Source organism: Impatiens glandulifera, chromosome 4 (genome assembly GCF_907164915.1).
Source record: "Impatiens glandulifera chromosome 4, dImpGla2.1, whole genome shotgun sequence".
NCBI classification, from domain to species: Eukaryota; Viridiplantae; Streptophyta; class Magnoliopsida; order Ericales; family Balsaminaceae; genus Impatiens; species Impatiens glandulifera.
This window is the reverse complement of record NC_061865.1, coordinates 53,173,962-53,246,050: the sequence shown is the minus strand read 5'-3', so window position 1 is coordinate 53,246,050 and position 72,089 is coordinate 53,173,962. Positions and strand designations below refer to the sequence as shown.

The window sequence follows — 72,089 nt, the reverse complement described above, 5'->3', positions numbered from 1 at the left end:
AAAAGAGTTAGGATATATGGTTTGTAATTTACTCAGTCGATGTTTGAAATATGCGGCAAACGTTTCTCCACTTGACTCGTTGTTATAATCTCTGCAAATAGATCGAATGCTAATTAGTAACACTCTTTAATGCTAATTAGTAACAGCAACTTTGAAACTTACATGTAAAAAGGTTCTGCTTCGGGATAATTTTTCAAAATGTAAGAATGAGCTGTCACTCGATCTATATAATCCAAGTTGTATACTTTTCCGTTGGATAGGTCTTCCAATGATGCAAATATTGAAATCCCCGAGATTTCAGGTTGTGCATTTTCTTGATCTTGTTCCTCCATATACCTGGCACATAAGCTAATACTTTCGTTAACAAGATAGCTCTCGCTTATAGAGGCTTCGGGGTGGTTATTATTCCGCAAATATCTTTTCATTGTACCCATGTAATGTTCAAAGGGATACATCCATCGATACTGAACAGGTCCTCCAAGCAAAGCCTCAAATGACAAGTGAACCGGGAGATGCATCATGATGTCGAAGATTGACGGCGGAAAAATCATTTCAAATTTGCAAAGTGTCAATGTAATATCCATGTACAATTGTTCCAGGTCCTCTTGAATCAACTCTTTGAAGCACAACAACCGAAAGAAACGAGACAAATTTACTAACGCATCATACACATACTCTGGAAGCAATCCACGAGTTGCTAAAGGAATTAGATATTCCAACAAGATGTGACAATCGTGACTCTTTAATCCCGAAAGTTTTTTCTCTTCCAAATTTACACAACCCCCGATATTTGAGCAAAACCCATCAGGCAACTTGAGATCTTTCAAGAAGTTACAAAGACGTATTTTATTTTCGGATGTCAAAGTGAAAGGCGCTTCTGGATAATGAACAACTCCTTCATCATTTATAGGATGTAACCATGATTTTATGCCTAAGAGTTCTAAGTCTTTACGAGCTTTAGGACCATCCTTAGTCTTCTCTTTCACATTCATTATTGTTCCCAACACGCTATCACAGATATTTTTCTCAATATGCATCACATCCAAATTATGTCTCAATAATAGCGATTTCCAATAAGGTAGACGGAAGAAAATGCTAAGTTTGTTCCAATTGTCTCCCCGCGTTTCATGATATATCTTGGTTCTCTTGCTCATATCCGCACTAAGAATAATGTCTTCTAGGTCTCGTGCTTGCTCATAACTTTCTTGCCCCGTTAACAATCTAGGGGGATCCCTATAATCAGTTCGACCATCAAACGACTCTTTATCCCTTCTGTATTTGTGCTTCGGTGGAAGGAAACGTCTGTGACCCAAGTAACATTGTTTGGAACCATGAACCAATCGAAGGGATACCGTGTCGTTGTTACAACAAGGACAAGCAAATTTACCTTTCGTACTCCAGCCTGATAAATTCGCGTATGCGGGAAAGTCGTTAATGGTCCACAACAACGCCTCTCGCATGTTAAAGTATTGCGAGGTGTGTGCATCAAACGTTCTCACACCTGTTTGCCACAGTTCATGCAACTCTTCGATCAATGGCTTGAGAAATATGTCAATTGCATCTCCCGGACTCTTTGGACCCGGAATTAACATAGGTAAAATGAAATTGCTAGAATCCATGCAAGTCGTGGGTGACACATTATAAGGTACTAGAATTACCGGCCAAACACTGTATGATTTTTTCCCATTTGCAAATGGTTGAAACCCATCGCTTGATAAACCAAGTCTTACGTTTCGAGATTCTGAAGCAAAATCTGTATAATTTTCATCAAACGTCTTCCAAGTTAAGGAATCAACGGGGTGTCTCAACGTATCACTGTCAACTCTTTCTTCTTTATGCCATCTCATCATTGGAGCCGTTTTTGAGGACATGTATAGTCTTTGCAGTCTTGGTATTAAAGGGAAATATCTCACCACCTTTTTTGGAATAAATTTCCCGTTTTGCTTCTCCCGAACTGTCCCACTTGTTTGGTCGACTTTCCATCTTGAAAGACCGCAAACTCTGCACGAATCTTCATTTATGTCGTCCTTCCAAAATAGCATACAGTTGTTCTTACATGCGTCTATCTTCTCATATTTAAGCCCGATATCAGTAATGAATTTTTTACTTTCGTAGTACGAGTTTGGCAATTGAGCGTCAATCGGTAATATGTAGTCTTTAAGCAGACGCAGCAACATATCGAACGAAGAATTCGTCCATTGACATACATTTTTTATGTGAAGTAGTTTCAGTAGTGCTGATGATTTCGTTATTCGAGCACCTTCATACAATGGCCGTTTGGAATCATCAAGCAATTTATAAAATTTTTGCGCATCTTCGACTGGTTCATCGTTGCTCGGGACGTCATTAACGTTGGGGAACATATCGTTTATAAATTCGTGCATATAACGTTCTTCGTTGACCTGTTCATTAACTGTATTATTCATCTCCTGTCTCGGATCGTTGAATTCCGGCACGGCATCCTCCGACTGATCATCGTCGTCATCATCATCGTAGTCATCGGCATCTTCATCGACATCTTCATTAACCACTTGAGTAGTACGTCTCTTTTCTCCATGAAAATACCAATACTCATAATGAATATTTATTCCATAAACGATGAGGTGAGTCTTCACTTCGTCTATTTCCATAAACGGCGTGTTCAAGCATTTCACGCATGGACATTTCACGGTTTGTCGGGATGTATTCCTAACAGCATACTCGAGGAATTTGTCAACACCTTCCTCGTAATCTGGATGATCTCGACGTAAGGTCATCCAGCTTTTATCGGGTACTTCCATATTTCTAATAAAATGGAAAACAACCCGCATTATTATTTACTTATATTTCACTAAATTAATTAGGCTTACATAATGCTAACATAATTTATATCTAATCTATCATTATCCAACCAATAATCAATTTCATCTAACATTATCGAAGCCCAATTCAACCTAAACAAACAATATTTCATTCATATATACATTTCAAACCTAATCTAACATTATTTCATTCATATACATTTCAACAATATCTAACATTATCCAAGCCAAATTTCACCTAAGCAAACATTAACATTTCATTCATATACATTTCAAACCAATCATCATTAATCTAACCAATTTTTTAAACTACTCTAACTTAGTCAAACACTATTTCAATCATACATAATTCAAATAATTTAATTCATACCTAAAATCCAATATAATACAAACAATGCAATTCTAGCCTAAAATCTAATATATTCATACATAAAATCCAATGTAATTCTAACAACATAAAAATCCTTAAAAACTGACCTTTTTCAGCAATTGTGGCAGCGACGGTGGAGAGGCAGCTGAAGGTGGAATAACCTCGGCGATCTTCAAGAGACGGACGGTCCTAATCAAAAATCAGACAAAATCAAACCATATTATCTAACTTAAATTTTACATAAATCCAACAAAGTTCAAACTATATATATCATATACCAAACAAAATATAATCTAACAAACCTAACCTAACAAATCAAACCAATATCAAACCTAAAATCAAACTTAATTAACAATCAAGGCAATCAATATCAAACCTAAATTCAAACTAAATTAACAATTAAACAAACCAATAGAAAACCTAAAATCCAACTAATTTAACAATCAATCAAACTAACCTAAAATCCAAAATCTAACAAATTGAACAATCTAACTCATATAACCTAAAATCTCACTAATTTAACAATTCATCAAACCAATATCAAACCTAAAATCAAACAAATTTAACAATCAAGCAAATCAATATGAAACCTAAATTCAAACTAAATTAACAATTAAACAAACCAATAGAAAACCTAAAATCCAACTAATTTAACAATCAATCAAACTAACCTAAAATCCAAAATCTAACTAATTGAACAATCTAACTCATATAACCTAAAATCTCACCAATTTAACAATTCATCAAACCAATATCAAACCTAAAATCAAACAAATTTAACAATCAAGCAAATCAATATCAAACATAAATTCAAACTAAATTAACAATTAAACAAACCAATAGAAAACCTAAAATCCAACTAATTTAACAATCAATCAAACTAACCTAAAATCCAAAATCTAACTAATTGAACAATCTAACTCATATAACCTAAAATCTCACTAATTTAACAATTCATCAAACCAATATCAAACCTAAAATCAAACAAATTTAACAATCAAGCAAATCAATATCAAACCTAAATTCAAACTAAATTAACAATTAAACAAACCAATAGAAAACCTAAAATCCAAAATCTATCTAACCTAAAATCCCAAATCAAACCTATATATCAAACTAACCTTTGCGGCTGTAGGTTGAATCGGATGGCGGCAGCAGGAGGCGGCGACTGTCTTCAATCGACGGCGGCAGTCTTCAATCACCGGCGTCGTCGATCCAAGCGTGGGCAGCGAACGACGTCGTCGATCCAAGCGGAGGCAGCGACTTGGCGGAGGAAAGGCTTCTTCAATCTGCGGCGGCGTCAATCGGAGGAGGGCAGCGCGGCGTCGTCAATTGGAGGAGGGCAGCGCAGCTTCGTCTTCGATTGATAGATGGAGGACGCGGCTAGGCAGGAGGCGGCGCGGAAGAAGATCGAATGGGAGAGAGAAATCGGGGAGAAATAAAACGGGGAAAAAGAAAGGAAAAAAAGCGGGTTATGTTTTTTTTAAAGGTCATTTCCGAGAGTTAATCATATAACTCTCGGTTTTTGACTATTAATTTCCGAGAGTTATATGATTACCTCTCGGTTTTGATCATTTGATTAATTTCCGAGAGTTAATCATATATCTCTCGGTTTTGATCAACTAAAATTCCGAGAGATATGTCTAAATCTCTCGGTTTTGAAAGGTGTACAATTTAATTTAATTAGGTAAAAACGAAAGTTAATTGTATAACTTTCGGTTTTGATGGTTATTTCCGAAAGTTATACAATTAACTTTCGGAATTACAATTTCAAAAATTGCTAAATTAATAGGTCTTTAACCTTCTAATGACTTTGAAGGTCATTCTTTTAACTTATTTGATATCTTTAAAACATTACACAATCTATATGATCAAATTTTGTACACATTCATATGATCATCAAACACAAACATACATATACACTTCTTTATATAATCAAACACAATCATAAAAATTTTAACATCAAACACAATCTTCATTTTCAAAATATAACACACACTTGATTATATTAGTTAAGAGTCTAGATTAGTAGGTTTAAAACAAAATAATTTAACAAATTAGGTAGTGGTAAAACCGAAAGTTAATAGTATAACTTTCGGTTTTTATTGGTATTTGCGAAGGTTTTGAATAAACCTCTCGGTTTTGATCAATTAAAATTCCGAGAGATATGTCTAAATCTCTCGGTTTTGAAAGGTGTACAATTTAATTTAATTAGGTAAAAACGAAAGTTAATTGTATAACTTTCGGTTTTGATGGTTATTTCCGAAAGTTATACAATTAACTTTCGGAATTACAATTTCAAAAATCGCTAAATTAATAGGTCTTTAACCTTCTAATGACTTTGAAGGTCATTGTTTTAACTTATTTGATATCCTTCAAACATTTCAAAATCTATATGATCAAAATTTGTACACATTCATATGATCATCAAACACAAACATACATATACACTTCTTTATATAATCAAACACAATCATAAAAATTTTAACATCAAACACAATCTTCATTTTCAAAATGTAACACACACTTGATTATATTAGTTAAGGGTCTAGATTAGTAGGTTTAAAACAAAATAATTTAACAAATCAGGTAGTGTTAAAACCGAAAGTTAATAGTATAACTGTCGGTTTTGATTGGTATTTGTGAAGGTTTAATAGAAAACCTTTCGGTTTTTACCCTTCCCCATACTTAGAAAAAAATCTGATTTTTTTAATGTAAGGTCAAAACCGAAGGTTTCTAATAAACCTTCGCTTTTTACCCTTCCCCATACTTAGAAAAAAATATGATTTTTTTAATGTAAGGTCAAAACCGAAGGTTTTCTAATAAACCTTCGGTTTTTACCCTTCCCCATGCTTAGAAAAAAATCTGATTTTTTTAATGTAAGGTCAAAACCGAAGGTTTTCTAATAAACCTTCGGTTTTTACCCTTCCCCATACTTAGAAAAAAACATGATTTTTTTAATGTAAGGTCAAAACCGAAGGTTTATTAGAAAACCTTCGGTTTTTACCCTTCCCCATACTTAGAAAAAAATCTGATTTTTTTAATGTAAGGTCAAAACCGAAGGTTTTCTAATAAACCTTCGGTTTTTACCCTTCCCCATACTTAGAAAAAAATCTGATTTTTTTAATGTAAGGTAAAAACCGAAGGTTTTCTAATAAACCTTCGGTTTTTACCCTTCCCCATACTTAGAAAAAAAACTGATTTTTTAATGTGGGGTCAAAACCGAAGGTTTATTTGAAAACCTTCGGTTTTTATCCTTCCCCATACTTAGAAAAAAATCTGATTTTTTTAATGTGGGGTCAAAACCGAAGGTTTATTCGAAAACCTTCGGTTTTTACCCTTCCCCATACTTAGAAAAAAATATGGTTTTTTTAAAGAGGGGTCAAAACCGAAGGTTTATTTGAAAACCTTCGGTTTTTACCTCAAGATTTTAAATAAAAATGGGTCAAAACCGAAGGTTTTCAAATAAACTTTCGGTTTTGGCGATGCGGTTTTTTTTTTAAAAAATATGAAAAGTCAACAAAACATAATTATTTAATAAAACATATTAAACCAAACCAAACAAACATAATAACAATAATTCATAAATATTAAAACATAACTGTCATAAACCCATAATAAATCCATAATAAATCTACAAATTAATTATTAGATGGGGAGGAAGGAGGGGGTGGTTGATTTAGTCGACTCCTCAACAAGACAAGTTCCTGTTCGAGATTCTCTAATCTCTGAGACATTTCAGCCCGGTCCGCTTTGATTTCACTGAGCAAACGACCTCTTTCGGCATCCCTTAGTCGGATTTGTTCCATTTCCAGCGTCATCTTTCTGACCTCTTCCTCACGTGCCGCAATTTCTGATTGTGTTATCAGATTCTGGTAACACGGATGCAGTTTCTCCGGTGTACGCCGAAGTCTCTTCCATGTCGAATCATCACCCATATCCTAAATGCATTTCAGATATATGTATATATATATATTCACCAAACAAAAAATCGTAAACTAACATAAATCTAGATCTACAATATATATATACAAACTTAAGAAAAATCTAAATCTTACAATAAACAAAACAAAAAAACCAAATCAAACAAATTACCTGAAGAGAGGAGAAGAACCCGCGGCTTGGAGGAGGCAGGCGGCGGCGGAGGCGGAAGAGAGAGAAAGGAGAGAAGCGGAATGAAAAAGAGAAGGGTTAGGGTTTGTATTTATAGAGGTTGAGGCCGAAGGTTTTATAAAACTTTCGGTTTTGATATTAGTCAAAACCGAGGGTTTATTAAATAACCTTCGGAAAAAACAATTTCAAAAATTATAATTTTTTTTTAATGAGCAAAACCGAAGGTTCTTTGTAAAACTTTCGGAATTAAAAAACCAAGGGATTTCAAAAACGAAGGTTCTTTGTAAAACTTTCGGAATTAAAAAACCAAGGGATTTCAAAACCGAAGGTTTTGACAAAAACCTTCGCAATTAACCCACATCCAACACTTAAAATTTTTTTGGGTTTTTTGGGAAGGTTAAAACCGAAAGTTCTTTGTAGAACTTTCGGTAATAATTAATAAACCCGAAGGTTTTACACCCCACTCGGAATCCATTTTTAATCTCGAAGGATTTGTTCCTCTCGGGAGTATTTAGGAGAGGTTTACAAAACCTTCGGGAAAAACCGTCGGTAAAGGTCCTTTTTTTACTAGTGAAGTGGATCAATATTAGTCTGATTATTTTGAGAATTAAAAAAAGAGTAAATAATGAATTAGATAGAAAAACAATGAATAATGTCACGTTTCTACCATTAAATCGTTTCTACTGTTAAAAAGAATTGGTGACTATTAACATTTTGCTTAGAAAATAGAGATTTTCACAAAAGTTAGAAACATTTTTTTTACATGATAAAAAACAGTATAAAGTACTAACATTAATAAATTATTGAGTTTAGTACAAAGTGAAGTGGGGTTGCCCTAGTGGAGGGTGTATGTTGAGTGCCTTATCCCATGTAATGTTTGACTATAATTGTGTATATACATCCAGTTAGATCTCTCATCTAATTAATGCATCTTAATAAAAAAAATATGGGTTCTTTATCAACTCAGTCTTTAATAGATCCACCGATTATATTTAATTTTAATAAATTAACACTACCCACTTCAATTTAAGTGGTTATTAGACTGTCCTTCATCCTAATAAGTTATTCACAATATATATATATTAAATGTATATATAGAGATTTGGCAAGGTCAGGATATTGCAGAAACTAGGTTAGTAGAAGACAAAAAAAAAACAGAGAAGTGATAATAAAAGAGAAATATATAATGTTGGTTAGTGAAGACAATCAAACAATAAGCATCTACTAATATTGCTTCACAGATTTAGAAAGATTCGTCCAATTATTGCTACACAATTACTATACGAGAAAATCGGTAAATTTATTTACTCAAAATATAAAAAAAATTCGGTTAACAAATCTCCAAATCTTCGGAAAATGGTTAATTATATCGATTTTTAATTAAATAATGGTCAAAGTAATTCTATGTTACAAAAACTTTGTTTATAGAAATACATAAAAAAAAAAAGTTAAAAAATTAAATACTAAATTATTAGTCTTAAACCTACTAAAACCTTAAAACAAATTAAAATATAAACAAAACCAAATAAATACATAATTGGAAATAATTATAATTATTTCTTTTTTTTAAATAAAGGAGAGCTAACATAACAACTCCACAGTCATGACCTCCGCTTAAATTCAAAGTGCTTCCTGATGGAATCGAACTCGTGATCTTTTCTTTTTTTAAATCAACTCTTACCACTGAGCTAACTTAAGAAATTCTAGAAGAAAATGTATATTATATTTAACTTATTCGATGACATTATACGTAAAGTTATTTGTAATATTGTTAGGTAAGAATCGAACACATCAACATATATATATTTTTTATAAATTACTCTTGTCATTTGAGCTATTGAGTTAGCTAAGTGTATTTTTTTTAAATATAAATTTGTCTATTAAGGACGATTTGATATTTGTCTATTAACTAATTTGTTTGTGATTGAATTATTGTTATTATATATAGTTGTAGTGTATTTTGCTATTTAATTTAATATGAAATTAAAACATAATAAAATAATAAATAAATAGAATCATAATATATGTTTACATCTGAAACACTAATGAAATAATGTTATCAGAATTGACATTGATTCTGTAGGCGATCCATAGTTATATATATAAAAAATCAATGGAATATTTGAAGATTAGATTAGATTAATTAAGCATAAAATATAAATTACTAATTAACAAAATTGTGTCATATATCTGAATCTGACCACCTAGAAGACCAAACCGATCATGCATTTTTAATTTGTTTTTATTAATGGGTAATATATTATTAGTAAAAGATCTCTTTTAATTATGTAAATAAACAAATCTAACGAGATTCACGGCCCCGATTTAATTAATTAATACATTATTGTTCTTTTTCACAAACATGTTTTTTTCTTTTTAATTAATGATGCTAGTCGCATCAGACAGATAAAAATAGACAAAGAATGCTTGTCCCATGTTCTAATGTAACATATATTTGAATAATATCATGCCCCAATCTTTCAAAAGTGGGATCTTGATTAATATACATTTTGTATCATGGGCCTAATAATTTAGTCAAGGAATAAAATTTTGGATTATATTTACTAATTTGAGAATGTTTTCGTTGAATTCACATTGTTATCGGATATCACTTGAGATAACGTCATAATAATGACGTTGTGAATAGACCTCATTGATCATCGTCTATAGTTGTCGAAATTAAAATTCCACGATTCTGTTCAGCCAAGATAAAAACTTGACGTTTTAGAACAACCAATTTGACTACCTCGATCGAGACCTCCTAACAAATAAACTAAACTTTGGCATATTAAATAAGGGTCAAGTTCTTATTATCCTAGTTAGGCTACTCAAAGGTAAAACATACATACAAATAAAAAAATAATATAAAAATTGGATATTTATCTAAGTCATTTTTTATTATATTTATTCACTTATTTTAAAATTATTATATGTATGATTTGCTATGCATTATTATTCCTCCTTGTCCCATCTATTCAATTATATATTAAAACAGTAAAAACAATTGGAAAAGTTGCCTTTTTAGTTCAAATTTAAATATCTTCTTGTTACAAAACATTATTATTATTATTATTATTATTATTATTAGATGTTGTCTCATATCTTCATTGGAAAGAAGAGGAGAAGAAAAAATATAAACTTTGTTTTATTTACTTTATATTAAAATAATTTATTGTTTTTAAATTGTAATATTCAAATTGTTAAAATTTTATTAATTATAAATGTAATATTATTACTAAATACTGAAATATTTTTATAATTTATTCAACAAACAATAGTTGTAAAAAAATAATAAGTAATTTTATTTGAAAAATAATATAAATCAAGCCCATAAATTGATGCACACATCATAAACTAATACATTCATTTAAACAAGTTTGATTCCGCTTATATCATCTAACTTATTCACTAAACATTCAAATATGTTTTAATCGCGACTTATTTAAACTTAAACATTCCATCAAAGTAGTTAATTTGTTTCAAAACAAAAATAAATAAATAAATTTTATATATATAAATAAAATTACTTGCTCGATTCATGGCGGGTGGGTCCTGCCCATAGTACCATAGCGGTGCTAAGAGAAATCCTTTTTATGGGGTCCAATTTTTATTATCATCACATGGTTTGATCATTTGCATCTTAGGGTTTGTTTGTTTGATATGTCATTATTTTTAGATATTTTCAAATTAAGTAATTATATCACCATGCTATTATATAACCCAATATCAAACAAGGCCTTAAATGTATTTTTACTCCGCATTGAAACAATAACCTGTCTATAAAAAAAGGAAAATTTTAAGATAAAATCATATAAATTTCATTTTTAAAGATTAAACTGTTTTCCCACCAATTATTTTTTACCATCCTAATTAATTCAAACAAGCCCCACTTTTACCCTTCTTGATTCTTCTACCCACTTCCATTTCTATTTTCTTATTTTTAATAGGGCTATTTACTTCATTATTCTTAAATAATAGTACCATAAAACTATAAATATTTAAATGATATCGGAGTATTTTAGTATTTTGTATAATTGATTAAAATATGGTAGATGAGATACTTAAATTTGTGGATAAAATATATAAAAAAATCAATATGAAACAAGCTCAAGTCTTATTTATTCAAGTATAACTTTGTAACAAATTATTACACTATTATTAAATTAAATAAGTTTAATGGTGTGTCTCTCTTTCAAATATCATCAAGTTTTAAATAAGATTCGAATCTAAATTTTAATTTTTAGATAAGATCTTGCCGTATAAACATTGCAATTCGCAATCACAATTTATTAAAATTGTATAAAATATACATAATCTGTTACAAAACAAGAATAATTTCCAATAATTTTCTTAAGCCGAATAAAACTTAATAATTTTGTTATGACCGACTTCTTCAATAGTCCCTTATCCATCTTATTCCAACAAGACAAACTCACATGGAACCGTTTCATTTTTCAAATAAATTATTATCATTATTTTTAATTAAAGAGAATTAGTACGATACTATCCACTCCTTATTCGCAATTTAATTGCGCTTTTGGGTCACCCACCGCTATGATTCCCGTTTCAACTACGCTCTCAGATGAAATAGATGTAACACTTAAATTAAACATGATCTAAGATATTATATATATAAAAAAGTGGACTATCTATTTTAGATAATTTTATTTATATAACAACTAAAACTCCATTATCCCTTGATCCATTTCCACATTTTCCAACACAAGGTCTTGTTTGTTTCTATAATATTGCATGAGAAAACAAACCCTAAAAGCATATCTATATTCTATATATACCAAAGCTTGAACAGTCCAAAGAGTGGTCAAATTATCTTTCTATCATCATGCCCACTTTACACCTCCTCCTCCTCTCCCTTCTCTGCATTATTTCTGTCAATGCGGCGGCGCCGGCGCCGGCGAGAAAGATCGGCGACGGCTACCGTCTCACCTCCATAGAAAAACTGCCAGATGGAGCCCTAATTGCTCTTCTTCAAGTCAATAACAAGACCAATATCTACGGTCCAGATATCCCCAATTTACAACTCTATGTCAAGTAAGCAAAAAAATGATAAAAAACTAATCTTTACATTCATTTTTCAAAAAACACAATTATAATCTCAACCGTTGAATACAGGTACGAAACGAACGAGAGATTAAGGGTCCACGTGACCGATGCAGATAAACCCAGATGGGAAGTTCCATACAATCTTCTTCCCCGTGAACCACCGGTGCCGTTGAAGAAAACAATCGGACGGTCGATGAAAAAAACCCAACTTTTATCACCGTCGGATGAGTACTCAAGTTCGGAGTTAATATTCAGCTACGTACCGAACCCATTTGGATTCGCTGTGAAAAGGAAATCCGACGGTCAGATTTTGTTCAATTCGAGTGCGGAGAAATCTGACCCGTATAATAATCTCGTTTTTAAAGATCAATATCTCGAGATATCTACGAGATTACCAACTGATGCTTCACTTTATGGACTTGGTGAAAATACTCAACCGAATGGTATAAAGTTGAATCCAAACGATCCCTATACACTTTACACAACGGATGTTTCTGCCATTAATTTGAACACCGACTTATATGGGTCTCATCCTGTGTATATGGATTTAAGGATGGTGGGAAATGACGCTTTTGCCCATGCTGTTTTGTTGCTAAACAGTAATGGTATGGATGTTTTCTATAGAGGGAATTCATTGACTTATAAAGTTATTGGGGGTGTTTTCGACTTTTACTTCTTTTCGGGACATACACCTTTGAATGTTGTTGATCAGTACACTTCTCTTATTGGCAGACCTGCCCCTATGCCTTATTGGTCCTTGGGTAAGTTTTTCTTTTTTTTACTGTTTTGTTTTTACCTTTACATTGACATGGTCTATAGATAATTTACAACCATTTTCAAATAATCAAACTAGGCCTGATTTAGAGAGGTACAATGGGTTTTGTAGGGGTAGTAGAAAAAAAAAAGTGTAAGAAAATGACCCACGAGACAAAGAAACAGGAGAGGGTCATTGATTAGTTGGTATTGAATTATTAAAGAAAGTTAAGGGCATGACAGATGGTTGTAGGGTCATATGATGTTCCTAATATAGATTCTTGTTTAGTTGAAGATCACTCAATTATTAAACCAAACATAATTAATAGTTACAATATTTAGATAATGCAATAAGATATTCTTAACTTAAGTTGAGATGTTTGCAATATTACAATTGTGTTGTATTGTTTTTGTTCATTAGGTTTAAAAGATTATCATCTATATCATATTTCATCGACAAAATTTTCAAAATATTGCAGGATTCCATCAATGTAGGTGGGGATACCGTAATTTATCGGTGGTGGAAGATGTGGTCGAGAGTTACAAGAAAGCGAAGATCCCACTCGACGTTATATGGAACGACGACGATCACATGGATGCCCACAAGGATTTTAGTCTCAACGAGACCGCGTATCCTCGACCAAAACTCTTGGCTTTTCTAGACAAGATTCATGCACGAGGGATGAAGTATATTGTCATAATTGATCCCGGAATTGGTGTTAACAAAAACTATGGTGTCTACCAAAGGGGTCTTGCTAACGATGTTTTCATTAAATATCAAGGAAAGCCTTTTCTAGCGCAAGTTTGGCCGGGGGCGGTTAATTTCCCTGATTTCCTCAATCCTAAGACGGTTGATTGGTGGGTAGATGAAATCAAGCGTTTTCATGAGCTTGTACCTGTGAATGGACTTTGGATTGACATGAACGAGGTTTCGAACTTTTGCGACGGTTTATGCACAATTCCAAAGGGAAGGCAATGCCCAACTGGCTACGGTCCGGGTTGGATTTGTTGTTTGGATTGCAAGAACATAACGAAAACACGATGGGATGATCCGCCTTACAAGATAAACGCTTCGGGTTCTCAAGTGTTAATTGGATACAAAACTATAGCCACGAGTGCCACACACTATAACGGGGTACTCGAATATGATGCTCATAGTATTTACGGGTTCTCGCAATCCGTTGCCACTCACAAAGGTCTTCTCGCGATCGAGGGCAAACGCCCATTTATACTATCTCGATCCACATTTGTCGGTTCGGGTCACTATGTTGCTCATTGGACGGGTGATAACAAGGGTACTTGGAAGAATCTAAAGTACTCGATTCCCACTATGCTCAACTTCGGTATTTTCGGTGTACCGATGGTGGGATCGGATATATGTGGTTTCTATCCAGCCCCGACGGAAGAGCTATGCAACCGTTGGATCGAGCTAGGTGCTTTCTATCCATTCTCGAGGGATCATGCAAACTTCTTCTCGCCAAGACAAGAGCTTTATCAATGGAAATCCGTGGCCATATCGGCTAGAAACGCATTAGGGATGAGGTACAAGCTTCTCCCATACTTGTATACTTTGACATACGAGGCTCACATCACGGGCGCGCCTATCGCCCGACCATTGTTCTTCTCGTTCCCAAACATAACCGAGGTTCACGGTCTAAGCACACAATTTCTATTGGGAAAAAGCCTCATGGTTTCCCCTGTTCTCAACAAGGCTAAAACGGTTGTCAAGGCATTGTTCCCTCCCGGGACATGGTATAGTCTATTCGACATGACGCAGGCTTTCATAACGAAAGAACCACACTACCTCACACTCGACGCGCCTCTACACGTGATCAACGTCCATCTTTATCAAAACACAATCCTCCCCATGCAGAGGGGAGGATTGATCTCGAAGGAAGCAAGAATGACACCTTTTAGCCTTGTGGTGACTTTCCCATCGGGAGCCACCTCGGGCGAGGCTAAAGGAAGCCTATATCTAGACGATGATGAACTTCCCGAGATGAAACTAGGAAATGGATACTCCACTTACATAAACTTCTACGCAGCCGCGGATAATGGGATGGTTAAGATATGGTCGGATGTTCAAGAGAGTAAATACGCGTTGGAGAAAGGGTGGATTATCGAGAAGGTGACGGTTTTGGGATTGAAGGGGATTGGAGGATCGGTTGGGATCGAGGTCGAGGTCGAGGGTGAGGAAGTTGTGGAGATGTCGGGATTGGAGTTAAGCGAGGAAGATCATATATTTCCGAGTAAACTTGAAGATGGTTCGGATAAGATGAAGAGCAAGATGGTGGAGATAAAAGGTTTGGAATTGGCATTGGGCAAGAAGTTTACAATGTCATGGAAAATGGAATGATAGGTAAAGAGAGTGATGAGTGATTAAAGATTTGCTCATCCTTCTTCAACATGCTTTTGCTTTCATTGAGGGTTTAGGAGGGTTAGGGTTTATTACATTTTGTTGTTGTTGATGCTCATGTTTCTTCCTGTTTTTCAACATTAATAAACACTTTCTTCCATTCTAGTCTTGTTACAAATGCAAATCATAGTCATGTGTGTGATAATAGAAAAGTCTTACCTTAATGAAACTTTAGGAAATGAATAACAACAAATATAACACTTTAATTAAAAAATACTTTCCGGAATAGAATACAAATTATTCAAGCCAATTTGAGCTCGACTCGATGAAATATTTATTAAACTCGATTATGTATTTATTGACTTAACTCGAACTTTAACGAATTTATAAATTTGAAATCGACTCGAAAAATTGAACTAAAATTAAATTTGGTGAAGAAATTATTTATTTTAAATTTTAGATTCTAATTTAAAATAAATAAAATCATATATTATTTATCATCCGGCTCGAAAAAAATCGACAAACCCTTAAACAAGTATTAATGAGTTCGAGCTCGACTCGAATATTAAAAAAGTTAGTTTCGAGCTCGACTCGAACTTGGTTAATGTCAAACTCAACCCCTAAGTTGGAGTTATAATAGGGATTGTGCTAATTGTTTTCAAAAAATAAATTGAAGTTTAAAATATATAATTATAAATTTAAGTGAACATTTGGAGATGAAAAAAAACACATCTTCCTAATGCCTTATGTTTTGAGTGTTTTGACAAGTAAAAGAAGAAGAGGCTGATCTCTCTTAGTTGGGCCTTGTGCCTCATAAAAGATTGGGCCTTGAATAATATTTTTTCAGCCTAAGGCCTAGTTATTTGATTTCCAAATTAAATATGATTGTTTAAAATAAAAAGGCTCAAAGGTTTATAAAGTTAGCAAAAAAAACATATTATCACGGTTATTATAACATTTCTTATCTGATAATTTTTTTTAAAAAAAAAAAAACAATCTAACAAACTCTCACTTGTGATTTAAAAATTGTTTAACAAAGTTTAGTATTTGAAAATTTTTTAAAATAAAATAAAGATAGTTTCATATTTGAATTAATATTTTGAAAATTTCAATATAAAAAATTAATGAATGATATAATAATGATTTATTTAAAAAAAAATTACATTGAACAAGCTATTCATTTGATATGACAATTAACAACCATCACTGCTCCTAGGTTGATTGTGTTGCTTAGGGCTTGATTGATGTGAAGTTATTTTATGATAATATGATTTTCTTGAAAAATAAAATGTTTGGTTTTGATTTGGGATTATTTGAATAAAATCTGAATTATAATTTCAATTTTTTGTTTGATAAAAAATTGGTTAAATTATTTAAATGTTATTTTATAAATTAAATTTAAATTTTATATAAATATATTAAAGGTAATTTAGTGTTGTACCTTCAAATTGAGTTATTTGAAAAATTAGATTTATGTGGAAAATTTTATTATTTTAGATTATTTTAAAAAATATATATATTTAAAAATTAATTTGATAAATATAAAGTAATAATATTTTAAACTTTTAATTGATGAATTTAGATAATAAAAATATATATAATCTAAATATTTTTATTATTTAAATTACTAAATATAAATAATTTAAATATATATAATCTAAAGTTGGATCTTGTTTGAGAAAGTTGTTTGTTGGGTTTATCAATTTTTTGTTTAATAATATTTATAAAAAAAATAGTTTTTTTTTTGGTTAAAATAACAAATCACCTTTTTTAAAATTTTCTCTCATTTATTTTGGGTTAATAAAGGTTAATTTTAATATTTTAATAGATAAAAAATTGATTGAATTTTAGGTAAAAAATTTAAAATAACTTAAAAATCTAAAGATGGGTTTTTTTACCTGTTATCACATAATAATTATCATTAATATTTCATATTGCATATACCTTTAAACAAATTGAGTTTATGGATTATTGTTTTGAATTTAAAATAGGAGCTAGGATTTTGATAACAATTTATGAGGAAACACTTAGAATCATTTTGTTAGTAAAGGGAATTTAGGGTTTATACAAGTTATCGATTCTTACATTATTACTTTATTAAAACTCAAAATATTTACTTTTTTTATGCAATTATAATGGGTCAAATAACATTCAAAGGATCGCTTGGAAAAATTATCTAGATACAAAGAAACTAGAACAATAAGTTTTAAAGATTTTAAATTTCATAACAAAACACCTTTTAACAAAACATCCAATACTATTTAATGATAATGATAATTTGTGAACAAAATCTCTAGAAGGACTTTTTAATGGAGAATCTATGTACGTTGCAACAAAAAAAATACTATAATTTTATTGGGAAGAGACTTACATGTTAAAAATTGCCCTTGGAAAGTGGAGAATGGCAAATCGATTAAGGTCACGTGATTACCCTTCAAAAGTTGATTTAGCCTAAAAGATCACATGTTGATGCTTCACTTCTTGTGAGTGATTTCATCAACAATAATATTCAGAACCTAAAAGAGCTATCTTGAACTTGTTTTGGGGCCACACACACTCCCATGTATGGTGTCAATTTATATCGGATTCGAGTTTGTGGGTTCGAGTTTATAGGTTAGCGAGTTTAGTGGTATTAACTTAATTTATTTAGTAATTAGGGTCAAACTCTTTAACATTAACCTAATAATGATTCGATGGACCTAATTCAATTCAAACATAACCCGATAAATTAACATAATATTTCTATTTAAGGTAAAATGACATAAACATAAAATAACCATCAAATTACATCATAAATCCATTTGAAAAAGAAAATGATCCGAGTATGAGAGGGGAAAACACAAAACCCTACCATATATATAAAATAAAAATTGTAAACATGTTTACGATCTATTTGAATAATTTCATATTGATTTGACTTTGACATATTTATTAACTAAGTTAAACAAGTCGACCTAATTTCGACCCGAACTCAAATATACATGACTTTATCTTAATTTTTTTTATTCAATTCGAGTCGTGTTTTCGCGTCAAGTCAGAAAATGCTAACATAGACGTGTCATTCTTACAATGGAGGAGAAAAACATTCTTGTTTGACACAACTTTATTCTTCTTCTTTTTCCGGGTGGATCCCAACTTTTGGAAGTTTTTCTAGAAAACTAAATATTTAAAAGGAAAGAAAATTCATAGGAAAAACTTTGCCAAAATAGAATTATGAGCACAAAGAACTTGAGAAATGACATGTTTTGGATGATCCTAATTATTATTTCTATTGTGGGGAGATTAAATCGTGTAGCATATTTGACATACCAAAAGAATAAGAGTTCTAATTAGTTTGCCTCATATCCTTTCAAACTATGTTGAACCCAATATGAGAATGACAAAAAAAAAGATAACAAAATCGAATGGTGGGTGAATAAGCTATAAAGGCAATGACAACACCTGGAATAATTTACAACTTAAATAACCAAGCCAAGCAAAGTGGAAAAATAAATGGAAGAAATTTAATTGTGATGTGACAATTAATCAATTATGAAAAGATACATTAGTTGCTTGTGTGCTAACACTATTGGGTGAGAATAATTTTAGGGCAAATCTAAAAGATTGAAGTCATCTCTCAAGTTTGTGATGTAGCTTTGGCCATTTTTGATTGGGTAATTCTTGTAGTTAACATAGAACTATAAAGTGTCATTTTTAAATTAGATTTAAATTTATTTTTTTATTAAACTTTACAATTATAAAAGTGATACATATTTGCCCTGGTAAATTAGAAAAGATTTGTTAATATTCCTTTCTTAATTGATTATAAATAAAATAATAATTTGAATTCAGCTTCAATTTTGTTATAAAAGAGTGTAATCTAGTTGAAAGTCATTGTCAAATCTAGTTGAAAGTAACTTTATCAACCCAATTAATCTACAATAACCTCAATAAAGATTTATTTTGTATTATTTTAATTTGAATAAAATATAATATGCATTCTAATAAATAAAAATTATTTAGATAATTAGGAAGATTCCAATATATTGTTACAACGTCACGTTTTCAACCAACTTGGTATTAAATTTAAAATATAAAGTGTTATTAGCTTAGTTGGTTAAAGAGTTATACTTGAATTGTTAGGTTGCGATGTTAGGTTGCGAGTTTGAAACATATTTATAGCATTTTTAATTAAATTTTTAAACGTTTTTTATTTATGGGCGGATCAACCCAGATTCCAACTCAAATATCCATTTACTCTTATATATAACCAAATTAACTATAACTTTCGACCCGACAATCCGAACACTTTCAAAATTAAACATCATTATATATATATATATATTAATTTTTGAATTTCAATTATGAAAGTTTTATCATTAAAAAAAAAGATTTAAAATTTATTATAATTAATTTCTTTTACAGAAAAAAAATATATAAAGAGGATTTTAATTAGTATTTCAGTTAATGTAATTGTTGAATGGAAAATAATCAAAATATGACATGATTTGAGTTTAGAGATTTTTTATTTATATCTTAGTTATTGGTCTCTTAGATATTAATTATTGTCATTTTTGAATTACATTAGTTATTATTTAGTTAAAATAATTAAAATCTTATTAGTTAAAAAAAATGTTAAAGTTATTTGTTGTAAATGATTTTTTTAATAATATATAATTATTTAAAAATAAGTTAATTGCTTGTGATTTAGAAGAAGAAGTGTAGTTTTGGTACTATATTAATATTTAATGATAAATATTTTTTAAATAAATATATATATTAATATTTTAATTAATAAATTAAGTTAATTAATCGATAAAAAAGTGAAATAATATTTAATTATTTTAGAACTATTTAAAAATTCTCAACTTAAATTTTACTTAAAAATATGTTTAATTATAATTTTAAAAAAGTAATTTTTTTATTGATTAAAGATCAAAATACTCTTAAATTTATCTCTCGGTAATTTATTTTAATCGATAAAAGTAATAATTAAATTAATTAATTTTTTATTAAGTTCCAAATAAAAATATTTTAAAAACCCAAAACTCAAACAAGCTCTAATAGATACTTGAAACTTAGGTTTTGGAGTGAGTGTTTTACAATTAAATATAATATATAACATTATTAGAGAGTAATTCAGTCCATTAATCTAAATAAATTATATATATTTTAATCTTCAAACTTAATTGACCTAAATTATTTAAAACTATTTTCAAATAATCCATATATATATATAAACGCGGAACGTTGTAACAATATATTGTGCACCGCACTATCTAGGCGCAAGCGGAATTATTGGGCGCACCAATAAGATGCTTACGAAATTATCAAAAAGAGTGGTGGGAGATCCAAGCAAGCGATTAACTTGAACAAAATAATAAAAAAGTTGATTGGTGGTGAGTGGTGGTTGGTCGAAGCTCTAGTAGATAGCCACTGCCTTCTCAGGGAACCGTACGTGAGACTTCCGCATCATAAGGCTCCGTCCCGAGCTTCTCTCGTCGGCCCTTGTCATTAGACCACTATCTCCTAGTTTCCAAAATAACATTTAAACTTAACTAAAAATAAATTTAAAATAAAGTGTATGTTAACAATTTGTTCTAAAATTTTATAATAATATATATATTTTTTTGTAGTAGAGGAATTTAAAATGTAAATATTATTCCAGGATATCAAACATGTCCCTAGATATTGAGCCACATTGGGAGTCGGAAAGAAGTCAAATGGGGCCACAAAGAAAAGAAAGAAGGGGCAGGCAGGCAGGATGAGTCATGAATGGGAAAGTTACAGCTGTTCGACACTTGTCCTTCCCGCCCAATTACGTGTCTCAACCAACTTCTTTCTTTTTTTCGCGGGAATTATTAATGTTATTGGCGGGAATTATAATCAGATCCTCCTCTTCCGGGTCCCACTTTCTATTTTTTCTTTCTTTTCTTAGGACCCACCACACTCCAATTTCTTTCTTTTCTTTTTTTTTAAAAAAAAAAATCATGACCTTAGAGCTTAAAGTTTGTTTCATTCATTTATCAAATAAGGGCATATTAGTAATCTTGAATTTTCTAATTTATACTCTTTGATGAGATCGATTTGGATTTCGAATTTTTTTTTTTTAAACTTTATAATTTAGGACTCTTTATTTAAAGTTGTACAAAACAATATTTTATTTTAACGGTTTCAAACGCAATTAATTTAATAGTCGGAATTAAAGCAGGAATTGAGTTTTGACTAATATTTTTAAAATTTAATTCAAAATCCACCCCATGTATCCCAGTAGAAATAGTCGGCTAAACAAAAAGTTATGAGTTCGACTCTATCTAAAATGACAGGCTCGAACCCAGAAACTTAGGTTTAGTATCCACCGTCACCATTTATTATCGTTAGGCTAGAAGAACGATATATATTTAAAATTTTAATAACATTTGTTCGGTCACTCCAGCTCTATCCTAGCTCGAGACATTTTCAAAAGAGTCATTATTTATAGCGAAACTAGAGTTTATTTGTTAAAATTGAGTAGTTATTGTTTATTTATAAATGATATGTCAATAATAAGTTGTTGAAGTTTGAAACAAATAAAGACAAAAACTTCTTCATGTATATAAGTTACTAAACCATATATTTAAATAAAATCCAAAATTATGAAATTTTAAAAAAGAATTGAAATATCAACAAGCTATCCAATTTAATAATTTGGTCATAAACATGTATATAAGTTAGATTCTAAAATAATGAGATTAAACAAAGGAAATCCAACAAATGATAATTAATTAATTAAACTATTTTTTTACTTAGTACTTATTATTAAATTATTATTATTTTTGTAAGCATGAAGGGATGCGCATGGTCATGGTGTCACGTGACCATTGTCGTGATAACTGACAAAGCATCTTGTGGGAGGTGGAGGGACGACCAATGACCATACCATACAATATAACTTTTAAATATTTATTTTCTCTATTTAAAAAATAATAATAATAATTTAATTCAATAAGTTACTAAATCATAATTTTAAATAAAACCCAAATGTCACTAAACTTCAAATATTTATTTGTTTTATTTAAAAAAGACAGCAAAAAGTGAATATGATGTTTCATTGTCTAATAAATATATACAAACAATACTTTAAAACATTATTAAAACGTATCAAGGCATATATCTTTTGTGTTTTAATATCGATGACAAAACAGGCTTTGCAATAATATATAAGATTATTGATGTACTTATGTACTCTATAATTATTATTATTATTATTATTATTATTATAAAGTTATTTAAATTTGGTCATGTACGGATATTTGCTTGCACATGTATTGTCTAAAAAATAATAATCGTTTACTTATATATATATATATATATAGCTCAAACCCTTGTCACGTGGTCTGCTATTCTTCATTTTTTTTTGTATGATTTAAGTTTCATTATTGCCCTAGATATCTTCACTAAATCATAAAAAAATAAAAAAAAAAAATAAAATTGATGCTATTGACTCATTCAGATAAAATTAATAAATTGATATCATTTTTTTATTCTTTCTAAAGATTTTTATGCAAATGGAATTACTAATGTTTTTTATTTGATGATTGACATTTCTTAGTTTATAAAGTTGATGAAACATTTTAAAATAATTTATTGGTATGTTTGGTGACCTAATAAAGTTATTTTTTTTCTTTACAATTATTATAATAAAGAGCAAAATATTGCTATCAAAATAAGACAGCAAAATATGTTTACATATTATACATGTAAAAATAAATGAATATTTTTTTTTATTAAAAGTAATTAAAACCCTAATTCTTAAATGGAGCTATATTTAAACGGTCAAAACTACTAATGGGTATTTATAATTAGTGATAATAAATAAATGAATAAATATATAAAAAAAACATACGTACGTGGGGACCAAGTATATCTTAGCGGTTACATAAAAAAAGGAATATTTATTATTTATCATTTTCCAATCCACGACCGTTTTGTTGAATAAATATTAATTATCTAATTTATTTACTTGAAGGCCAAGTATCATACTTCAGTGGCAAAACTGTAATTTCGGAAGAAAAAATCTATTTCACACTCATATAATTTAAAAAATAAATTATAACTCCAATGATTTATTACAAAACTTGATGAATAATAGAGAATAATAATTAATGAAAATAATTGAAATAAAAATTATTCATTTTTATACTAATTTTATTTTAAAATAATATCATACATCCCGTGAGAGGACATGAATAATAAAAAATAATTTTTTGCAGGTATATATATATATTTTTTATATAAACAAATATTAAAAACAATTAAATAAAATCCAATTAACATGAAATATGCATGAGATGGTGGATGGGAGGGGCCAGAGACGGTATGGTGGTACTGCATGCCAGCTCAACTCATTACTTTTCACCAGCCGGATTCCAAATTAAAAATTAAATTAATTTTTTTTTTACCACACATGAAATCTTTCCAACCATGATAAATGCTGTCCCCTTCCCTTTAATGCGTTTTTTTGACCGTTCAGTAAAAAGTAAAAAAAAGAGGAGAGAGAAAGAGATGTGAAAGGACAGCCGTGAAAGAGTAGATGAGAGAGAGAAACGGCAAGGGAAAAGGTAAGCGACGAATTAATTGTTGCCCAACGAAATTTCCTTTTTCTTTTTTTCATTATTTATCTTTTCACTAAATCTTTCTTATTTTAAATCACGTTTTTTTTTTAAATATAAGTACATAGTAGAACTTTCACTATATATATATTTTTTTTAAATTTTTTTATCATTTGGTTTTGTGTGTGGGTAGGAAGTTATCCCAAGCTCATCACCTACACCTCAAGAGCTAGTTAATTTTACCACAAATTCAATTATCAATCAATCATTATATTAATTGAACAAAATACCATTATTTTTTATTTTTATAATTTTATTACTTAAAAAAATAGTATTTTTTCAATTATGTCAGTCTGCAATTTTATAAAAATAACACATTAAACGAATTAAAACAACTTAAAACTGTTATAAATAAAAATAAAATTGTGACTCTTAATGTTTTAAAAACAACTCTGATTAATGTAACTAAGTTGGTAGAAGTATATGGTCTTTTAACTTTTTTTTTTCAATATTTTTGTTGTCTTAAATACATACAATATTGATATTTTGAGATTATTTGAAAACTAAAATTTAGTCAATTGTTTTTAAAAAAAATACTAGCTCATTAGACTTACTTACTAAAATACCCTAATAATCATGACTTGTAACTTAGAATTTTTAATAGCTTTTTTTTTTTTTAAATCACTGTGATGTATATTTTAAAAATGGTCTAAAAATGATATTTGAGTTCCTGTGTTCGTTCAGTTAGTCTGATTAAATTAGTTAAGTAGATATGGGGCTATAATTAGTAACATTTTGAATGATATATATTTTTTTTTATCTAAATAAATATGAATATTATTTTGTTATAGATTATGTGATTGAAATAAATGAATTTTTTTAATATATATTTTTTTTAATTTTGTCTGAAAAATAAATAAGATGTAATAAAAATTGGTTAATAAATTCTTTATTCTCTCTATTTTTGAGATCTGCGTCCCTCTTCAACTGCTGCTGTAGCTCTTCTTGAGCAGTCTCTCTCTCTCTTTATTATTTCATTTTCTCTCTCTATATCTGTCTCTATTATTTATATATATCTATATATATATATATATATATACACACGACTCCTCCATTCTCAGTCGGTTCGGTTGCAGTCTATATCACTGCTCTACGGAGTCGATATTAACTATAATCGCCAATCTTTGTCATCTTCTTCACTGAGAAATTGCAGCCGTAGATTCCTAATCCCTTTCTCTGTTCATCACTCTTCTTCTCCAGACTGCTTTTACCCCCATTTCTAGGGTAGTAGATAGATAGATCCGCTGGTTGAGGTATTTCAACATTTATGTCTGTGAAATCTCCGTTGAACCTCTGTTTTTCGATTAACTCATCTTCTTCACCTGTTTCGATGCGTTTGAGGTAAAGCAGATTTCATTTTCTGATTTTTGTTCAATTGTTTTTGATGGGTATTGATTGATTTGTTATGGGTATTCTTTATTTTGCAGGATTTCATCTGGATTCAAGTGTTTTGGTGGATTTCATCATATAAAACGATTCTTCTATCTTTTCTTGTTCTTAAGAGGGCCTTTAATTTGACTCTCTATTTCAGTTTCTTTCCGTTTTTTTAGATCTCTTCTCTTCTATTCCATTTTGTTTATTCTCTTTCAAACTTACTGAAATGCCTTTACCGTTGAAGCGTTGTAAATCTTCGAAAAAACCTAACAATATTCCATTTGGGGAGGAAATGATGAGGAAAATAAGAGTGATTTGTTACGATCCATATGCTACTGATACGTCTGATATTGAAACTGATACTAAGAGAATCGTTCGTGAGATTACAATCCCATTTCGTGGTGTTTTTAATCAGTGTAAATCTACTGATATTGAAACGTCTTCCCATGATAGTAACCATGATTTAAAAGCTTTATCTAATAAGAAGATGAAAAGGGTATCATCAGGGAAGAAGACGATGATGAATTCATCAAAATACAGAGGAGTTAGACAAAGGAGATGGGGAAAATGGGCTGCTGAAATCCGAGACCCAATTCAAGGTAAGAGAGTTTGGCTTGGAACTTACAACACTGCTGAAGATGCATCAAATGCTTACAATAAGAAACGCCTTGAGTTTGAATCAATGGTTTCCGCCGGAAACCGTCGCGGCATATCTTCTCCGGCGACTATCTCCGACGATTCCTTTAACAGTAACAATATCTGGGTTTCTGCTTCCGAGACTGATAAGGATGATTTTGCAGAGGATCTTGCTCTAGAGCTAATGGGGTTTGATGATCTTGATCTACCGAAATCTGTTAATGATTCTGCTTCTGCTGCTGCTGATGGGTTCATTGAAGAACCTCTTGGTGTTCAATTTGGTGATGAAATGGGGTTCGATTCGATGCTGCTAACTGATTTCGGGCCTTTGTTTGATGATTTTGGAGATGTTTGTGACATGAATCTTGGTGGGTTTGAAGATTGTGATGAGGCGAGTGATCTTCTTCCGGTTTTCGATTTTGAGATTGGGAATGATGAACTTTCATGGGCTGATTGTGAAAACTTGAATATCGCATGCCTTTAGAAGTTTTGGTAGTTATTATTATTATTATTAGGTTATATATATATATATGAATATTATTATATAGTTTGAAATAGATTTTGTGATCTCAAGAACATGATGAAATTTGTTGTTCTTGAGATTGGTAAGTTTTGTTTGGTGTTTTTTTTGATAATGAGTCTGAAATTTCCGTTTTAGAAAGAAAGAGAGTGAAATATTTGTTCTAATTACTATTATAATTTCTATTAGTAAAAAGAAAAGTTAATGTTATTAATGAATGCAGTTATTTTTGTATGGAATTTACTTTTGTTGAAATGTGTATTATTTATTTTGGTCTTAATTGGGTTAGATTCTTGTAAAAGTTATTTTTACTGGTATCTAACTGAAAAATAGGGTAATATAATTCAATGAAGCTATCAATATAACACGATCTCCGAAATTCAGACAAGGTATTTTAATATATTAAAAAAGGGAAAAAAAATTAATTTAAATTATTATTGATTAAAAAGAATAGACTTGACAAGTCAAAAGAAGAAGAAATAACAATGTATTGTTTTAGAGAGGAAAAAATGTAATGATTTTGAGGAAGTGACAATTATTTTAGGTAAAATGACTTAAAGAGTATTGGTATATATGAATAAAATAAAAAATAATAATTTAAAATAGAGGATATTTTAGTATTTTGGTTAATGAAATGAGTAATGTGATTGTTAAGAAGTGATGGATTGAAAAATTAATTTGGAATGAATTTTTTAAAAAACTCAAAGAGTACAAGGTCTTAAATTTAATTATTTAAATAATTTTTTATTAGGTTATGAAAATTAAAATACTTATTTAAATTGGAAAAATATTAATTTAATAAAACTAAATTTGTACGGTGTTTTTAATTTTTTTTATAAACATTTAATTTTTATATTAGTTGGTGTAAGCAAAGTAATTATAGGCGTTAGGAGTGAGCTAAATTTGTAGTTATTAAACTAAATAAATCCAAATAAATTTTATAACAAAATCTTTTCGACACAATAAAAAACATTGGAATTATTATTAATTAAGAATTTCAACTAATCATTGTCTTATTAGAGTTTGTTTCATCTTGGATTATTTTGAATTTTGTCTTCTGTTTGGATAAAAAAATTATTTGACTTATTTTTTATTAAATTAATCATTTCGTACCAATTCTTATTCTTAATGTATCTATTACATTAAAAATAATACTCTCAATTGACGTGATTATAAATTTTTGCAATATCTAATTTGATAAAAACATATTTATCGCATCTTAAATTAACCAAGTCTATGCACTAATTAAATATTAATACGAGGACGGAATTTGATGAACGTCATCTAATTACTATAATGACCGTCTTTAACACCCTCTAAAACATGTTGACAAAATATTTTGCGACAATCTTATAGAAATACGAAACGAGTCTAATAGACTTAAAATTCTTCACATCAATAGTACCTTAAGCTTTATTAATAAGACATATTAAAGTAGTTTTAAAACTCTGGTCAAATGATGAAAAACTATAAAAATGATCAATTGTTTTCGTTATTCAGTCTTAAAAAATGTCACGCCTTCTTAAAAAAAGCCAAAGTAAACTCGTTGTCCCAACGTTTTATCACTTACGCACTCTTAATGGCCTCCAAACATATATTTTGTTGTACTAATTGGATCAAAAGTAATATCATTCAATTTAGATATGATCTTAAACGACTTCTAAACAAACCCTTATATAACTTAGTAATTCTTGTAGAGATTTTTAGTTCACTATCTTTAACTTTTTCCTTGATTGAGATCAAATTAATCAAATTATTTATTGATTGAGCGTTAGATATTTCATGGAAAAATTTGGTATTTCTATCTCCAACTCTTAACTATGTACCTCTATTTCGTTGATTTGCCTCAATTTCTTCCTTATTACACATATCAAACAACATAAACAATGTGATTCCGAGAACTAACCTTCTAATTAGAGAATTCACAAATCTCCTCGGTCTCATTAATGACATTAATTTTATTACACAAGTAATTTATTTTAACACAAAATAATTCAAGATTTCCCACAAACTAACTTTTAAACGTTTACACAAATTCCTTAAATTTACCAAAGAAAAATAAAATAAAAAATAATGAGTATAATAATTTGTTTTTATAAAACTAAAAGAATCCAAGAAGAAATAAGCTGTAAACAAGTGCGACCTCTGATTTTTGTCCAAAATCTAGGCACAATTTGTAGGACCCAATTTAATTAGTCCAATGTTAGAAAACAGTCCCATCCAAGGGCTATTTCAATATCTCAATATAATAAAAAAAGTGACATAATTTAAAAAATTAAAAGTTAAAAAAAACAAATTTACATTGTCCAATTTGTCTCTTTAAATAGCCCATAACTCATAATTAAATAACCCATAACATCTTGATTTCTCTAATTTCCTATTAAATAGGAAACATTTTTTAACTCTAGTTTAACATGTACATACTTAAACTGCATTTTTATTAATTTTTTTATAATACATTGTTTTATTTAAAATTAAAAATAAAATAAATATAATAATTGAAATGATACATTGCTGAGATTTCACGAAAACGTGATAGGGGATAACAATTGTCTGCTCTGCTAAAGGGGACCCTATGCCAGTTGGAAATTTGACATAAATTTTCTCATGAATGCCAAACAAACATGTCTCATCAACCACTAATTTTTTCTTTCCATCACCAAATTCCCACATGTTGGATTATTTGAAAAAAAAAAAAAACTTGAATTATAAATTTGGACAGAATGGTTGTTTATACATTAAATTTGGGTTAATTTTTATCAAAGAAGAACTTTGAATGGTGATATATAAAATTTAAACTATCGAGATTTTAGTTAATTTAAACACATGAAACGTTGGTCTTCTTAATTTATCTAAAACATTAGATCCAAAGCTAGAGCTGGTTTTGAGAAGAAAAAAAATTAATTTATTTAAAAATTATATTTTTTTAAATTTTATTGTGTTATTGTTAGATAAAATAATATTTTAAATATATATATATTAACAAATTTAATAACATTAGTTCGTTTCATCTCACCCCTCACTCCAACTTAGAGTGTTTTCAAAGAGAGATATCATGATTAATTAATCAAAAAGTCTAAATATTTGTTTAGAAATAATATAATAATCCAAGAGCAGTTTGGCTAGTTTTGTTCAAAATTTTACTAATCTAAACAAGAATAACTTAAATTCCTTTTTGGGTTGAAAATTTTGAGTTACTTGAAATTATTTATGTATACTTTATATAAATATATAATAAAATACATTATTTCTTAATTTTTTTTGAATTGATGATGGTGGGGTAGTTAATTAGGGATGCAATGGTATCTTATCCGTCGGGCAATGAAATACTTATATCCGATCCGGAACTCGACGGATGTCTTTATTTATAACTCCATCCCGACGGACAACTTATTACCCGAATAAAGTGTGAATTATATTTATTATTTTTTAAAACTACCAAATTTTAAATAATTATTATATTTCTTAAATATTAAATAATTATTATATTTATTATGACCATCTAAAATTTTATTTTTGAAAAAATTGATTAATTGAAATAATTTTGTTAAATTATTAAAATATATTTATGTATTAGAAATTTAAATTTTATAAAATAATAACATTTTGATATTTTTTGGATTGTTAAAATGATATTAATTAATAAATTGATTTTCTACAAATTATTATTATTTTAAATTTTTTAATTTATATAAAAAATGATAAAAATCGTTTCAACACGACGAAAACATATAAAAACATTATTTAATATGTTATTGAGTTCGCAAATACTCGAGAAAAACGATTAAATACAATTATAATATCATAATTTAATATATCAAACATAATTTAATCTATTTTTACATAAATAACGTTACTCAATTTAAAAAAATATATTTATTAAATAAGTTGTTCAAATAATCCTATACCTAAGAAGTTCGAAATAATCAACCATTTATCAAACTAGTTCTAAAGCAATTATGTGATAATGTGAGAGAGACTACTTACATATTTTTAGTTCGACAATCAAAACATTTAATTGTTTCACCTAACACTAACAACTCACTTAAAAATGTAAGCTCAAACTCAAAATCAAATTTAAGAGCTATAAAGTCCTTATGGAAACAAACTATCCTAGAACAAGTACAAGTCATAACTCCTACCATACCATGTTTGGAAGAAAAACAACTATAAATCTACCATTCTTACTTTTATTTTAAAAATATTAAAAACATCAAATTTTAAAAACTAACTCATTTATCGAGGCAATGGCGGTAAACGAGTCAAGCCGAACTCGAGCTCGGCTCGATTAAGTATTTTTTTAACTTAACTCGAACTCGAGAATGAACAAGTTTATAGATTTGAGCTCGAGCTTAACTCAAATATTTACCTACAAATTCGGCTAAACTTGAAAAACTTGAACTAAAATTAAAATTTTAAATATTTGTGAAGAAAAAAAAATTATTTTAAATTTTATGTTTTAATATTAAAATAAAAAAAAATATTATTTATTATTATGTTCGAAAAAACTCGACAAGACATCGAACAAATATTATCAGGGTCGACCTTGGGCGACCCTTGGGAAGTAGGAATAGCTCTTGGGCTAGGGCAGCCCACCTCCCAGGACACCCACCCCTAGAGCAATCCATTTAATAAATAAAATAAAATAATTAGTTAAATTTATTGAATTTTTAATTATAAAATATTGTAGCATAGTGGTCCAAAATAAAAATTAAGAATTTTTATAAAGTTATGTGTCCAAATTTCACCAAAAACAATATTTTAAATTAGACATATGACAACAAAAAAAAAAATCATTTTTTATCCTACTAAGGGCTGGGGCAGCCTAATACTTGGGCAAACTCTGAGTATTATATGAGCTCGAGCTCGACTTGAATATTAAACGAGGCAGCCTAATACTTGGGCAAACTCTGAGTATTATATGAGCTCGAGCTCGACTTGAATATTAAACGAGTTAGTTCGAGCTCGACTTGAACTTGATCAAAGTTAAACTCAAGTTGAGCTTTACCGAGAGGCTCAAGAGCTCATTTGCAACCCTATATATATATATATATATAAATAAATAAAGTTTGGAAATAATTAGACACAAAATTTGATTTTCTTTAATGATTTTAATTTTTGAGTATCTAATTCAAATATTAATTTAAATGAGATAATATAAAGCGAAATATGTATTTCAATATTCTTTACTATGTTTTTTTGTTTTTGTTTAAAACCTCATTAATAATTTAAATCAAATAATAATTGCAAATGATTAAATGTGATTCAAAACTATACATAGAAAATTCTCATTTTTAAATATGCTCTATAATAAAGTATTATTGCTGCATACACTTTTGTTTTAGGTCTTCAAGGAACATGAATTTGATAAATGATTGTTAGGTTAAGATACCATTGACATTAGCTTGTGTGTGTCCCATCTGTAAATAAAATCTCCTAGATCGAAACATTGGTCAACATTAAATATATGCAAGGAGAACCGTCCAATTAATTATAATATTAAAAAAAAAGATGATTTTTTTTTTTTTAATTTTAAATAATGTGAAAGTGGTTCAATACAATGAATGATTTGATTTTGATTTAGTCTTAATTGATCACTTGTGTCAAAGAGTGCACACAAAGTCTTCTCATGTTTTGGAATTTTAATTAGCACTTTCACAAGTTAATAAATTTATAAATCGTACATGAAATATATTTTATTATTATTTTGATTCATTCAAAACTTTTTGGAGGCATAGAATAATACTAGATAAACTGAGTTCATTTTTACCTCAGGTCGAATGTGAAAGAAAGATCAATCAGAACAAAAGGTTGTCTTCTCCAGTAGTTCCACAACTATTACCGTGGTTGTTGCCAACGGGGATCTTCCATTTCGAAAGGTTATTGGGTCGGCTCTGATGCTGAGAGCTAATGCAATGGTTTAAGGTTTCACGCCATATCGATATAAGGTTCTGATACAAAAAAAAATTAAATTTAAATTGGATTACAAATGAGATGAATGTATGCCTCTAAAATTAGGTTCACGCTGTATCTATCTAAGGTTATAAATATTATTCATTCAATAAATTATATTAGATTATTCTAATTTCCTTGTTAGAACTGATCAATCAAATAGCTTTTATTTAATTTTAACACAATCAAACTAAATAGAAGACGTTTAATAGTCTCTCATGGTACCATCATAATTACACATTGAATCTTATTAATAATAGAAGCCACCACCTTACAATGTCATTGAATCCCATTAATAATAGAAACCACCACCTTACAATGCAAAACAAGTTCGAATGCTTATTAATAATAGAGTCACTATGGATCAAATGGGTGCATACGAGGTTTATGAAACACGAAACCAGCATCTGGACCTGCAAAATTCACGAAGGTATGAACTGGTCTCTAAAAAAGATTCTTAAACTAAGAAGCGATATTGCAGATCTTTATGACATCCGACCAGGGGACGGGAAAGACACTTTATTCTGCATGACTCTTGGTTTGAAAACCAGCCTATCATCGACAAGGAGGAGTTTCAAAATACTCGTATCAGAAGGGACTACGCAAAAGCGAAAATCAGAGACATCAAAGACGTGAATTGGAACTTGCTCTTGAGAAGAATTCCAGAAGGAAAGAGGATACTGGATCATATAAGTAACATACAACTACACGACAGACCGGATATTCATGAATGGAAAGCTGAGGACAATGGGAAGCTGGTATTGAAGAAAATATGGGAGGTAATCCGGGAAAAAGCGCAGAAAGTAGAATGGGCTCCTCTTGTATGGTTAACGAAGATTACCCCTCGACACTAGTTCATTCTATGGCTCGCCTTCTGGGAAAGACTCAGCACTCGTGATCGTATCAGTAAGTATATGAGCATCCCGGACGCGAGCTGTCTTCTATGCATAGGAAATGAAGAAACCATATATCACCTATTCGGGAGCTGCTGTATTGCTTCGGAGCTTTGGGACAGATTCTATAAAAGCTTGGAGCTGACCAATTTCCCGAGCGAATGGAATGAAATCAAAGAAGCAGCACTACTCAAAGCCAAGGGAAATAGATTTGCAACAAGCGTGTTCAAGTGTGGCTTTGGAGCAGTGGTGTATAACATTTGGCAAGAACGGAATGCAAGGGTATATGACAGAACCCGCAGGAGCATTGACGAGTTATGTAAAGATATTGTACTGGATTGCAGCGCCCTCGCGGGAACGTGGAGAAGAATTCCAAGCACGGAGCAGTACTGGAATATCTGCAGGAACTGGAATTTACCGTTTTTTAAACTCACTAGAATTGAAAGCATTGTAAACAAATAATTCATTTACGTTTTTAGCTTTTTAGTTTTTATTCAGAATATTACGACTTCAAAATCATTCTAGGCCTGTCTAGAATGATCTCTTAAACTCGTGTTTTTTTTTTCCCGTTTTTGGGAATTTTTAATGAAATGACGCTAAGTCGTTTTTTCCAAAAAAAAAAAAGTTTGAATGTTGTATTGTCCGCCTCATAACACATACGACCGACATTTGACATTTTGAACATAGACATCATATACGTTGGTATTAAGGGTTGGATTTATGTTTATATGCTAGGAGCCCACTCCAAAATTTTATTTGTCACGACACCCTAATTTTATTTTTTATTTTTTAAATTTAATTTACTAAATTTTCTCTAATTCTAATAAGATGACAATACTTACGTCATCTACTGGTTTTATTCATAATTTTTTTTTAAGTCTATCTTGAAATCTAATTCCTAGATCCATCCCTAGTTGATATGGATTCAAGAACACTATTAATAAGGAATAACCATTTTTTTTAAAACGATATCTCCTTCCATATATATTGACCACATCCTCAACATTTTGTGATAAACTCATCCTAGGGCTCCTCATTTATGCTTTTGGCTATGAACCGAAATAAAAAAAATAAAACTATGTACTTAATGTAAAATATATATTGGACTTGTTTGAAAATACGGAATTAAAGTGAAGCTGAATTTGAACGAACAAATGTTATTAAATTTGTTAATATAAATAATTATCTAAAAATCAAAACATTATTTCATCTAAATCAATATTTCACTAAGATATTCACTGTTTCAAACACAGTCAATATGTATTTATCATTTATCCTACATTAAACAAGTTTTAAATATGTGGTCAAATGAGAAATGTTTCATTTTCCAATTGTCACATATAACAAATTGAAACCTCTGAAGCCCCATTATAACCAGTCCCACAACTCACAATGGTTCTTTAAGGATTGTAAGAAACAAATTTAATTATAGGCCTTATTTGGATGATTCTATTTTTATTATAGAAGAAAACAATTGATCTGAAATTTGGATCAGCCATAAAAAGAAGCCCAATATTTTAAATTTTAAATTTGTACAATGGACCAAATGAGCCCAATATGTATAGTTTTATACTGGGCTTATTCTTCTAGAATAATCTATAGTGGATAGGCCGAATAAAAAATGGTTTAATTTGCTGGCAATTATCTCCCATAAACTCCCAATAGTCTCTCATGGTACAATCATAAGAATCCTATTAATAATAGAAGCCACCACCCCTTACAATGCCATTGAATCCCATTAATATTAGAAACCACCACCTTACAATGCAAAACAAGTTTGAATGTTGTATTGTTCGCCTCGTCACACAAATGACATCATCATATACGTAACGACGTCAATATTAGAGACGTATCTAGGTTAAGGCTCAGATAAGCTTCAACCAACCTCGAAAAGAATTTTTTTTTGTCGTTGAAATATGACATAACTCTAGAATTTTTTATTTATTTTAATTTAATTCATTATTTATTTTTCTAGTTCTAGAAAAGGGATAAAATTTACGTCTGCTCGTTTATCCATAATTTCTTAAACCCAATTCAATTTTTTTCAAGCCCAACCAAACTCTAATTCATAGATTCAAGAACACTATTATTAAGGGATCAACTATTTGGACAACTATCTCTCTTTCTAAGTAAGGATCTGCTGTCACAAGAGATTGTTTCATTTGTTATTTCAGAAATCAAAACGATGTCATTTTAATAAATAAGAGAAATAAAAAATTATATATATGATATTTTATTTTAATATTTAATTTTCTTTTTCCTCCCTTCACTCTTTTCTCTCTCCGCAGATCACACCATTCTCTCCATTTTGTGGTAAACTCATCCCAGGGAATCCTTATTTATGCTTTGCCTATGATCCCAAATAAAATAATAATAATTTTTTTTGTGTGTCCATAATGAAAAATACATATTATTGTCAAATAATCTTACATTAATCAACCTTTAACTATGTGATCAAACAAGAAATGCTTAGTTTTCCATTTATCACATATCAAAATTTGAAACTTCTAAAGCCCATTATAACCAGTCCACAAGTCACAATGTTCTTTTATTTGGACCAGACATAAAAACCTAATATTATGTTTTACTTCTAGAATGATCTAAAGATTCATAGGCCCAATAAAACCATTCGCTGGCATATTCGAAAGCATAAGTTGGCACGTGTTAAGTTATCTGGCTTGTATACAAGGCCAATCCTTTTCTTTGTCAGAGTTTATCTCCTTCTTTCATCTTCCTCTTTCAAGTTCATCATCATTTCTCACTAATTCATCATATATATGATCATCATGTATATTTATATCTAATCTAACCCATATCTGTATATATATGTTGTATATTTAGATCTGTATATGTATAGGTACTGTTGTAATCTTTACATTAACCCTAACCCTAGACTTGTGATTTCTTATTCTTCTCACTAGTTTCTCTGTTTATATATCTGATTTCTCTAGTACTAATCTATTATGAGGAAAGTTCGAGTTATCTGCAGCGATCCATATGCAACTGATTCCTCCTCTGATGAAGATTGCGAGAAACCCAATTCAAATCCCAATCGAATAGCTAAATTGCCGAAAAGAATTGTCTATCGCATCGATCTAGATCTATCCTCAAATGGGTCTGCTGAATCTGACAACAATATGAAGCGTAAGGAGCGGAAGAAGGTGGATCGGAGCGATGGGAAGGGGATTAGAGGTGTTCGTCGTCGACCTTGGGGGAAATGGGCTGCGGAGATCCGTGATCCGTTTAAAAAGGTTCGACTTTGGTTGGGGACTTTCGATACGGCTGAGGAGGCGCAGAATGCTTATGTTGCTAAGGTGGTTGAATTTGCTGCTAGACGGAGGGCTGAAGCTGAAGCTGATTTGGATGAGAAGTCTCGAACTGCTGTATCGCCTTCGTCTGTTCTTGAAAACGCGGTGATTGATGGAGGAGATGAGGATGTGAAGATTGATAATAAGAAGAGCCATGAACAGATCAAATTTGAAGAGAATCCGTTATGGCAGCTTGGTTCAATTGTTTGCATGATTGACTTGTTGGGTGATTTTAGCAACATTGATGATCTGACAATTTGCGATATTGAGAAGAATTTGGCGGCTAACAAAAGTGTTTGAATTGGGTAATTCGTGTACTGTGAATATCAATCAACGTAGCTAATGATGAAGGATTATTCAATTTCTTATCGGCTATTCAACTTTGTTAACTATCTTAGGATCCATTTTCATTTGATTTAGGAAAATACAAAAAAAATTGTTTATCATGTTCTTGTTGTAGTTTTCATTTTTTATACTGTTGTTGAAGAAGAAGAACCTTTGTTCTCTTTTATGCAATTCATAGGTTTTAACTCCATTGATGCTTCTCTGAATTAGTTTGATTCATGATCTGATTTGCTTGTATACATACAATTTGCTGTTGTTGTTCTTTAATGATTGATGAATAATGAAATTCATGATTGGGTTTATTCTTGTATAGAAGATTATACCATAAATGTTGATCTCAAATAGGTTAGGTTCTTCAGATTGAGCTATGAGGAAGATCTAACATGGGTTAGCTTTATTTTTTGTTTTTAGTTATGGTTAGGTAGTTTGATTTGGTTATGTGGTTAATTGGATTCCTTTTCTATCTATGTCTGAATAGTTAAAGTGTCTTCGATTTTTCATGACCTGTCATTGGCCAAACTTCGGGTTTGAATTTTTGTCGACCTAACTTTGAATCATGTTAGTTTGGCATTTCCAATTTTTGGTATGACAGGGTTTAAAGATCCTTATGTTTTGTTTCATGTCTTGTTCGATTATTACTAAGAATCGCGGTGGGTGGATCGTGGTAGCATTATCTCGAGATGTTTTATTTTGATTGGTTTAGCAAAAAGGATGAGAAGAAATAATGAATTTATGTAGAAGAGAAGATCATCACGTTCTTCCAACTTGATTTCCTATTTTACTTTGACACGGCTTGAAGGCTTAGAACATATGTTTTGAATTTTGATTGTTTTATAATTTAAATGTTACTTCCACGCATTTACATCCTAATATAACATAACATTTAGTACTTACCAAAGACTTGTCTGAAAACAAGGATTTGATTTTTGTATTGGTTAACTAAAAAAATATTATTTAAAATTTAACAAAAGATAAAGTAAGAATTTTAGTTGATAAATTAAATAATATTATAATAAAAATAGTTGTGATATGATAAATAAATAGTTTTTAAAAATTTGGGTAGAATCTGAAATCGGAGAGGAGAATGCGTTTACAATCCTGTCCCATTTTTACTTCGGGAATATTTTAATGCTATTCCTGCTTCGTTCGGTTTCGAAAAATTCTAGGGGCATCGTTTATACTAAAATAAAAATTATACAATAAAATTATATAAACGATTTTTTTTAATATAATATCTATTTTAATAATGTATATTGAAATTTTATATTATTATAAATAATAAACTTACAATTATTATAAAATATAATAAATAAATAAATATATTAATGATTTTATATATTTAATTGTGTTTATCGTGTTCGAGGCAAAATTGAGGTGAGATCGGGCATATGACACAAATATCATCACCGTCCCATCCCGGTTAACTATCGGTTAAACCGAGAAAAAATTGCCACAAACGGAACAATTAGGTTTGATTACACATTACAATTTCAAATTGTCATCCTTACCTACAAATCCCATATCGATTCAAATAACTTATTTCTTTTCAATCATCCAATCACACGCTTATATATTAGTTTTATCAATAATTTTCCTATTATTTTTTAAAGCCTATTTTTTTTTTTTTTTTTTTTTAAATCTACTCTAACTCAAATCCTTAAATTTGTTCTTGATTTTTTAGAAATTATTTATTTAAAGTTTATTGATATTTTATCTTTCAAATATATGAGATAGAAAGGAGAGAAAAAATATATTAAATAAAGATAATAGGAATAATGTGTTAAATTTTGAATAAAAAAAAAACCTAATTAAAATTATTAAAGTGAATGGATATGAGATTTTTTTATATTTTTATTATGTCAACAACCAACCAATCATGTTTTGTTTTATATTTTCTTATTCCTTGAAAATTTATATTAAACTATATATATTGCGTCATTTGACCAACATCTCTTTCGTCTTTATTATTCTGATCTCTTTATCCTTTTCTGGACCTTGTTTAATTACAAATTCAATAATATTTATACATGCTAATGTTTTTAAATAACTTATTATTCAATTTATTATTACATTATATTTCTATTTCTTTTATAATATTTAACAATATAAATAACATAGTTTAATTATTCTGTTGAGATGATTTACTTTTTAAATAGCAGATACCAAATAAGGTTATTTAGACATAATTAGTTGATTTTTCTTAGAAAAAATAATAATAATTTATGATTTTAAAGAGGTAATAATTTTTTTAAGTAAAAAAACGATTGTAATAATTAATAAAAGTAATAATAAAATGATGTTTGATTTGTTTGGGTTATTTCAATAACCTAAACAGAATAAAACCATAATATACAAACATACAATTACAAATTAGTTATTTTCAAGAAAAATAATTTTTTCCTATAATATATTTCAAATTAAATCCTCTAAAAAATAGTTGACCACTCCACCAATATCTGAAAAGTGAAATGTACGAACCTAGATCTCTAGATTGTCAATTGCTCTTATCTACTGATCCTAAACTGGATAATAAAACTATTAATAATATGAAGATTTTTTCTTAAAATTAAGCTAAAATATTTTAATAAAAACTGAACATATATAATTTACTAGATAAGACTATTTTTTAGTTAATAGTATTAAAAATACTACTACCTTCCTAATCTCTTGATGGACAAATTTTCAGTAAATATAAATGATCTCATCTTATTATTTTAATTTATTTGTAATAGTTATTAAAAACATATATTTTTTATTTTTTATTTTTTTATTTTTTCTAGATAAAAATTAATATTATCAAAGCATTTATTTTCAATTGGTCATAGTCATAAGCATGGACCTCAATTTAACAAATAATTAATTAATGTGGCCATGAGCACAATAATAATAATAATAATAAATTAATAAAATAAAATAAAGGTCAATAATTGTATCCGATGGGTTGTATGATTATATTATTGTCTCAATATAACCTTCATTTTTCTGCCCTATACTTTTAAGAAACAATATCAATATACTTCATAAACAATAAGAGAACAACACAAATGAATAAATATTAAGTTAATTCAAAAATCTATTCCATATTTAATTAATCATTGGTAGAAGAAATCTAAGCAATGTAGCATTGATAATTAACAAATTGTTTTTTTTCAAAAACGAATTAAAATCTTGTCTTTTCATATGCCTATTATTCTTCGTGTGATTATATTTTGACGATTTCAGGCACTTGAACAGGATAGCGATAGATACAATCGATCCAAGGGTTATCATCTTCTGGTTCGTCGATAGTTTTAATGCATTTCCATATGGCACTATTACACTTGAATCCACTCCCAAATCCTATTTGCCACACTCTATCTCCTTTCTTCATCCTTCCTTTAGCCTCGGTGTAGCTGAGCTCGTACCAAATGGAGGACGACGATGTATTTCCAAACCGATGCAAAGTCATTCTCGATGCCTCCACATCCTCCCCTGTCAACTTTAGTCTAGTTTGTAGCTCGTCGATAACTGCTCTCCCACCAGCATGGATGCAAAAATGCTCGAAAGCCTTCTTGAAATTTGGTATGTAAGGCTTCACCTATATAGGTAAAAATTGCATATTATGTAAATGCATTTTGGACAAATGGGAGTGGAAACCACACATATAAAGAGTAAAATCTTAACCATGTTTGGAAAAATAAACATTACACCTTTTTACCATTATAAGTACAAACATTTCTATAAGTGTCACAAAAAGTATTAATTGTTCACACTAACATATTATATTAAATGTATTTTGAACCATTTGCACTCATGCTATTATTATTTTTTAAATGAGATGCTTTTTCAGAGACTAATCCATACTAGTACAACAAAACTAAATAAATACAAATTCTAACCATGATTGTAAAAATATTTCGCTTGGTTGTACTAACCTTTATCTTAAAAACCTTTCGACGTATAAGTGTGACCAAAAAGTATAATTGCTCCGATATCGGAAGGACCATTGGCCCGACTGTCGCAATATTACTCTTCAAAGCCTCACTAGCCATTTTCACCAAATCTTTCGATAGTGAAATTCCTAGTTTGCCCTCGTCATCTTCCTCCTCAAAGGCACATCGATACGCCCCGTCATGAGACCCTTTATGAGTCCGCACAAGCCGAGTCAACCTATACTTGGCTATGTTTCGCCCTGACGAACAATTCGTCAGGAGCAGAGCAGCACCGCCCAACCGAAATAAGCAGTTGGGCAGCATCATGGAACGGTCATTGCCCATGTAACAATTTGGTGTGATAATCTCAGTGCTAACAATCAAAGCATATGAATTGGGCCGAACCCGAAGTAAATCTTGGACTAGGCCCACAGATATCAAGCCCGCACTACAGCCCATACCCGAAAGATCAAAACACTTAACATTACTCCTCATCTTATACCTATTAACCAACATTGAAGAGAACGATGGTATAGGATTAAAAAGGCTACAATTCACGATCAAAACATCGATAATCTCGATCAAGATCCCGGTTTTCTTGATCAAAGAATCAACCGCGGAGAATATGACTAGCTCTGTTTCTTCTCTGGCATAGACCATGTTTGGTTCGGGTGGAATGTAATGGATCGCGGGTGGTAAGGAAGTTTCCTCACCTAGACCGGATCTTTCGAGGATCTTGAGCTGAAAATCGATGGTTTGTGGTTGAGAATGCATTATCAAGTTGGCATGTTCCATGAAGGTTGCATAGGGGACACGACATGTCCATGGAGGTTTGAAACATGCGTGGTTTATGAGATAGACGGCGGATGATTGCCTTGTGATGAGGTGAATGGCGGCGGAGGAAATGAGGAGGAGGAGAGAAATGTTTTTGATGTTTTGGGTAAGGGATGATGTTAGAATGATGGATAGAAGAATGAAAAAGGAGGAAATTTGGTTGATGATTAAGAATTGGTAAATTTGTTTTGAGTAGTACTTGAGCTTGTTGGAAATGGAGATTTCTGGCATTTTCTCTCTTTTGTGTATGAGAAAGGAAAACAGGGAGAGATTGCATGTGGAGAGTGATAATGAAGGAAAGGGGCAGAGCATTTAAAGTGGTAGAAGAGGAACCAATGGTATTAAATGAATATAGTAAATTTATATGAAAATGAAAACACTTGTTTTTCACAAATATACATATGGTAAAAAGTTGATTTAAATGAGATAAATTTTTAGAGTTTGTTATCTTTAGTGGGTAACAAATGGTTGAACTATCGTCGAGGATGCAATGCGATTAAGAGATATCGATCAATTGTTCATGTGATTCACTCTTCGATAAATTTGTTTGGAATGTGTTTTGTTAGGAGAAATTATGTGAGTTTAACCAATAAAACTTCATTACTTTGTGTGGGGATGTGATTAATAGTGTGATTTTAATTCTAACTAATAATGGATTTCTTATAATGATAAATCATGTTGGATGTTCTTCAATGAGGAGGAGACAACCCTTTATATTCGTTTGAATTGTAGGGGTGTTGCTGAAATTATCCTTTGAGCATAAATAATATGTCATGTCGCGAACCATTTATTGGTGTTAGAAATATATACCATGTGATTAGACTTGCGGGTTTTAAACAATAAAATAATATACAGATTGTTTTTTTTGAAATTGTTGTTGTCGCACAACGGATCAATATTAGGATTAAGGTGAGTTTAAGTCCATAAAAAATATTAAAGAAAAGAAGTTAAATTACTCTCTAATTTTCTGGTTTTTTAAATCTAATGCTTGATGAAATATTTATTTATTTTTTTAGTTTTATTTTTCGAACACACCAACAATTTTGTTAAGCTCACCAAAAATATTTTTAAGTCTATTCAAACTTCAAATCCTAATTTCGTTCCATTGATGAAATGATATAATAACCAACTTATTTGATGGAGAAACTCAATATTTTTTTTTAGTAAGATCAGATAAGAAAAACTATTGTATTATTATTTATCTTTTCTACATTCACATGACGTTTCTATGTAACAAATTATATTTTTTTTTATCAAAAATATTTAAATATTTTATTTGTTGAAAAACGAATTCAACGGTCAAATATTAATTATTGTGAAAACAGGAAGGGGGTCCATTTAGAGTCAGAGAAATCTATTTACTGAAGCAAAATTTATAGCGGTAGATTTAATATTATTGATTCTTCTGTCATTTTATTTTATTAACTTGTAATTATATTTAAGAAATAGATTGAATATACAAATTATAAAGTAAGTTAAAAGTCAAGTTAATTTAGTTCATGCATCCATCCAAAATAAAGAAAATCAATTATTTTCTGGCTAATCTTTAGGTCATTTCAATTAAAGGTGTGTTATAAAAATTATAAACAAGATAAAAACATGATTCTTTATCTAGTTAAAATTGGCTTAGAATGTATGATTTTAATATAGTCCATATTTAAAATGTTGAGTTAATTTATAAAATTTTATGAATCTATAAATTAATTTGATTTTATACAAGTAAAGTGAATTTGTATTTATAAATTAAAAATTAAATTATTATTTATTTAAATAATGATTTTTTAATTATTATTTTTGTAATTTTTTATTTATTTTTTAAATTAATTATATATTAATAACAATTAATATTCTTTTGAAATAAATATTTATAATTTAAAATAAATTTTTAATTTTGCACCTTACAAGTTAATAACATTTAAAAATATATATTAATTTTGAATGTATTGATTATGTCCATAATAATTAAAATTTTAAGATTTCAAATATAAACTAATTAGTTTAAGGGAAATGATGTGTCTATCTCTTCATTGGATTAGAATTTTAAAATTCTCTCTCCTATTACATTTTCAATCTATGGAGGGATGACACATCATTTTTCTATAAATTTCTGTCAAAATTTTCCGCTCTCTAACATTTTCCTTTTAAATATGTAAATTCTTAAATTAGTTAAACTTATTTTATTTTAAATATTTTTGAGAGCATTTTTTCGTAACCTCTTCGGTGTGCGATTAATCCCCTTGGGTTAAACACATAGCCCATAATCTACTCAAGCAATTAACTAGACGAGCGGAACTTGTCGTCTGATGAACTCGAACCTAGAACTATAGAGAGGCTGCGGACCTGTGTATCCACCTCCTTTTGATGCTCGGCAGAGATTTTATTTTAATTTTACAATCACATATATTACAATTTTATAAAAAAATTATAAAGTAAAATAAATTTATAATTATAATTTCTTTTCAAAAATATTACAAATTGTTATTGTAATTATAATTTTTTTTCCCTTAAATTATTTGTTAACCTAATTATTAGGAGTGACAATTTGGGTGGAGGAATTTGGGTTGGCGGGTTAACGGGTTGAGTGATACTAACATAAACTTAACCTGTTAATTAATTTATGTCAAAATCTCTAACCTAATTTTGATTGGTTTATTGTGATTGACCCGAACCCAACCCGATTGACCCGATTTAACGAACTCAACTCGATGTAATTAATTCACATCTTTGTTTCAAATTAAAATGACATAAACACAAAATAAAAATGAAGTTAAATCACAAATCTGTTTAAAAAAATCTTACAAAAGAAAATGAGTGAGTGAGTAAAAAAGAAGAAGACAAAACTCAACAAAAGAAACTTGTAAAAGGATTATCGTGTCGACTTTGGGTTATTTCAAGTCGACCAAATTCTGACATGTCTATTAATTAGGTTAAACAAGTCAACCTGAACAAAAAAAACATTTACATTAACCCGATTTGTTCGTATTCCATTCGGACCGTGTTTTCGTGTCGGGTCAAAAATTGACACCCCTACTAATTAAAGTATGTATATGAATACAAATAATATAAATATATATATTTTAAAAAAACTTACAATTTAAAATAATTTTTTGTTTCTATGAGTTTACATTCATGCAAAGGGCCATCATGTTTGAGGTCTACTAGCTTCTAGGACAACAGGCCCATTCGCACAAGATATCATGTGGGACATCAGGCCCATTCGTTTCCTAAATATGAGATATTGTATGATGAATTGATCAATGATATTTTGTAAATTGGATTACCATATACTTCTTTCTGTAAGGCTGGTATTCTATAAGTTTATGTTATTCTTCAGGTAATATGTATGACAACTAAAGTTTTTTTTTTTTAAATAAAGAATTAACCTATTATATAAATGAGTTCGAATCTTCACATAGATTACTTTAAAAAATATATATTCATTTTGAAAATCAAAACAAGACATATTATTTTTACTAATTCAAATGTCGTGTTAAAACTTAAGAGTTGTACAATTTCACAGTACAAAAATTTGTGAATTCTTTTCAATAATTATTTGATAAAGAATTGACAAGTTCTATTTATTTAGATGACCCTCCAACATGATTTTGATTGATGAATCAGAGGTGTTTTTAATTTGTGATTTTTATATGATTTGCACTAAGTGACAAATTTATGTAGAATTACTATGTTTAAGCCCAGACAAAAGTAAAATGTAAAATTTATATTAAATATTTGATGTATCTAATTTTATAGTGATTTTTAAGATAAATTGTATAAATTCAGCCCTCATTTTGTTTCTCCCCAAATACATTTTATTTTTTAAAAAAAAAACTTATATAAAGTTATAGCCCCAATATAAATATTTATTTATTTGTGATTGTTTCCTTTAAGAGAATTCCTTGAGCTTGATGAATATGAGAAATAAGACATTTCATTTAATAACAATAAAGACAATATGACAATTATAAGTGTCACTCAAATTTAAGAAGTCTTTAACTAAGAGGGGAATGTATGGATCTAATAAAAAGTATTTATCATATTAGACTATTTCAAAAATAATAAATCATTTTGAAAACAAAATTCTCTTTTAACATTATTTGTCAATTAATCAATGAATATATTAAAAACACAAAACCGACCTTAGCTCAGTTGGTAGAGCGGAGGACTGTAGTAGTTAAAAGCTGTTATCCTTAGGTCACTGGTTCGAATCCGGTAGGTCGGATTTTTTTTTTCTTTTAGGTTGGTGGGTTCAGGCTGACAGATTAACGTGTTGAACGATACTAACCTGTACTTGACTTGTTTAGTAATTCGTGTCAAAATCTCTAACATAACTTGACTTGTTTATTTGTGATTGACCTGACCCGATTTAACTAACTCAACTCGATGTAATTAATTCACATCTCTCTGTTTCAAATTAAAATGACATCAACACAAACAAAAATAAGTTAAATCACAAATTTTATTACAAAAAAAATAAGTGAGTGAGTACTGAGTAGAAAAAAAACCACAAAACTAAACAAAAGAAATTTGTAAACGGATTATTATCGGGTCTATTTGAGTCATTTTAGGTCGACCCAATTTTAACCTGTTTATTAAGTCGACCTAATTTTCACTCAAAAAAAAAAATATATGAACCTAACATGATTTTTTTCGCATTCAATTCAGGTCGTGTTTTGGGGTTGAGATTCAAAATTACCACACCCATTCGTTTCCTAAATGTCTTAACTTGTTATTTTTGTTTATGCTGGTCCAAAAACGGTTTATAGGTTAATTTAGTTAAATTCTTAAATTAGGTAAGTTTATGTTTGAAAATTCGAACTCATTTATGTTAATTCTGACTATCCCAACAAGAGGTGGATATTCATGAGTCAGACAATAAATTCTACGCCGAATTAAATAAATAAATATGTTTGTGGGTTATATGTTTAACTCTCTTGTGGTCACATTTTTTTAATTATAAGTGATCTAATAGTGTTATCTATTATGCGACTAATAATCAAGTACGCTTATAGTATTAACTGTGATTATGGTAAGTTCACCAAAGTAGAAAGTTAGGCACTTTAGAAAGATAATTTTGGTAGTTCAGATTCTTCTTATCGCCTGTCTCGGCCATAAAGATAGAAGTCTCAGAGTACCTCAACCGCCCTTATGTGAGAGAAGGGGGTGAAGAACGCCTTTTTTTAGCGGTTTCCCCACAGATATTTATCATTAATGCTACCTTCGTTTTGCTTATTCATGGAGTTGTATTTAGTACCTCGAATCTCTTAGTCAACATCCATTTATATCAATCCAAACATAACCATAAGTTTGACATGCACTAAGGAATGTGGATGCTAGTGTATGTTTTTGCACATACTTTTATTAGTTTGGTTGATTCATTCTAATCTATGAACTACATCTTGCCAAAAAAAAAAAGAGTAAAAACTTTGAAGATTTCTCATTAAAATTGAGATAAAACCAACATAGTTATAAAAATGAACACCCGTTTGTTATAAATGGTCAATTTATGTATCAATCCATCCATTAAGCAAACAAAGTGAATACTTTTCTTCAAAAATCCCATTCCATAGAATAGATACCCTATAAATTATAATAATACCCACATTTCCAATAACTAACCTTGGTCATAATTAATATATGCCTTGTAAATTTATACACGGCTAGACATTCCAATGTTGGAACTCATTCGATTCGATTTATGAGCTGCTGCTGCCTGCTGATTCGTAACCTTTGTGAAATACATGTAATAGTACACATTCAGAACCATCGTTGCAACCACAAACCACCGCACCTGCTATAAATACACCCTTTCGTAACGTTTCGCAAGAGAAATCGTGAGCGTAGATAATGTCCCTGTACTTTGTGTGGTACGCGTTCTTCTTTGCTCCTGCTATTAGACAAGCTTCCGCCACGATGAATGTGGCCCTGCCCAATATTGTACCCAATTTCGTTAAATTTTCATCAAATTGTCTTGTTCAAAAATAAACACATGAGAAACTAACCATCAATATTTCTAGAAACAAAAATCCCATAACCATGTTCTTGGAGATCAGGGTTTTATCCCCGGGGAGGCTAGCACAACCCCATAACCATGACACCCATTTAAATCCAAACATTTTTAGTAGGAATCGAACCTAAAATTGTCACTTTACTACTCTAATAGGTAATGAATTTCTCATTCTATGTCTATCTAAGTTTTGCTTCTAAACTTGATCTCACCTAGGATCCAAATCAAAGTGTTACAAAATTGGCTAGTACATATTATCGAATATGTTATGTTTGGGCATTTTGTTGTTAGCCCAAACTTAACCTAGTTGATCTCCTATTGAAACAATGTAACCCTGATTTCTAATCAAGTTGAATGAAAGCTCTCAACTTAGCCTCCATAAATCTCTATATATACATTAACATTTAACAATGATAACAAGATTTGTTCAATCAATACAACTAAAAGCATTATCCAATCTCACCATGATGAAATGAAGTAGATAATGGTCCAAGCCCGGTTTCCGCCAGGAGCCAATGGTCTTCCAAAGCACATACACTTGGTTATGCCCATTACAAGTGATTCACTGCTCAGAAGGAAGAGGAATCCACCTACGCCATATCCAGTTGCCACATCCGAGCTGTAAACGCAGTAGGTGGTGTTTGTGCGCTCATCATTTCTCAATGTTCCCTGTTTCAAGCAGAATCTAAACTTAAGAATTAGATTATTATGCCCTATATATAATCCTATTATGCATCTTTCAATCAAACAGATATGTAAGATCTGATGAGGGTAGATACACAATTTGATTAACGAGAACATAAATCCAAACTGTTGCACTTAATCAATGAAGAGAATCGTTAACTCCTTGGAGAATTACTCAGATCATAACTAGTGAATTTCATAAATGATGAATGATTTCAATCAAATGTAAAGCAGAATCTAAACTTAAGAATTAGATGATTATAACCTATATATAATTTTATTATGCATCCTTTTAATTAAAAGGATATATCTTCTAAATAGAATTGTTTGACTGATGAGGTAACAAGTAATTTAAAATCAGTATCTAAGAGACAAGATAGATACACAATTTCATTGTTAACTCCGTGGAGAATTACTAGAATTACATCTCATCATCTGTACAAGATGAACAATGAAGGAATAACGAGATCATGAATGCAAACTGATGAACTCAACCAATCAATGAAGAGACTCGTTAACTCCGTGGAGACTTACTAGCATTACATTTCATCATCAGTACAAGATGAACAACGAGGGAATAACGAGATCATGAATATAATCCTATATGCATCCTTTAATCAAACAGATATGTAATATCTTCATCAGCTAAATAGATAGAATTGTTTGACTGATGAGGTAACACGTAATTTAAAATCAGTATCTAAGAGACTGAGATAGATACACAATTTCATCGTTAACTCAGAGAATTACTAGCATTACAAGATGAAAAATGAAGGAATAACGAGATCATGAATGTAAACTGTTGAACTCAATCAATCAATGAAGAGACTCGTTAACTCAGAGAATTACTAGCATTGCATTTCATTATCTATACATGATGAACAATGAAGGAATAACTTGATCATGAATGTAAACTGTTGCACTCAATCAATGAAGAGAATCGTTAACTCCGTGGAGACTTACTAGAATTACATTTCATCAGTACAAGATGAACAATGAAGGAATAACGAGATCATGAATGCAAACTGTTGAACTCAATCAATCAATGAAGAGACTCGTTAACTCCGTGGTTAATTACTAGCACTACATTTCATCATCAGTACAAGATGAACAATGAAGGAATAACGAGATCATAAATGCAAGCAGATACGTAAGATCTGATGAGATAACAACTACCAAGTAATTTAAAATCAGTATCTAAGAGATAACAAACGAGATATATACACAATTTGATTAACAAGATCATAAATGCAAACAAACAGTTGAACTCAATCAATAAACAGAATCGTTAACTCCTTGGTGAATTACTCAAATCATAACTCATGAATTTCATAAATAAACTAGATCTCATAAGAAACTGATGACTGATTTCCATTTCAATCAAATGTAAAGCGAGATCGAAAAACTTTAAGTAAGTTCCAGTTAAGGATAAGGTGAATCAAATGAAGTGAAAGTGAAAGAGAAAGCGTAAGGGAGAGAGATAGTTACAATGCTTCGACGGCGTTCGGCGGCGATGGAGAAACCGAAAGCGGTTAAGCTGAGAGCTATAACGAGAAGATGAACTAGAGTTGAACCTTTACCTTCCACCATATCTTCCGGCGGTGTAGACAGATCGGAGAGTTCAGAACTAGAACTGGAAGAAGAGAGTAGTAGTAGTGTGAACCAGAAGAGAGATAAAAAGTAGAAGATGATGAAAAAAGAAGACGAATTCTTTACAGAGCCATATATATATATATATATAATAATAATATATATCCACGCTTTAAAAAGCACGTCTTAAGCACGCAATGGTCAACAATAACGAAGACCTCTGTTCTAAATATATTTAATTAATTCAGTCTCCTTTTCAATTCACCGTTATTTTTTATTCTTCTAACGGTTTATTTTTAAAAGAGAACATTCAAATTAATATCTACTTTTGAACTTAAAAATATATAATTATAAGTTTATTTTAAAATTGTTATTATGTTTATATTTTTTTCTTTAATTAATTATTTGTAGTTTATCTTAGGGTTTAATTGGCTTAAGCCCAATAAATATATTTTTAGAAACTTAGTTCACTACTGGTTTCTTCAATAAAAATATATACTCAAGTTATATACATATTACTTTAATCTGAATATGCACAATATTATAAATTGATAATCAAAAGAGTTCACCAGTAAAATGTAGCATCAAAATAGTTGTTAAAATATCGAGTTAACTATTCAAATAGGATCTTACTATTCTAGATTAAGTTATTGAATTTAATTTAGGTAACTCTTATATTAGTTAAATTCTTATTATTTGATATTTATAATAATAAAATTTTATTAATTTAATAATTTGAATTCTATAATTCTATATGATTTTATTTAAAAAAAAGTGAATTTATATTTATAAAGTAAAAGAAAGTTATTATTATTCAAATAAATGAACTGGTTCAGGGGCGAAGCCACGTATGGGCTAGGGTAGACTCCAGCCACACCTAAATTAAAATCTTAAAATAAAATATTTTATACATATATTTGATATATATTTTATAACTAAACTGTGAAAATGAGGTTAGGTGATACCCTAACCTCACTTTTAATTTATTATATTTTAAAATATAATTTATCTATAAACTAATTCATAATTATTTTAATTTTATTAAAATAATTATTATTAATATTTTATTTTATGTTAACTAAATTTTCTAATATACAAATATTTATAATAATACATCAATTTTAATTAATATATAAATAAGATTTATTTATATAAATAAAGTATAAAAATTATATATAAAATAATGTAAATCATATAATAATATTATTTATTTTTAAATTATATTTATATATAATTATACATTATTTTTTATTTATTTCAATATAATTAATAATACAAATTATTTATAAGGGTAAAATATAAAAATTAAAATAATAATAGTGTTTATATTTTTAATTTTAAACTATTTCAAAAATTTATAAAAAATATAAATTAATATTAATAAACAAGTTAAAATAGTTACATTGGTTTGATTCAGTATTTAAATAAAGAATTTGATATCCTTGCTCAGCAACCTAACGATCTCCTAGAATTGATGTGATGTAAGTTCTCTTAAACTTGATCCAACATTACGTATTCCGATATGAAAATATCATTTTAATCAAAGAGATGAAATTAGACGAGCTTATATCAAATGGAGTCATATCAACCTATTAAGGATGAGTACCCGCCGACCAAATTTGGAAATCAAATCGACGGTTCCAAAGTCATTGGTTTAAGAAATTACTTGATTAGAATACTCTCTTTTGAAAGATGCTGCTTTTTCTTTCCCATGTTTCTTATTTGAATATAAGCAACCCAAAAAATCTACATTTACAATAGATGGATTCAATATTGAAAGCGAGTTAATGATTGTGATAGATGCTCTTTGTTATGCATATAAAATGTAATATTTCACCACATAATAGGGTAGTTGAATATCTTGATAATCTAATTAATATCCTTGTCATATTGACAAAGTACTGAATGCATAGTCTTCAGATGAAAAACAAAATAACATATTACGCCTTACAACAACTATTGAAAGTACTCGGTGACTCTCTTTACAAGCGTGTGCATTGAGAGGGCATGACGAGTCTCCATCTTCTAATAATCGTGAAAATTTTATTAAAAAAAAACGGAACATAAAAAGTTAAATCTGATATGCAAGTTGGAGTCCGTCCCATGTAATTTTTCATCCTGGCTCGCTCTTGAAATTAATATAATTAATTTTGTAAATATATATAATGTGATTTACTTTTATTTTACTTAATTAAATTTATATCTAATATATATGTATTTTAAAATTAATCAATGCATACAAGTTATTAATTATATATATAATAATAATAATGATAATAATAATAATAATATATAATTTATTTTTTAAATTAACTCTTAATTTCAAAGTAAACTCTTGACTTTATAACTAACACAAATTTTAGGTAAACTTTCTATTTTTACTTCTTATTACCAACCATATGCTAATTTAAACACCACAGGGACTTATTTGAAAAAACTATAAATAATACAAATTCATATGGGTATTTTTTTAATATAAATATCTTTTTTATAATGTGATTTGTTTAAATATTTCTAGTTAATTATTGGGTCCAGTGGGCCTTGGGCTGTGGACTTTTCAGAAATATTCTACTCATTATCTTCATCTTTTTATACTATTTGGGCATCTATGGCTCTTTTGGAGAAAAAGAAAAAAAAAGGTTTTGTTTAATAAAGCTCTTTTAGTGTAGGGTGAATGTTTTTTTTATATAGTCAGCTTTGGCTGCCTGTTTTAATAGGGAACATGATTTGATCTGTTTGCTTTTCTTTAATATGTTTCAACAGTTGGTTGATGTTTTAGTTACACACTAAAAGGGAGCTTATATTAACTTATTTTGCTCAATTATTATGATAAAATATATTGTATGCAAGGAAAATTTAGATGAATTGATCAATGGATATTTTGTATTTGATTCATTAGACATAAGATTATTTTATATAATAATAAGGTTCAATCTTTTAAATTGGATTATCATATAATTCTTTCTGTACGGACTTGGAGTCTATAAGTTTATGTTTTCGGGATTCAATTTTTGGTAGTTATAGTTATTACCCGAAAAATAACATAAACAATTTTAGAAATTTATATTACTATTCGGATAATAACTATGACAACTAGAGAATTAATTTTTTTTAACAGATTCTATCAATAATTTTGATTTATTTAAGATGACTCTCTAACATGATTTGGATTGATGAATCTACAAGTATTTTTTATTTGTGATTTTTATATGATTTGCAATAAGGGACAAATTTATGTAGAATTACTAGCCAGGTTTAAGCCCAGACAAAAGTAAATTGTAAAATTTATATTAAATCTTTATGTATCTAATTTTATACTGATTTTAAAGATAAATTGTATAAATTCAGCCCTCATTTTGTTTCTCCCCAAATAAATTTAAAAAAAATATTCTTATAAAAAGTTATAGCCCTCCCATACAGTATAAATATTTATTTATATGTGATTGTTTCCTACAAGAGAATGCCTTGAGCTTGATGAATATGAGAAATAAGACATTTTCATTGAATAACAGTAAAGACAATATACCATTAAATATAAGATCCAAACATACAATTCAATACTATTCAAAAATTGACATGACAATTATAAGTGTCCCTCAAATGTAAGAAGTTTTTAACTAAGAGATAAATGTATGACTCTAATAAAAGTATTAATTATATTAGCCTATTTAAAAAAATATATATCCTATTTAAAAGAAAATTCCTTTTTAAAATTATCGCTGTTTAATATAAATTAATATACTTTAAAAAATAAACCGACCTTAGCTCAGTTGGTAGAGCGGAGAACTGTAGTAGTTGTATGATGTTATCCTTAGGTCACTAGATTGAATTCAGTAGGTCGGAATGTTTTTTTTTTTGTTATATGTGGCATAACCACGTGACAATGAAAATACAAACCGACCTTGCTCAGTTGGTAGAGCGGAGAACTGTAGTAGTTGTATGTTGTTATCCTTAGGTCATTGGTTCAAATTCGGTAGGTCGGAATATCGTTCTTCATATACATACTTTTGAAGTTATAAACCGACCTTAGCTCATTTGATAGAGCGGAAGACTATAGCAGTTGTATGCTATTATCCTTAGGTCACTAGTTTGAATCCGATAGTTCGGAATACCGTTCTTCATATACATACATTTGAAGTTATAAACCGACCTTATCTCATTTGATAGAGCGGAAGACTGTAGCAATTGTATGCTATTATCTTAGGTCACTGGTTTGAATCCGGTAGGTCACAATAATTTTTTTATATTATGTTTTTGTCGTTCGTTATACTACATACTTTTGAAGTTATAATTAGCAAGTAGAAATGGAGAAAATTACACTTTAACAATTAAACGGTATGTTATATGTGGCAAACCATCAGGACTGTCTCGTTCATTTTTGGGGCCCTGGGCGATCTAAGATTTGGGGCCTAAATTTTGAATTCAAAAACAATATTTAATAAGAAAAAAATATGATTTTTATAATATCAAAAAGATACAATATTCGATTACGAAAGTTTAAACATAAAAGAACAACTTACAAAAAGTTCATAATTTTTATTTGAAAAGAGCTAGTCTTCTAGCACTAATTCCAGCAAAATCATCCATCAACTCTTCATATTGTATTTTATCAAATAGGTCATTTTCAATACTTATAATGCCAATCCATCAAGCCTTTCTTGCAGCATTGTAGAACGCAAATAGGACTTCAACAATTTCAACTTAGAAAAACTTCTTTCAACCGATGCAACAATCACTGGAATAGTTAACAAGACATGATAGACAATAATTATATTTGGAAAATAATCCAAACCCTTCAAGTACTTCCAAATATGACTTGGTCCCCATATCCCATTAGGCAAAAGTTCACTAACTAACTTCAACTCCACACATAAATCAGCTCCATCAATATTAGATTTTCCCTCATGAGTAAGAGCATTTTCTAAATGAGCACAACAAGACTTCAAAGTCAAATCATCTAGTGATTGCAAATTTTGAGCAGTAACAAGAAACCAAAAATATTTTCATATTCTTGATATTGCTCAAACCTTCTATTAAGAGAATAAATGACTTGATCAACCGTATAAAGAAATAATCAATTCTAAATGACTCCTCTACAGATAATGGAGTGGATGATGTCCCTATATTTTCATCAAACTGTTATTTTCTTCGAATCTTTCGCCTTTGAGGAAATATGGGATCAAACTCCATTTTCAAAGCAATAACTTTAGCCTCTTCTATCGCTTTAGTGAAACCATTTTCTCTATAGACCTCAAAGAAAGAAATTAAACCTTTCATTCTCTTTATAGCAACATCAATAAGCATATCCTTTGATTGTAAAAACTTGCTCACCAAATTAACTTCATTTAATAATTTCATACCAAATAACAATTGCTAATATAAATTCAAAATCACTAAGTTCATTCTTCGCTAAGGACTTAGATTCACTCCTTATTTTATCATCATTATCAACATCTGCTACTTCAATTAGAGCTTCTCGAAGTTTTGACATTTGGAACTTTATGGCTTTAACACTATCAAGACGACTCTCCCATCGAGTAGAAGACAATGATTTGGGAGTATAAAGTTTAATATTATCCTTCAAAAATTCCACCTCTTAGTAGAATGTGAAAAAATAGTATAGATGCGTTAGATAATTCCAAAAAAATCTCTTACTTTACTACATGTACTGGCCATATCACATAACACCAAATTAAGACTATGATTTTAAGTTTGTCATAACCAGATTAACATTTACGAGTGGGAGACATTATCTAAAAACAAAACAAAGTCGAAATGATAAACTACTGTCTACTACTACTAACCTTTAATTAAATAAACTTCGACCAAATATTCCCGAATGGCCGAATCCCCACCCACCTTCCCAATCCCAGCGCAGCGGCCACCTTCGATCAAATGTTCCCTGCTTCAATTTAATTAAACTTTGAGTCTTTGTTGAGAGAAGGATTTCAAAGATCTAATTAAAATTTGAGTCACTATTGAGAGAAGGATTTGAGAGAGAGAGAGCCGAGTAGAAAGAAACATAAAACCTAATTTTTTTTATAGTAATGCATAAATATTTTTGGGCTTTCTTAATTTGGGGCCCTGGGCGGTGGCCCATCTTGCCCACCCTAATAGTCGGCCCTGCACGTGACACGTGACAGTGTAAAATACAAACCGACCTTAGCTCAGTTGGGTTGGTAGAGTGGAGGAGTTGGGTTGGTAGAGTGGAGGACTATAGTATTTGTATGTTGTTATCTTTAGGTCACTAGTTTGAATCCGGTAGGTTGGAATAATTTTTTAAATATTTTTTTCTTTCTATTATCATGCTTCCCGTTTGTCATACTACATACTTTTGAAGTTATAAACGCACCTTAACTCATTTGGTGGAACAGAAGACTGCAACATCTGTATGCTGTTATCCTTAGGTCACTGGTTTAATCTGGGGGTCCAAAATAATTATTTTTTCTAATATCATGTTTTGTCATTTTTTATATTACATACTTTTGAAGTTATAATTAATAAGTGGAAATGCAGAAAATTACACTTTAATAAACGACATGTTATATGAGGCATAACCACGTGACAATGTAAAATAAAACCAACCTTAGCCCAGTTGATAGAGCGGAGGACTGCAGTAGTTGTAGTTGTATGATGTTATCCTTAGGTCACTAATTCGAATTTGGTAGGTCGAAATACCATTCGTCATATTACATACATTTGAAGTTATAAACTGACTTAGCTCATTTGATAGAGCGAAACACTTTATGTTGTTATCCTTAGGTCATTGGTTTGAATTCGGTATGTCAAAATAATTGTTTTTTTCTAATATCATGTTTTGTCGTTCATTATGCTACATATTTTTAAGTTATAATTAACAATTGGAAAAGAAGAAAATTACACTTTAATAAACAATATGTTATATGTGGCATAACCACGTGACAATGTAAAATACAAACTGACCTTAGCTCAGTTTGTAGAGCGGAGAACTGTAGTAGTTGTATGATGTTTTCCTTAGGTCACTGGTTCAAATCCGGTATGTCAGAATATTTTGTTTTCTATTATTTGCTTTGCCATTTCTTCATACTACATACTTTTAAGTTATAAATCGACCTTAAGTCATTTGGTAGAGCGGAAGACTGCAGCATCTGTATGCTATTATCCTTAGGTAATCCGAAAGGTCGGAATAATTGTTTTTTTCTAATATCATGTTTTGTTGTGCGTTATACTACATACGTCTGAATTTATAATTAGTAAGTGGAAATGAAGCAAATTACATTTTAATAAACGATATGTTATATTGACTTAAACACGTTACAATGTAAAATACAAACTGACCTTATCTCAATTGGTAGAGTGGAGGATTGTAGTAGTTTTATTATGTTATTCTTAGGTCACTAGTTCAAATTCGGTAAGTTGAAATATTTCTCTATTAACATGCTTTGCCCGTTCATTATACTACATAACTTTAGTTATAAACCGGCCTTAGCTCATTTGATGGAGAGAGGAAGAACTGTAGCAGTTGTATGTTGCTAGTTTGAATCTGGTAGGTAAGAATAATTGTTTTTATGAAAATGAAGCAAATTACACTTTAATAAATAATATGTTATATGTGGCATAACCACGTGACAATGTAAAATACAAAACGACCTTAGCTTAGTTGGTAGAGCGGAAGACTGTAGTAGTTGTATGTTGTTATCCTTAGGTCATTGGTTCAAATCCGAAAGGTCAGAATATCGTTCTTCATACTACATACATTTGAAGTTATAAACCGACCTTAGCCCATTTGATAGAGTGGAAGACTGTAGCAGTTGTATGCTATTATCCTTAGGTCACTAGTTTGAATCCGGTAGGTCAGAATAATTTTTTTATATCATGTTTTAAAACTGACCTTAGCTCATTTGTCGTTCGTTATAGTACATACTTTTGAAGTTATAATTAACAAGTGGAAAATGAAGCTAATTTCACTTTAATAAATGATATGGTAGTGGAAATGAAGCAAATTTTACTTTAATAAACGATATGTTATATGTGGCATAAACACGTGACAATGTAAAATTTAAACCGACCTTATCTTAGTTGGTAGAGTGGAGGATTGTAGTAGTTTTATTCTGATATCCTTAGGTCACTAGTTCAAAATGTTTATTATCCTTAGGTCACTAGTTTGAATCCGGTAAGTCAAAATAATTTTTTTTCTAATATCATGTTTTGGGTGTTCGTTACACTTTAATAAACGATATGTTATATGTGGTTAGCATAACCACGTGATTTTAGAACACAAACCGACCTTAGCTCAGTTGGTAGAGCGGAGGACTGTAGTGGTTGTATGCTGTTATCCTTAGGTCACTGGTTCGAATCCAGTAGGTCGGAATAATTCTTTTTTAATATCATGTCTTTCTATAGTAGCCCTTATTGGTTCGAATCCGTTAGGTCGGAATAATCCTTTTTTTATGTCATATTTTTTCGTTAATTTTATTTAAATGATTCTTATCATTTTTAATATTCCAGTACCGTTTAAAAAAAAATTGTATATACTAATAATTTTGAAGATACAGTTATAATGAAGCAAATTACACCTTTAACAAAGGATATGTTATATGTGGCGTAGCAACTTGACAATGTAAAATGAAGAAGAGTGACATGAATAAAAAAACAAATATAACAAAAACCCGGTAAATTGCACCTTTAACAAAGTACAAAGGATATGTTATATGTGGCATAGCAACTTGACAATGTAAATGAATAAGAGTAGACAAAAGAAATGACAAAAAATTAAAAAAGAGACAAATATAAGGAAAACCCCATGATAATTCAGTCACCCTTTTCTTCCTCCTTCGGGACCTTTCCTCTTGGCCATCGACTCGAGATGAGAGATAAGGTAATGGGTTCCTGCCACGTGTCACTTCCTGACTAGGTATCCTTACCGATAAGGTCCCCCTATAATCATAAGGTCTAAAATGTCCCATAACCCATAAGGCAATTGTTCACCAATGAAATAGAAAGAAATATCACATAAGACTTTCACCTAACATCCCTTGTTATAAAATCCTCATCAGTCATTTCATTTCTCTCAACAAACCAAAACAAATCAAGTCTAGCAAAAAAAAAAAAAACATGGCTGCTTCTACTTCTATGGTATCAGCTTCCGCGGCGGTTACCACCATTAACCGTGTCGCACCCTTCAATGGCTTGAAATCCTCCGCCGCTTTCCCAGCCATCAAGAAGTCCGAAAACGATTTCACCTCCATCTCCACCAACGGAGGAAGAGTGCAGTGCATTCAGGTACATATAATATAACGAGTTCAATTCTCATTTAAAAACGTATTAAATTTAAACTTTATGGTTTCATTTAGTTAATTAATCATACTCATGTATATAATCTTTTGATTTTAATATTCAGGTGTGGCCAACAACTGGGTTGAGAAATTCGAGACATTATCTTACTTGCCACCTCTGACCGAAGAACAATTGGCCAAGGAAGTTGATTACCTTCTTCGCAACAATTGGGTTCCTTGCCTTGAATTCCAATTGGAGGTTATAATATTTCACCCTATATTTCTTTTGACAAAATCATAAAATTATGGTAAAAACAGTCTAGTATATATAATAAAAAAGTAAAAAAATGGAAATATAATGAATCTAAGAGGTGGTTCATAATTGATCTGTTTAAATAAATTTGGATTTTTTAATCTTGATAGGTGTTAATTTGAAATTTTATTGGTAAAATGAATTAATGAAATTATTACAACTCATTAAACTCTATGTAAGGGCGTGAGTATTGAAATGTTTTTGTTAATAACTTGAATGATAGATTATATAATCAAAGTTTTGGTAGTTAGTTGCTAGTGGTCTGATGAAAATGTTATGTTGTTAGGAATTGAATGGATTCGTCCACAGAGAATACAACAGCTCTCCAGGGTACTATGATGGAAGATACTGGACAATGTGGAAGCTACCCATGTTCGGGTGCACTGACTCGAGTCAAGTTTTGAAGGAGTTGGCCGAGGCCAAGAAGGCTTACCCATCCGCTTTCGTCCGTATCATTGGATTCGACAACAAGCGTCAAGTCCAGTGCATCTCCTTCATTGCAGCCAAGCCCGACGGTTACAAATAAATTTATATGCACAGCTATAATCGAGGATTATTATGTTTTCAATAAAACTCGTCCCAACCAATTACCAAAAGGTCTTCCCTTTTGTTATTTTGAATCATTGTCATTAGTTTGATGATGATTGTACTCTATTCTACGTGTTTTTTGTATTTACCATTTTAAAGTGAATTTCAATGTATGTTTGTTTGTTATTATTACCATTGTTTACTTTAAATATGGAAGGTAATAGTAAACACAGTAATGGTGAAACCTTATTTAAGCGCTAAAACTCGTGGAACAATTTTAACAAAATAAAAAATGGGGTGAGTAAACTCACTGTAAGACTTTGTTTGATGGGGGAGAAAATAGGTTTGTCAGTTTTTAATTGCTTGAAATTAGTATAACTAGCATGTATTCCGTGCATTTGCACGATTAATAATATAAAAAATCGTGAAAAATATTACGGTAAAATGTGATAGCATTTTTAATTTTATTTTAACCGTTTTAAGTTTATGGGGCGATCAACCCACAATCCGACTCAAGAATCCATTTACTCTCATATTGCAGAACGATCTCTAAAACAATTGATACAGTTTGATTCCTTAACTCAATTAGTTTGACACTCTAGAGTCCACTTCTTCCTCATACTACGAGTGAAATTGAAAATGTAAAGACTACCATTTAAGTAACTCAGGCGAGACTTACTGTATCCATATGAATTATGTCCACTATCTCTATAAATATGACGGATTTTTTCCATTATTGCTCACTAATAATAGTGAAATCTATAGCACATAGTCAAAAGAGAATTATGATCGATTAAAACTATTGATGAACTATTGCGTTCATCAAATTTGGTGTTGAATTTAAAATATGAAGTGTAATTAGTCTAGTTGGTTAAAGAGTTGTATTTATTTTGTTAGGTTGCAAGTTCGAACCATACCTATAGTATTTTTTATTTTATTTTTAACCGTTTTAAGTTCATGGACGGGTCATCCCACAATCCGACCCAAGTATACATTACTCTCACATATATATCCAAATTAACTACAGCTCTCGACCCGACAATCCAGACACTTAAAAATTAAGCATCATTATATATATATATATTTTGTTGTATTTAATTTTCTTTAAATAAAGTAAATGTATTTTACTTTTTAATTGATATATTGAGTGATTTGATGATGTTAAATAACAATTCAAAATCAAACAAGCTCTACAAGTAAATATCAAATAATAATAATATATAGATCATTGAATCAATTATGAGGATATTGGGCCATCACTCAAATCTAAACAAACACTATTAGACTATGTTATATTAGTTGATATTCTATTATTATATATGATTACATGGGCCAGAGATACGGCTCATTAGGTTATAAAATGTTCATGTATATATATACTCTACACAAACCCTATTCAGGGTTATGAATGAAATTACATTTGACATGGTATCAGAGCCTATCTAAATATTAAACCCTACCCAATATTTTGTCCAATCACCGTCGATATGTCAAAATGTGATGATATTTCTGGCATCTTCGACGCGGAGTTGCAGTCTTCCGACGGCCCGACTAAGTATCATTATCTTGGATTATTGATTTAGGGCTACCTTACATGCCACTAGGGTCCAAAACTATTTAGTTGATTGCTTTGTGGGAATGGAGTGTCCCATTTCTCTACCCGATGGTAGCATTGTTACTGCTCATATACGGGGTTATGTATACTTATCTCTTAAGATAACATTCTGAAAAATGTTTTATTTGTCCCATATTTGACCTGTAACTTGATTTCTATTACTCAGTGATTGATGATTATCATGGTGATATCTCATTCTCATCTGATTTATGTACTTTTCAAGACCGCGGTACTAGGAAGGTGATTGGAGCAGGTGGAACGAAGGGGGGGTCTCTACTACTGGTGTAATGTTCCGGCGTCACTTTTGTCTACTCAACTGAGAGTCTAGAGATTTGACACAGTAGGATGGGGCATCCTTCAGACAGTGTGCTGCAACATTTACCTGGTGTTAGTGTTACTCGTCGTTCTCCTAGTGTTAGCCTTGTGATATCTATCATCAGGCCAAACAGTCTAGGAGTGTTTTTTATGACAATGATTCATATGCTAGGAGTATTTTTGATTTAGTACACTATGATCTCTAGGGTCCTTATGATGTTTCCTCCTCTAATGGAGCACGTTATTTTCTTACTTTGGTTGATGATTTTAGTCGAGCTGTGTGGGTAGTTCTTTTATCTACTAAAACTGAAGTTTTCATTATCTTTATCAAGTTTATTGCTATGGTCAAAAGAAAATTTGGAGTTGATATTAGACATGTAAGAACTGACAATGGAACATAATTTAATTGTTTGAAATCTTATTTTTCTAAGGCTGGTGTGTTATTTCAAACTTTTTGTGTGCATACTCCTCAACAAAATGGTAGAGTAGAGAGGAAACATTGACATATCTTGAATGTTGCACGGGCTGTCATTTCTAGAGTTCTATTCCTATTGAGTATTGGGGGGAATGTGTTCTTACTGCATGTTACTTGATAAATAGGACCCCTTCTCGTATTTTGGGCTTTCGTACTCCTTATAAGGTGTTATATGGTACCGCTCCCACTCTGTCTAACGTGCGTGTTTTTGGTTGCCTCTGTTATGCCTTTGATTTACACTCTCGTTGTGACAAGTTTGCTAGTCATAGTCGTAAGTGTGTGTTTTTGGGTTATCCCCTGATAAGAAGGGGTGGATGTTATTGGGATTGGGAAACTAAGGAGGTTTTTGTGTTTCGTGATGTTTTTTCTATGAAAATGAGTTTCCTTTTGTCCCTATGGATTGTCCTGTCTCTGTTCTCCCATTAGTGTTGTGGAGGAGGCACCAGACCAGGTTTCGGTAGGAGAGTTCATGGTGTCTGATGAGCCAGAGAGGGCTTTTGGGCGAAGAGGATGGTACGCATGATTCGGTGAAGGAGACTAATGCGCAGGGCTCTTCTGAGGAGCATGATTCGTCAGTTGTGTAGTAGGCGAGCGAGTCTAACGTTGAATAGCCACAGTCGAGCGTCAAGCAGCCACAGTTGGGCAGAGGTATGAGGACTCAGACTCCTTCTTGGTTGACTGATTATATTACCCCCCTTCGACATCATTCATCTGGCTCCGACCCTTTCTCAGGTACTCGGTATCCTCTTGCACATCATTTGAGTTATGATTTATTCTCTGTGAGACATTGGAATTTTTTGGCTGCCATTTCTATAGGCGTGAGCCTAAATCTTACAGACAAGCCTCTCGTGATCCTAGATGGCGCGCAACCATGCAGAGTGAGATACGAGTCTTGGAGGACAATGAAACGTGGAGTTTGGAGGATTTACCTCAAGGGAAGAAGGCATTGGGCAGTCGCTGGGTCTACAAGATCAAGCACAATTCTAATGGGTCAATTGAGAGCTTGAAGGCACGTTTGGTTGTCTTTGGCAACCATCAATTTGAGGGGATTGACTACTCTGAGACCTTTGCTCCAGTTGTCAAAATGAGTACTGTTCGGGCCTTCATTGCAGTTGCTGCTGTTCGAGGTTGGCACTTACACCAAATGGATGTGCATAATGCCTTTCTCCATGGGATCTAAAAGAGGAAATATACATGCGCCTACCACCAGGTTTTGAGTTCGGTCATACCAACAAAGTGTGTCGCCTCTTAAGTCTCTTTATGGACCTAAAACAAGCGTCTCGTTGTTGGTTTGTCAAACTAACAACTGGCTTGCCTTTTCTATGGTTTTATTCAGTCTCGTTCAGATCATTCTCTATTTTCCTCTGTGAGCAATGATATTGTCCTTACATGTCTTGATATATATGGATGATATGATAGTATTAGGGAGTGATTTAGGGGACACTAGAGGCCTTCAAGCAATATTTATCATCATGTTTTCATATGAAGGATTTGGGGGATCTAAAGTACTTTCTGGGGGTTGAGGTTGTCAGGAGTGCCGATGGCATTTATTTGTGTCAACGGAAATACGTTCTAGAATATTATTTCCGAGTGTGGTTTTCTGGGTGATAAGCTTTCTGATTTTCCTATGGAGCAGAATCATAAGTTGGGGGAGTCAGTGAGTGCGCAGATGGAGGATCCAGAGAGCTATCGACGGTTGGTGGGAAGATTGATATATTTGTCTTTCACAAGACCTGATATAGCTTACTTTGTACATATATTATCTCAGTTTATGCATGACCCATTATAGGATCACTATCAGACAACATTACGGGTTGTGAGATATCTGAAGAATGCTCTAGGACAGGGTATACTCTTGAGGAGTGATTGTGATCTTCGGTTATCTGGATGTTGCAATTCAGACTAGGCATCCCTGTCCCAAGTCTCGCAGATCGATTACCTGGGTGGTTGATGTTTTTTGGCTCGTCTCTCGTGTCCTGGAAGTCCAAAAAACAGCCAATTGTGGCCTTATCTTCCGCTGAAGCTGAGTATCGATCTTTAGCAGCTTTGATTTGTGAGTTGAAGTGGCTACAAGGGTGATGGAAATGCACCACAACGGTAAACAATAAATGCGGAATTTATCCTTCGTTGACAATACTTCCCAAAACCGTTTAAACATGTGAGGAAGATAACAAATAGGTATGAACAAATGCAATCAACACAACCCCTAAAATAGTGAGTAACACACCAAGCAAGCACACACACAAACAACACAAAATTTAGCGGGAAAACCCCTCAATGGGTAAAACCACGGGACACCTAGTGCCGCTTTAAAATCCACTATCACCAGCAAGAGAGCAATACAAAGTCTTCTCTAGACATACTAGAGGCATACAAATTCATAATATCCTTGGAAACATGCACATCAAAGATATAGAAACAATCAAAAAACAAGAAAGGAAGAAATATCACCAAAAATAACTACTACTGTTCCGGCAACGAAACCCCTACCTGAAGACCTCAGAATCAGATCTCCACCGTCCAGAATATTGGCCCAGAAGCTGTGAAGCTGCTGTCCAAAAATTAGGACGATCCAACGGTGCAAACTCCGGCGATCATCAAAACACTATGACTGTTGGAACTTGAAGTTTTTCCCTCTTTTATTTCTTGATTTTTCTCTCTCTTTCTCTTACTTCTTGTAAAAAAGTTTTCTCCCCTTTTTATCTTGCTCCCAAATAAGTGAATTAAGTAGGGGCCCAAGATGGGCCTATTTGCTGGGCTTTTCCTCATGGACTAAGGAAAACAAAAAAACCCAACAAAGGGGTCATAGTGTTCCTTGGAGTACCTCAATCGGGTATGCATGTGTACTCAGACAGCCAATCAACTCTTCATATGACTCAGAATCCAGTGTTTTCATTAGCGTAGCAAACACATTGAAGTGGATTTACATTTCTTACGGTATCATATCCAGGATGGGACTATTGTTGCTCCCATGTTCCCACGACTTCTCAATTGACTGATATTCTCATTAAGACTCTTGAAAACAATTATTCAATTCATTTTAGATCCAAGTTGGGCATCTGTGATTTGCATGCTCCAACTTGAGGAGGGGTGTTAGACTATGTATATTAGTTGACATTCTATTATTATATATGATTAAATGGGCCGGAAATACGACTCATTAGATTATAAAATGTTCATGTATATATATACTCTACACAAGCATATTCAAGGTTAGGAATGTAATTAGATCTAACAAATACTAAGAACTCCAATCAATTAAAGTTCCTTATAACCACTCAAAATGAAGATGAATTTTCTTTTCTTTTAACATACATCAATGCAAATTTTTGAGATTGGTGTCTTTCCACTTTTAATATATTTCCTTTTGGCCATTTATTTTACTCAACTATGCAATCTACACTTTTGCCATATTTTGATATTAGATTTTGTATATTTTTTTTAGCCACACTAAGTTACCTCTCTTTTCGTATTTTTTATTTTTCTTTTAATAATCTAATTTTCACCAACAATGTAAATTGAGATAGAATATTTTAACACGAAAACTTGTTATCACTTCTCACAATACCTACTTATTTGTTAGGTATTGAATTGTTTTCCTTAACCGTTACTGGTTAAAATCATAGGTTTATTTTCTACTTTTTAGAAGGTTATTTCATCAAGAAATAAATAGCTTAGGAAGCATGGAGATGCAAGAAGGATCATTCCAAACGAAGGACTGAAAGAGACTTAACGAACAAACAAAAACAATCAAACTGAATTTGCTCACTCCAAAACATATTTCATAAATGGACAATGTATAATTAATCAATATTGTCCGAAGAGGTATCCTTACCGATAAGCCCCCTATATTCATAAGGTCTAAAATGTCCCATAACCCATAAGGCAATTGTACACCAATGAAATACAAAGAAATATCACATAAGACTTTCACCTCCCTTGTTATAAATCCTCATCAAGTCATCTCATTTCTCTCAACAAACCAAAACAAATCAAGTCTAGAAGAGAAAAAAAAAACATGGCTGCTTCTACTTCTATGGTTTCAACTGCCGGCGGCAGTTACCACCATTAACCGTGTCGCACCCTTCAATGGCTTGAAATCCTCGGCCGCTTTCCAGCCATCAGAAGTCCGAGAACGATTTCACCTCCATCTCCACCAACGGAGGAAGAGTGCAGTGCATTCAGGTACATATTAATAATCATTTAATTAAATATTACGAGTTCAATTCCCACTTAAAACGTCTAATTTTAAATTGACGTGTTTTTCATTTAATTAATGAATCGTACTCATGTATATAATCTTTTGTTTTTAATATTCAGGTGTGGCCAACAACTGGGTTGAAGAAATTCGAGACATTATCGTACTTGCCACCTCTGACCGAAGAACAATTGGCCAAGGAAGTTGATTACCTTCTTCGCAACAATTGGGTTCCTTGCCTTGAATCCAATTGGAGGTTATAATATTTCACCATATTTCTTTTGACAAAATCTTAAAATTATGGTAAAAACAGTTTAGTATACATAAAAAAAAAGTAAAAAATGAAATATAATGAATCCAAGGGGTTGTTCATATTGTTCTGTGTTAATTTGAAATAATGTGTTTTATTGGTAAATGAATCAAGGAAACTAGTACAACTTATTAAACTCTATGTAAGGCATTAAGAAAAAAGAATAATATTGAAATGTTTTGGGTTAATAAATTGAATGAGATTATATAAACAAAGTTTTGGTCGTTAGTTGCTAGTGCTCTGATGAAAATTTTATGTTTGTAGGAATTGAATGGATTTGTTCACAGAGAATACAACAGTTCCCCAGGATACTATGATGGAAGTACTGGACATGTGGAAGCTACCCATGTTCGGGTGCACTGACCGAGTCAAGTTTTGAAGGAGTTGGCCGAGCCAAGAAGGCTGACCCATCCGCTTTCCGTCCGTATCATTGGATTCGACAACAAGCTTCAAGTCCAGTGCATCTCCTTCATTGCAGCCAAGCCCGACGGTTACAAATAAATTTATATACACTAGCTACCATCGAGGATTATTCTGTTTTCGATAAAACTCTTCCCAACCAATTACCAAAATGTTTTCTCCTTCTGTATTTGAATCATTTTCATTAGTTTGTTAATGATTTGTACTCTATTCTATGTGTTTTTGTATTAACATTTTAAGTGGATTTTAATGTAGTTTGTTTGTTATTGTTACCATTGTTCTATTTTAATTTGTTTAAGTTGCAATTCACAAACTCATTTAAACATTTATTTTATTTTGTGTTCTTACAATAAGTCACTATCAGCCAAGTTTACGAAATATACTTCTTAGAAAAATTCGAAGTAAATAATAAACACATTGATCATGACACCTTATTTAAACGCTAAAAACTCGTGAACAAATTTTAACAAATAAAAAATGAGGGTGAGTAAATGAGAAGCGTTTAACTATAACTCACTATAAGACTTTGTTTGACGTGGGAGAAAATAGGCTTGTGAATTTTGAATTTCTTGTATAGTATCTTGTTGTATTTTTTTTTTAAATAAAGTAATATATTTTTGTATTTTAGTTGATATATTTAGTGATTGATGATATAAAATAACAATTCAAAATCAAATAAGCCTACAAGTAATTATATCAAATAATAATATATAGATCATTGAATCAATTATGAGGATATTGGGTCCTCATCACTCAATCAATGTATGTCAAGACATGTATCAAATACTAAGAACTTCAAAATCAATCAAAGTTCTTATAACCACCCAAATTTAAGATGAATTTTCTTCTTTCTTTTAATATGTATCAATGTCAATTTTAAGATTGGTGTCTTCCACTTTTAATATAAGTTCCTTTGGCTATTTATTTTACTCAACTATGCAATCTAAACTTTTGTCATATTTTTGATATTAAGATTTTGTATATTTTTTAGCCACACAAAGTTAACTCTCTTTCATTATTTTTGAACTTTTCTTTTATAAATTAAATTTTCACCCGTTACTAGTTAAAATCATAAGTTTATTTAAATAGACGAGGAAACGTCGAGATGCAAGAAGGAATCATTCTAAATGAAGGATTAAAGAGACTTAACAAAGAAAAAAAACATCAAATTGAAATTGATCACTCCAAAACATATTCATATATAGATGGACAATGTATAATTAAAGATATAGAATTTCTTCATGGAGAAATACATACAACATGTGTTGACAATGACGACTGTCTGCTTTGTAAGATTCATGTATGATGAACCTGATGAATGGCACACTATTTGAAGTAAATAATTATAGTATTTGAAGATTTTCAAAATAAAAACAAAATAATGCCATGTCCTGATTTAGACAGAGAACATATATGACAAAAAATAGCTCGCAACATATATCACTATAAAAAAAATGATGTTCTACATAATAATATTTTATTTCAAAATCGTACGTATTTATTTCGGCCTTTATTAAATCCATATTGTCTGTATTTACTGTTATTGATAAATAAATCCAAAACGTAACAACTATATTTTTTTGTGAATGAATAAAGCCGCACTAATCTATTTCAATGTTATTAAAAGATATATAATAATATTTATTAGTTTAATATAATATAATTAAAATTTTATTTAGAAAATTTTATAATTTATTAATTTTAATATTCTTATGATATTTAATTTATTAGTTAGAGAAGGAATACAAAATGTTTTAAATATACTGTAGGTTTAAAATATATAATAATAATAATAATTATTTTAATATAATAAATATAATTAAAATTTTATTTATAATTTATTAATTCTTGTATTTTAAATATTATTATATTTAATTTATAGAATACTAAAGGTTTTAAATATATTTGTATGTTTAAAAGATAATAATAATAAGTATTTTAATATAATATAATTAAAATTTTATTTAAATTATTAATTCTTGTATTTAATATTATTATATATTTAATTTATGTAGTTAGAGAATTAAATAATAAAAGGAATACAAAGGTTTTAAATATATTTGAATGTTTAAAATATATAATAATAATTATTATTTTAATATCATATAATTAAATTATTATTTATAAAATTTATTAATTCTTGTATTGTTAATATTATTATATATTTAATTATTTTAATATCAGATAATTAAAATTATATTATTAAAATTTTACTTTTTACATTGTTAATGTTATTATATATTTAATATTTTAGTTAGAGAATTAATGAGATAAGTAATTTTAAATATATAATAAATATTTATTAATTTAATATAATATAATTGAAATTTTATTTATAAAATTTATTAATTCTTGTATTTTTAATGTTATTATATATTTAATTTATTAGTTAGAAAATTAAATAAGATAAAGAATACAAATTTTTAAATGTATTTGTATTTTTAAAATAATAATAACATTATTATTTTAATATAATGTAATATATTTTTATTTATAAAATTTATTAATTCTTGTATCTTAAGATTATTATATATTTAATGAATTAAATTCTTTTTTAATATATAAGTATATATATATATATATATATATATATATATTATATATATATATATATATATATATATATATATATATATTACACTTCTAATATTATTAATTATTAAATATATGTATTTATTATTTTTAAATATATAATAAGTATTTATTATTTTAATACAATTAAATTCAATTTTATTCTTAAAATTTATTAATTTTTGCCTGCCTTTGTATATTTCATTAAGTTATAGATATTAATTTTATATTATTAATTATTTAAATATATGTATCTGCATTTTTAATAAAAGAGAAACTAGAATTTTATTAGTGATAATAATATGGAAATAGAAAACAATGAAAGATTTTTATATAAGTCAACAAGAGACTAAAAAATAAAATATATAAAGTAAAGGTCTAAAATGATAATATCACATGTCAAACGCATGATGCAGCAGCAATGAGCATTGAGAGTTGGTAACAAAAAAACGAAAACGAGAAGAGGATAAAACCTTTGGTGATAAGTCGGCGATCTGCAATAGAGGAAGAAACAAATGGCAATGTGATGGTACCGATTGCAAAGTTGATGTCGAACAACATGACAATCAATCTCAATGTGGTTCGTCCTCTCATGAAACACCGAATTACGAGCATTTTGGATGTCACTCTATTATCACAGAACAATGGATAGGCTCATGAAGAAGACCCCATATCGGCAAGTAACCATCGTACCCAAACAGTCTCACATGTCGTAGAGACCATAGCACGATACTCAACTTCCGTGGAAGATCTAGAAATCACATTTTGTTTCTTGCTCTTCCAAGAAATCAAAGAATCACTAAGAAAGATACAAACCCTGTGGTGGACTTGCGATCGGAGGGATCACCAGCCCAATCAACATCAGAGAACGCTCGAAGATCCAAGGAATAAGATTGTATAATGAGAAGGCTCTGAACTGAGTTCCCCCGAAGATACCGGAGAATACGAAGACAACACTCTAATGAACTGTAGTAGGCGCAGTAACAAGCAGATTAACAATGTGTACATCATGAGCAATATCAGACGGTGATGGTGAGGTAAACCAAGTTGCCAACAATAGTCGATACAAGGCTGAATCTGGCAAAGGTGAGACATCGTTTAGGAGTATTCACAACCTTATCATCAATAATACGAGCACGATCAAATATATCACTATATATTTTGACTGAGATAAAATATACCCTTTTAGAGATGAAACAACCTCAATACCAAGGAATTAACGTAGCATCCCCAAATCTTTCATCGCAAAAACTACGAGCCAACTCGAATTTCAAGAGCCCAATCCTGTCATAATCATCACCTGTAATAATCATATCATCAACGTATAAGATAGAATAATACAATCTCGATTTGTACACTTGATGACAATGCGAATCATGATGACTACGATGAAATCCTATTGAAGTGATCACAGTAGAGAATTTCTCAAACAAAGCGCGTGTGCTTGTTTAAGCCCATAGAGAGCTTTCCGGAGCTTACAAACTTCACCAGGTTTGTGAGGAAAACCAAGGTGGAGGAACCATAAAACCTCTTCTTGAGATCTCCATTGAGGAAAGCATTCTTGACATCCATCTAAGTTATATTCCACCCACGAACGGAAGCAACAACAATAGAGTGCGAACTGTTGTCATTTTTGTAACTGGGCAAAAGTTTTCCTCGTAAGCCATTCCATATTCTTGAGAAAAACCCCTCGCAATGACTCGGGCTTTATATCTCTCAATAGACCCATCAGACTTGGTTTTGATTTTGTAGACCCATCGAGAACTAATAAGGCGTTTCCCTGATTGGTAAGAACCAAATCCAAAGTATGTGTTTGATATAGTGCTGCAAGTTCTTCAACCATAACAAACTGTCAAAGAGGATCAACAACAGCCTCTCAATAGGACGATGGCTCATACAAACAATGATAGATGCTAAAAAGGAAGCAAAAGATGTAAAGTAACATTAAT

At 30.3% G+C, this 72,089-nt stretch overlaps 4 protein-coding genes, 2 non-coding genes and 3 pseudogenes across 6 annotated transcripts; 7 read left to right on the top strand and 2 right to left on the bottom strand.

The window, feature by feature from the left end:
* Positions 1–12,031: 12,031 nt before the first annotated feature.
* Positions 12,032–15,622, top strand: LOC124935830 (alpha-xylosidase 1-like). Its single transcript, XM_047476263.1, has 3 exons — positions 12,032–12,336; positions 12,418–13,109; positions 13,581–15,622. The coding sequence occupies exons 1-3, from the start codon at positions 12,128–12,130 to the stop codon at positions 15,455–15,457; spliced, it is 2,778 nt and encodes a 925-aa protein (XP_047332219.1). The 5' UTR covers positions 12,032–12,127; the 3' UTR covers positions 15,458–15,622.
* Positions 15,623–25,086: 9,464 nt separating this feature from the next.
* Positions 25,087–26,856, top strand: LOC124936342 (ethylene-responsive transcription factor ERF118-like). The gene is made up of 2 exons (XM_047476836.1): positions 25,087–25,428; positions 25,515–26,856. The coding sequence occupies exon 2, from the start codon at positions 25,688–25,690 to the stop codon at positions 26,579–26,581; it is 894 nt and encodes a 297-aa protein (XP_047332792.1). The 5' UTR covers positions 25,087–25,428; positions 25,515–25,687; the 3' UTR covers positions 26,582–26,856.
* Positions 26,857–36,193: 9,337 nt separating this feature from the next.
* Positions 36,194–37,305, top strand: LOC124936291 (ethylene-responsive transcription factor ERF119-like). The gene has a single exon (XM_047476780.1). The coding sequence runs from the start codon at positions 36,426–36,428 to the stop codon at positions 37,068–37,070; it is 645 nt and encodes a 214-aa protein (XP_047332736.1). The 5' UTR covers positions 36,194–36,425; the 3' UTR covers positions 37,071–37,305.
* Positions 37,306–40,317: 3,012 nt separating this feature from the next.
* On the bottom strand, positions 40,318–42,221 carry LOC124936467 (3-ketoacyl-CoA synthase 6-like). Its single transcript, XM_047476969.1, has 2 exons — positions 41,030–42,221; positions 40,318–40,692 (listed from the first exon to the last, which is right to left on the bottom strand). The coding sequence occupies exons 1-2, from the start codon at positions 42,170–42,172 to the stop codon at positions 40,318–40,320; spliced, it is 1,518 nt and encodes a 505-aa protein (XP_047332925.1). The 5' UTR covers positions 42,173–42,221.
* Positions 42,222–45,994: 3,773 nt separating this feature from the next.
* On the top strand, positions 45,995–46,082 carry TRNAY-GUA. The gene is given in 2 exon segments: positions 45,995–46,031; positions 46,047–46,082. It is a non-coding gene; the product is annotated as a tRNA-Tyr (tRNA).
* Positions 46,083–47,273: 1,191 nt separating this feature from the next.
* On the bottom strand, positions 47,274–50,223 carry LOC124936373 (annotated as a pseudogene).
* An 8,179-nt stretch (positions 50,224–58,402) lies between these two features.
* Positions 58,403–58,490, top strand: TRNAY-GUA. Its single transcript is given in 2 exon segments — positions 58,403–58,439; positions 58,455–58,490. It is a non-coding gene; the product is annotated as a tRNA-Tyr (tRNA).
* Positions 58,491–59,209: 719 nt separating this feature from the next.
* LOC124933740 lies at positions 59,210–60,417 on the top strand (annotated as a pseudogene).
* A 6,227-nt stretch (positions 60,418–66,644) lies between these two features.
* On the top strand, positions 66,645–67,872 carry LOC124933741 (annotated as a pseudogene).
* The last annotated feature ends 4,217 nt before the right edge of the window (positions 67,873–72,089 follow it).

What these genes read in the sequence shown, in the direction of transcription:
- LOC124936342 (XM_047476836.1), top strand. Translation starts at nt 25,688, where the DNA reads ATGCCTTTACCGTTGAAGCGTTGTAAATCTTCGAAAAAACCTAACAAT.
- LOC124936291 (XM_047476780.1), top strand. Translation starts at nt 36,426, where the DNA reads ATGAGGAAAGTTCGAGTTATCTGCAGCGATCCATATGCAACTGATTCC.
- LOC124936467 (XM_047476969.1), bottom strand. Translation starts at nt 42,172, where the DNA reads ATGCTCTGCCCCTTTCCTTCATTATCACTCTCCACATGCAATCTCTCC. An exon ending in GAAAGGTTTTTAAGATAAAG is followed by an intron (nt 40,693 to 41,029) that starts GTTAGTACAACC and finishes TTACCTATATAG; the next exon opens with GTGAAGCCTTACATACCAAA.
- LOC124935830 (XM_047476263.1), top strand. Translation starts at nt 12,128, where the DNA reads ATGCCCACTTTACACCTCCTCCTCCTCTCCCTTCTCTGCATTATTTCT. An exon ending in AATTTACAACTCTATGTCAA is followed by an intron (nt 12,337 to 12,417) that starts GTAAGCAAAAAA and finishes CGTTGAATACAG; the next exon opens with GTACGAAACGAACGAGAGAT. An exon ending in TATGCCTTATTGGTCCTTGG is followed by an intron (nt 13,110 to 13,580) that starts GTAAGTTTTTCT and finishes AAAATATTGCAG; the next exon opens with GATTCCATCAATGTAGGTGG.